The sequence below is a fragment of the Myotis daubentonii genome, chromosome 16, assembly GCF_963259705.1.
Source record: "Myotis daubentonii chromosome 16, mMyoDau2.1, whole genome shotgun sequence".
In the NCBI taxonomy this organism is placed as follows: Eukaryota; Metazoa; Chordata; class Mammalia; order Chiroptera; family Vespertilionidae; genus Myotis; species Myotis daubentonii.
The window spans coordinates 46234701-46295648 of NC_081855.1; the positions used below are offsets into that span (position 1 = coordinate 46234701).

Sequence of the window (60948 nt, forward strand, 5' to 3'; positions counted from 1 at the left end):
ATGCTCCCAGTCACCATCCCAGGCTGTATCCGGCTCTGCCACCCATCTGCCTCCCTAAGAGACATGCCAGCCACCAACTGGGCAAAGAGCCATTGTCCCCAAGTCTCCAGGCCAGACCTGTTCATCTCATCCAGCCCCTTCTCCTTCCTGGCTCCTGCCTCTCCACCTGATCTCTTCCCAAGAGCCAGAGACAGCTCTCTCCTTTTCCCAGTATTGCTCCCCTCCTTCCTTCCCAGCTCTGCTCCACAGCCCTCTCCTCCAGGAAGCCACCATGGTTTGCCCTGCTCTACGCTGCTGCCTGCTGACCTCCTCCCCTTACTCCATCCCCAGCAGGTTGGCTAGCTCTGGTTGGCTCCTGTACAAATGAACCCCTGCGATGAAGAGTAGGGGTGGGGGAGTTACTCTTGGTAAATATTATTCCTCAGTTGCTTGCAGAACTTTACAGCTTTTATAACACTTTCCCGTACGTTGGCATGAATAATCTTTAAAATAATTAAGAGAGGTAGGCAGGGAGGGTTAAGGCTCTACATTTTTTATGGAGGACATTGGGGCCCAGAGAAAAGAGATTTGCCCAAGGTCACGGAGCCTATCGGAGGACTCAACCCAGACCTCCTGACCTTCGCTGACCGGGACATCGCGACCCTCCGTGCTTGTTAGTGTGGGAGGGCCTCCAGGAGGAGGTGTGCGCGTGCGCTGCCAGAGAAGGGGAGGGAGAGGCTCAGGTGGAGAAGGAGCGAGGGGCCGCGCGGTGGGCAGCGTGGGAACCGGCTGCGAGCGCGCTGGGCCGAGCTGGGCAGGGGGCGCCGCGCTCACCGCAAGGTTCCGCCCCTCGGCGGGCGCAGACAATGGGGTCGCTGTGCCCTGCGCCCCCTCCCCTGGCTCGGCGGCCCGCGCCCGCCCCCTCTCCCCAAAGCTGCTTTCAATTTAAACGCCTCCAACCAGCGGGCGCTGCCCCGGGGGCGCGACCGCAGCGCTGAGCGCCCCTGTAATTTCCGCGGGGAGCTGACCGGCTCAAACACGGTCCCGCGGTGCCCGACCGCAGGCCCCGAGACCGGAGACGGCGCCCAGACGGTCTTGCCCGGGTCGTGGGAGCGCCGCTGGGGCGGCCTCCTCTGCGCACCCAGCCAGGCCGGGCTGCCTCCTCCAGGCAGCCCCCAGCCGCCAGGGAGCCGCTCTCCCAGGGCGCCTGCGTGCCTTCCCAGACCGCGGCTGCCGCGTGCTCCCCGGCACCTCTAACGCCCAGCTCCCTCTTGCAGAGAGGGCAGCTCAGGAGGAGACCGGCCAGGCGTCCATTCTGTTTTGTGTGCTGAGGCTGAGGTTCCTGCGGGGCTGGTGAGGGGAGGCATGGGGAGCGCTTCCCTCATCAGACTGGGGAGATCTCTGCTAGCAGGGTTTGGGGGTGTCCCTAAAAGCCAGGGAAGGAATGTTTGTAAAGCAAGGAAGCCTGGCGCTCAAACCTAGAGTTCGTTTCTTTTTCCTTTTTAATTGTGAACTAATACTACTATTGGTTACATAATAACGGTTTCTCCAAAGATGGGGCTCCAGAGAAAGCAGGCCTGGCCCCCCCTTGCCCCCCCCCAGTCCACAATGCCTAGCTCCCAGCTCTCCCCACCCCCAGACCAGTCAGGAAAGGAGGGAACACGTTCCCCTGCGGCCTCCCTCTGCCCCCTGGCTTCTTGGAAAGTGAGTCTGGAAGAATGAGTGACCCTGAACTGTTGCTAGGTCTGTGGCGGAAGTGGAGAAAGGATCCTGCCACCTCCCCCCTCTCCATTACAGAGGAGGGGACCCCAGATCTTGGCCCCCAGACAAGGCCCCACATGGATTGTCTCAAGAGGAGCGGCCTGGCCAGCATGGCTCAGTGGTTGAGTGTTTACTTATGAACCAGAAGGTCATGGGTTCGAGTCTCAGTCAGGGCACAAGCCCGGATTGCAGGCTCTATCTCCAGTAGGGGGCCTGCAGGAGGCAGCCAAACAATGATTCTCTCTCATCACTGATGTTTCTATCTCTCTCTCCCTCTCTCTTCCTCTCTGAAATCAATAAAAATATATTTAAAAAAAAGAAAAAAAGAGGAGCGGAGGGCAGGGCCTGGACACTGCTGCTCTATATGCTTAGCCCAGAGCAGGCAGAAGGGGCATCGGCGCCAGGAAGAACTTCCTGAGTATTGGCAAGGGGGCTGGGGGACTTCTCCAGGCTGGGCGCTGAGTTCTGAGGTTGGACATGCTTGCCAAAGCACCCTTTGGCCTGAAGTGCTTATTCTATTCCTTGCTCCCCTCTGCCTGGAAGCTAAGCCTATCCCCCCCCCCCCCCCCCCGCCCTCCCAGGAACTTTGAGGGGGGCGTTTTGAGTTAATACATGTGGGTGAGGTGTCTAGAGGCCTGATTTCCCTGCATCTCTGTTGCTCTCAGGCCTGTGTAGATGGGGCTCCATTGGAATTTTCCAGATCAGGTGTGTGTGTGTGTGTGTGTGTGTGTGTGTGTGTGTGTGTGTGTGGCTGTGGGAGGGAGCTCAGCCGGGGGGCCCTGGCTTGTCCTGCGTGCTCTGCTCCACCTTGTCCCCTCCCCACCGCGTCCCAAACACCCTCTCTTTCCAGCCTGACTGTTGTGGTGAAGCTAATCAGAAATAATTATGGGGGAAGGAGGGATCCTGAGAGAGACCCCACAGAGACCACCTCATCCGCCCTGGCCCGGCCCTGGTGGCCCTGGCCCCCGGGGCCTAGGCCTGGTTCAGCTCTGCCTGGTGAGGGTGAACCCACCAACACCACCACCCACTGCTCTCCCCTCTCCCTGCCAACCCGTCGCCCTGGAGCCACAGGTAAGCTCACACATCTGGATTTGCCTCCATCTCCCCCCAGCTGTGCCCTCGCCATTCATTCATCCCGCATTTATTGGGCATCTCTTCTGAGCCAGGGCCCATGCTGGGCACTGGAAGTAGACTGGTCCCTGCCCTCATGGAGTTGTCCCTGGACTTGGGTCAGTGCAGACATTGCAGAAGGAAAGCCACAGGCCCCCCTCCAGGATCACAAGCCACTTGAGGGAGGCCCTCCCTTGCCACCACCTTGCTGACATGGCCATGGGGCTGTGGGAACAAAGCCCACCAGCTCCAGAAGCTGTGAGGACTTCCTGCCTCTGCTTTCCTTACCTGGCATGGCGCCCAGTACTGCCTCCCAGCCAGTGCTGACAGGTGGCAGGCCCATCCTGCTCCATCTCCCTGCCCTGCCCTCCTGCGCTCCTGCCCTCCTCCAGGGGCCTCCTCCATCCACTTCGGTTCTCCCTGATTCCTTGCTTGGGCAGTGGGGGTGCGGATGGTCCTCAGCAGTGCAGAGACCTCAGTCAACACCCCTCAGTCACCTCCCTGGGGTCCAAGGCCCCAAGCGGGAGAGCCTTTAGAGACCACAGAGACCAGCTGTTTCCTCTTCACGCACCAGGAAACTGAGGCCCAACCGGGTGGAGGAGCAGGGAGAGTGTGAGCAGTCAGGGCAGCACTCATCTGGTGACTCTCGGTCCAGTGCTCCTCCCGGGGAGTCCTCCCTGACCCCACCCTGAGGACAGTCTGGGTCTGCTCCTCCTCAGCCCCCTCACTGTGCCCAGGAAGACGGAGGAGCAAACGGGGGTCTCCACCATCTTACCTTCCTGCCCTGTCCCAGTAGCCTGGGCCCAGAGACTGGGTGGTGAGGTGGGAGGGCCCAGAGGGGGCTCAGTTGAGGGTCTCTAATTTGCTCCTGCCCCTTGATGTCCAGAGGAAAACAGGCCTCCTGTGCCCAAGAGATTGCCAAGCATAAACAGGAGGTCAGTGCCCCCCCTGCCCGGAGGTGCCAAGGTGGTAATTAGGCTTGGGGGTGGGTCCTGGAAGGATGGGGGTGGGGGAGCGGCCATTATCCCCAAGAGCTGAGCTGGGCAGAGGAGCTGTGTGGTCCAGGCAAATGGGTGGTTTGTAGGTGGTCTGGGGAATGAATGACTGAGTGTTTGGGAGGGAAGCTGGTGAGGAAGGAGCAGTGGGAGGGAGGGAGCAGCCAGATCAGAGAGCAGAGCTGGGGAGTCTGTCCCCAGACTCACTGGTCTGGGCCCCTGGCCATGTTCTGAAGCATCACCAGGGAGCCAGGGAGGGGACCACAAAGCACATGGTGTGTGTGTGGGGGGGGGGCAGTCTCAGGGATGCTGCCCTGAGCCTGTGACAGTGGAACACCTGGGCAGTCACACACATGGGGGGGCGGGGGGGGGGGGCAAGTCCTGGGCTGAGATGTGGGAGCCACCATCTCCCCGCCTTCTCCCTCAGCTTCAGGAAGGGTCGGAGAGGAGGTGGGCGGCGGTGGTTCAGTGCAGGGTCCCGAGCATACTGCAGTCCCTTCTGCCCCTGGTCCCCAGTCGCAGTCCGTGTCTAACCCTTCCCCCTGCAGGGGAAATTTCCTCTTGGGCTGTGAGGGGCCCTTTGAAGGAACCCCTGGTCCTGCCTCCACCTCACAGTGTCTCGACCCGCGGGACAACAACGGGGGAACGAAGAGACACCCTAGGAGAATGAGACAAACAAGGGACACTGCCATGGCTCCCAACATCACAGGAGCTGTGGGCCCAGAAGGCACCCTCGGGATCCCCCATTCACCGCTTCTCCACATTGGGCTGCACAAGATAAATCACACCAGTGACTTCACCAGCCCAAATCTTGCTTTTCCCATCTGTAAAATGGGGGTAATGCAATATTTAAAAGTAAGAATGAAATAAGCCAGCCCAGCCCGGCTGGCATGGCTCAGTGGTTGAGAGTCGACCCAGAAACCAAGAGGTCACTGGTTCAATTCCGGTCAAGGGCACATGCCCGGGTTGCAGGCTCAATCCCCAGTAGGGGGCATGCAGGAGTCAGCCAATCAATGATCCTCTCTGAAATCAATAATATATATATATATGAAAGCCAGCCCAGGGTCAGTGTTGCTAAAATGTCAGTTGGGGCAATGACTCACTCCTGGCAAGATGCTCTTCTTATCTGGAAGCCAGGTGTCCTCCCAGGAATGGCTACCTGAACCCAGGACCTAGCTGTGACCCCTGGACTGTCCAGTGGCGTCCTGCTGGCCTGGGGCACATTCCTCCTCCCCCGCTCTCCCCACCTGCCAGCTGCCACCTGTACTGCCAGCAGCACTGCTCACCTGGCCTCTGCGATGAGTGCAGGGAGAATACCAGACGCAGCTCCTCAGAGGAAAGGAGCAAACTGAGGGGGCAGGCCGGATCTGGGCGGCCTGCGGGGGCACCTTAGCTGCTGGCCATGTGGACAGGCTCAGCATCTATGTCCTGGTTTCATCCTGCGGCCCTCAGTGCCCTGGGAGGGGCCTCACAACAGTCTGAGACTCCGCCCTCAGATTGGGAAGAGGTTGGAACCTAACCAAGGAACCTGGCCCCTGGGGACTGGGCTGAGACTGGATGGGTCAGCCTGGTAACAGCCCCACCCCCCTCCTTGCTCAGACCCACAATGCGGGCAAGTCCTTGGCGAAGCTGGAGGAAACTGAAAACCTGAGAAATGGCTGGCGTGGGGGGAAGGGCAGTGTGTGGGGGTCATTCCCAAAGCACTCGCCCTCCTCCTCCCTCCCCTCCTCCAAGCCGGGCAGGCCCCCTCTTCTCTCCCTCTGTGCTCTGCCCCCAAGGGGCTGCAGGAGGAAGGAACTGCTTGGCATTTAGTGGTGAGGGTGCCACCAGGGAAAGAAGAGCACCTTCCTCCCTCAGACCCACTGCCAGGCCAGCAGAGCAGCCTGCAGGGGGCACTGCCGGGTGGTTGGAACCCTGCGGGGTGGCGAAGGAAGCCCACATTTGGAGCTAATGACACCCATGGCTTCTGGTGCCAGCACCCAGTCTCCTCGCAGGAGAGAGCGCCTCCCCCCTCCATTCCCCACTCGATCCAAATATGGGTCACCTGGGGTTAGAGGCTCAGGGGATTCGCTGGGAGGGGAGCTGGGCCAAATGGAATGCTGTTTCCCAGGCCAGAACTGGGAGGCTTCCGAGTCATGGCGACAGGGAGGGGATCGAGCTTGGGAGAGACGGGATGACTAGAAGGTCGTCTCTCCCAAACCTTGCTTCTGTGCTGAGGTGCTGAGCCTCACTGAATACCTGTCGTAGACTGTCTCCTGTTTTAAGGTCTACTTCCGGGCGCATTCAATACAGAAGTCTCCACCTCCTCAGCTAAAAAAAAAAAACCCAAAACAACAACAACACACACACTTCTGCTAAAAACCTTCTGTGCTCCAGACCTACTGTGTGCTGCACGATGGTGTTCTAAGTGTGAGCAAGCAGCACTCCTCCAGATGCTCCCAGTCTAGGAGCTGCAGCACCAGACAGATTCCAGTTCAAGGCAGAATGAAATACAAGCTAGGCAGAGACGCCCAAAAATCTGGGTGTGCGGACAGGGAAATTCGTTCTGACAAAAGATCAAAGAGAACGTCCCCAAGCATTCCAAAGGGTAACCCGAAAGGTAACTCGAATCTACTGCATCTACTACCTCGAACGCCTCTTCCGCTCAGAAGCCTTCTCTGGGTCCCCAGTCTGCATCGGTCCCACCCCCAGTGTAACTTCTCCTGGAGTTCCTGCAGACACCCCGAACCCCTCGCCGTGTGTAAGGACATATTTATTTATGGGATTATGGGATTAATCCTTCTTCTCCACAACACCATAAGTGCCAGGAACCAGCTTGTCTGGGAGCCGAGGTGGCCGGCCAGGAAAGTACATGGCAGGAGCAGGGTAAAGCAAGCCACTGGATGTGGCTGGAGTTGAAGGGGATGAAGTACCTAGTGGGGGCCCAGGCTGGCAAGGTATGTTGGCACCCGATCAGGGCAGGCTGTAAATGCCAGGCAACATTGGGACTTTATCCTGCTGGTAATGGGGAGCCATCAAAGGTTTCTGAGCATGGGAGTTGCATGTTCCAACCTGTACTCTGAGATCCCTCCTCGTGAAGTGCGGAGGAGGGTTGGGGGGACTGGGGGGGGGTGCTCCCCTGGAGCCAGGGGAAGCAGCCATTGTTGCAAAGGCCTGCACCTCTGAACCACTGATGCTGCAGAAAGGATGGGGCATGGCGACTGGTTGGATGTTGAAGGGAGTGGACATTAAGGATGACTTGCAAAGCCCAGTCATGCTCTTAGAGATGGGGATGCCTTTAGGGGTCAGGCACGGCCAGGGCCTCCGTTTTTGAGGGAGATGAGCTATATTTGGTCATCCAGGTCAGACATGGAGTCTTTCCTGATGTCTACTCTCTAATTCTCCTACTACAGCCAAAGCCCGTGTTCTCTGCCCTCTGGACACCCAGCTTCAGGGTGGCACGGCCCCCACACCCCAAACCGGAGAGGGGAGGCTCATAGAGACCGATGGGGAGTGGGGGTGGGAGAGTGGTGGTTAGAGCTGAGCACCAGGCCTCCTGGCTTCCTGCCCCTACATGGCACTGCCTCCTACTGGACCTCAGACTTCCCAACCCTCTTGGAGCTCTCGCCTCTCCTGGCGGGGAGGCTGGATAAGATGGGGGAGAGATGGGAGCTCCCAGCCCTGTGGCCCGGTTCAGTGAGGGTCTACATGCTTTGATGTCTGGGGGATTCACCTGCAGTTAGGAGTGGAGCAAGGGCGAGGAACCAGGAGAGATCTGAACTCCGAGGCAGCTTCGCCCTCCTCACCCTGCCCACCAGACACTCTATACCTAGGTTTTTGGAACTCTTAGCAGAACAGAAAGAGGAGGGGGCTGGGTGACACACGGGGTTGGTGGGGATACAATGGCTCCAGAGTATAGAGAGGGAGCCCAGGCCCCTGGACACAGCCAATCATATGGTTGGCACAGGGCCCTCCATGGAGAGCACAGGGCACAGGCCCGGGAAGCGGAGCCCAGACCTCAGGGCATCACAGAATGCCCCCCAGTGAGCCCCGTAGTCAGAGCAAATACCTGTTTGGCAAAGCGCCCCCTGAATAGAGATGCTTGGCATCTCCCAAACGAAGGAAAGAGAAAGTGTCCGAGCCAAAAAAGATCTCACACCATACCTAGATCCCAGGGCTTTCCAAACTGTGTTCCCTGGCACCCTCCCTAGGTGGCCTCTTGAGATGGGTCGGCGGGAAAGGGGACCTCGCCCCCTCCTCCAAGCAGAAAAAAATCTCTCCACTTTGTTTGATGTATATCCTCAGCGTCTGCCCGAGAGTCTGCTTGGGAGAGAAGTGTGGGTTGCTGCTAAAACAGACACACAAATAACCCCCATGTTGAATTACCAACACTGTATTTCTTCAGGTTGGAGAGAATAGGACTCAGCCCACTGTCCCTGCATCTAACCGCTGAGCTGACCCTCTCCGCTCTTCATGTGTGCGTGTGTTGGGTGAATACATGAACTTCTGGACTCTGTGTCCAGTGCTCTTGAGCGCCAGGGACTTCCTAGGAGAAGGCACATCAAAACGGGAGGTTGGCTAGCGCCCAGGGGAGAATCCTGGGGGGAGGAGGTGTCATCTGTTATGGGAGTCCTGTCTCTTAGCTGTGTCAGCCCTAGGACCCAAGGGGCTGAGGCCAGTGGGGGTACGCCCAACAGCCCCCCCCCCGCCCCAGGCTGCCAGCGCCCACTCATTAGCCTGCTGGCCCAGCCTCCCCCCAGCCACTGGCCCCTCTCCCTCAGCGACCACCCAGCAGCCTGGGCGGCAGCAGCGAAGGGTGCGGCCAAGAAAGGGTTAATCTGCAGCGCCTTTCATCAGCAGCTTGGCGGGCTCCCAAGGCCCACAGGCTGGGTACCTGGGCGCCTACCTCCGTCGGTGGGGCGGAGACGTGACCACAGGGCAGCCCTGCCGTCTGCATTCCTCCCGCGTGAGTGCGAGTGCGTGAGTGACAGCTGCCGCCTGCCTGAGCCCCCCACCCCCCACCCCTGTCCTCCCCAGCAGAGGTGGGGGCAGGTGCCCGGGGCACTGGCCTCTCCTCGCCTCTCCTCTCCTCTCCTCTTGCTGCGCCCAGGCTCTGGAGGGAGCCCCGAGCTAAGAGAGGAACCAGGAAACCCCTGCTGCCGGGGGACAGGGGAGGAGCGCATCAGGGATGGAGAGCCGGCCGGGCTTCCTGGGGGCCAGGGCAGCATGGGCACCGCCAGGCCTGGGAAGTCTGCCTCTGTCCCTTGTGTCCTCCTCTGCTCCGGCTCTCCACATAAATTCCAACCCTCCCATTACCAGCCGGCCTCAATTCCTCTTCCCTGAACGCACCAGCTTTGCCTTTGATCTCTCCTGAAGCCGTCGGTGGAAACAGGAAGTCACCTTTGGCTTGAAGCAAACTCAAACAAGGTGTAAACAGGCCAGCACCCCACCTTGAGGCTTCCCTTCTCTCTCCAAAAAGGCCAGCAGGCCTAGACAGGGGCTTCCTCGAAGGACCCTGGTCCTAAAGAAGGGCCTGCCCCCAAAGTGCAGCTCCACCACACTCCTGTGCAAGGCCCCACCTCCAGAGACACCCCCACCAACCCCAGGGTCAGCTTGTCACCCAAGTCGCCACAGGAGCCGTTAGGGCAGCCCAGGAAAGGTGCTGGGCAATCTAACCCGAAACTCCACGCCCCCCGCAATGCCTCAGTGGCCCCAGAGTCAGCAGACCCAGTAGGAAACCAGGAGAGAATTCTCATAAGAATGTCCCAGTCCCCCTTCGAACTGCCACTTCAAGCCCAATCATAGTGCAAGCTCAGCTCTTGCTTCCTGTGCTCTGTTTGGATTCTACGGCTCTGGGCAGGTGTGCAGAGGAGAGGGGGGGAGAGGCTGGGCAGGAAGGGCTTGCGGAGGGGACATGGGTGAAGGCAGGGGGAGGTGGGGGCCAGGCCCAGGGCAGCCCACTTCCAGGGACAGTGGAAGCGAAGTTCTGCCCGTTGCCCCCCTGGCCCTGCATCCCTCTGCCAGGTCTCTCCAGCATCTCCTTTACTTCCTGGCTTCTTCAGGTTCCATGGCTTTGACGCCAGTTGCTGCTGTGCGATCAAGTTTGGTCTAATATCTGGATTTTCCAAAGCCCTTCTCTGCCTTTGGAGTCTTGCCAGGGTAACCTCCTGCTCTTCCATCCTCACTTAATTATGTAATTACTGTCTGGGGAGTGGGGTTCAGGCCACGTTAGGGGGAGGGGCAGCAGACTTTCTCTCACTTGGGGCTGAGGGCTTATTCCTGATCTCAAAACAACAACAAAAACCAGCTATCTTTGCCCGAATAGGAGATGAGGTGAGATGGTGGGGGCGGGAGTGGGGTCCAGAGACCCTGCTTCGCTCTCCCCTAGCTCAGCCCTGGGGCCAATGACTCCATCTCAGTTTTCCCATCTCTGAAATGGGATAACAACTCCACACACCACACACAGCGCGAGTTCTGAAGGTTCACCTGTTCGTTAGAGATGGGTGCTGGATGGTCGATGCCCTGGGAGAGCCAGCCAGCCAGCCAGCCAGCTTGGCTGCTGCGATCACACCCTAAGACCGTGGTCCTCAGCAAGAATGAGACGAAGGACCAAGCTCTACCACTCCCAGCCCCACTGGCCTCCCAGGTCAGGTTATCCTTCCAACACCCCAGGCGTAATTTTGAAAAGAAGATTGAGGAACCTACAAATAATAAAAAGGCACCAGGCTAAAGTAGAGAAGAACAAAATACCGAAATCAGGCAGCAGACCTCAAAGAACTGCTTTCTCCTCCATCCTCCTGCCTGGTCTCTGGCCCTTGTGCTTAGGTCAGCTGACCAGCATCCCGGTTTGCCCAGAACTGTTCTGCCTTTAGCGCGGACAGTCCCCCACCCCTGGCAGCCTTTCAGTCCGGGGCAAACTGGGGCCTGGGGCCGTTGGCCTCCCTTTCTCAGGGCAGGTTTGGAGACTGAAGAGATCACAGATGTCTGATTCTCTTCCCTTTGCCTGGTTTTCTTTAGATATCCATGTGGCAATGGAAAACTGCTGGAGGCCCGAGAAGTTTCCACTGCCTACCCCCCAAACTCTATGACATCACAATGAAAAGCAGCCCCCCACTGAAGGCTAGGACCCCTTCCCCTAGTTACCCCTCTCCCAGGAGAAGTCTCATCCAGGGACTAGGGTCCTGGCCCCCTGCTCCCACTCTCACACCTCAGGCAACAGCAGAGCCTGGGGAGCTAGGGAGCACCGGCCAGGAGACAAGCCCCAGGTTGCCATCTGGTGGTAATTCCCCAGGGAAGAGGTTTGCCCAGGTAACCTCTAGGTCAGGCTCCTTTAAATAGCCCCAAATTGCCTTTGACACAGCCAACCTGGGGTCACTGCTGGGGGAGAAAGACCCACGGCTTTGAAGGCCACACCCCCCAATGGCACTACCTTGAAGCCACTTGTGGGGCTGAGCCTTCCAGCTGTGCAACAGCCCTCCACAGGCATTCCTGGGGTGGTGCTGCAGTGGGTCCCCCGGAGGGGCAGGGAAGGGGTGAAGGAAGTAGGGGCAGGCCCTCCCTGACACAGGCCTAGCTGTTTTCTTTTAGAAAACACCAGACCTCTGCCTCCCCCCACCACGACTCATACACACACCAAGCCTCTGTTGATCTCCAAGCATAAGCATCATTGTGCAAGATGAGAACTCCAGGTTCAAAGGAGGCCTGGTGGGGAAGCTTAGAGAATGCCACTCCCCAGGCCCCACCCAGCTATGGGTCTACACACACACACACACACACACACACACACACACACACGTGTGCACACAGAGCAGGAGATGGAGCATGCAGGTGCCTGGGCCCTGTTTGGAGCATGGCATCCCTCATGGCATCAGGTCAAGGGGGTGGGCAAGCTGCCTGGCCTTGGGCCTCTCACTCAGAGCCAGGCCCCCCAGGCTGGCCAGGGAGCTGTCAAATCCCCCACTACAGAGACAAATGGAGCCGTCAGAGAAAATAGCTTCTAATGGGGAGCAGGAGCCAGGCTGGGCTGGGCTGGGGGGAGGACTCTGCTGGCCAGATGTGAATTCTTCACTAATCACACCAAATTGGCCCAATTTGTTCACTGACACGCGGGGGGACCAGCTTCATCTTTCTCTCCCCGAGCAGGCTTGCCTCCCTCCCGCATGGAAGCACTTTTGCTCTAGGGATGGGGCTGGCCAGCTGACAGGCAGGGAGGAAGGGGGTAAGGCCCGATTTACACACACCCGCTCCCTGTAGGAGCTCAGGAGTTGCCTGGGGCTTGCCTCCCTTCCATCTCCGCCAGCCCCCGGAGCCCTGGGTGCTGAAGGCCACACGGTTTAGGGACTCGGGGGAGGGGTTAGAGAAAAGAAGGTGTCCGGGGCATCTGCTTCCTTGGAGATGGCTGGCATAGGCAGGAACTGGGAAATTGGGGACATTCTTGGAAAGAGCAGGGAGGGGTCTTGGGAGAGGCTAGGGGATCATTCAAGGCAAGATGATGTCATCAACAGCTTATCAGTTCCCATTAGGGCCACAAACTCTGAGCCTGCTGGAGAGGAGAGGCAGAGGAGAGGCCTTGCCCCCTCTTTCCAACAGGGGTGAGCCAAACTGACCCTGATGCTTATTAAAAACAACCACCGCCATGCACTGAAGAGGGGACTCTAGCAGGGGGGCTGCCAGGGGCTTTGAGGACTTCCTCACCCGCCTTCCCTTCACTTGAGTCTCTCTTTCCCCAAGGCAGAGCAAAAGGTGATAAGGAGATGGGCATCTGCTTGGAGGGTTCTAGGAGGTAGGGTAGGAGTGCTGATGCGGGGATCAGCCAGGACAGGAGCGTAAATGGAGGCCCTGGCCTCTGGAACGCTCTCATTTCTGTTCTGTGCAGGGAGCACCTGCACACGAATTTGGATGTCCTAGCCCACCATCCAAGGTCCATTGTATCCCCAACTCCCACCCGTGCTCCACCCAAACAGTTACCCTGGGACCCAGAGGTTTCAGTGCACTCAACCTGGGAAGATGAAGTAAAAGGGAAAGCCTGTGTAGACCCTGACCCAGGCTCAGGGCTGTTTGAGCAGAGAGTTCTGGGGTTTGGGGTCTAGAAAGGGGGTTGTGCCAAATCCCCCTGAGTTTCATGGAGGACTCATTCTTGGGAAGGGGGATCTGGCTGGAAGAGAGCCAGAACTGGCCAATTAACCTGGGCGCCCAAGGCAGGCCCTGACTTCGTGCCTGAGGACTGGGGAGAAGGTGAAGGACTTCCAGGTGCCCCAGTCTAGCTGGCTCCAGGAACACCTCTCCACCTCATGCCCCATTTTCAACTCTTGCCGCCCCACCACCTCTGAGCTAAGCCATTCCTGCCCCTGGGGATGGCCCTGAAGAACTTTCCCTGTCACCTTTCACCCTGTTCCAAACCTTTCCTGGCCCAATCCTGTTGTAATCAGTGCCACCTCCTTGGGGGGAATTCCACTCCAGGAAACCAGGGAGGGTAGGGCCAGCCCTGAGGGGGAGATGGGCCACCAGGTTCTGGGAAGTCACCTGGTGTGATAACCTGTGGGGCCAGGTATGGCCTCCTCCAGGAGGGAGGAGCAGGTCAGAGCTGGAAGCAGGAAACTCAGCAGTTGGACAAAGATGACAGAGGCAGCTAAACCCTGCAAGTGAAGTCAGAGGGCACCCTGGGAGAGAAAGCAGAGGGGAGAAGGATCAAGGTGCTGAACAGCCCCATCCTGCTCCATCAACAGCTAGATTTGGATTCTCAGTAACTCCTGCTCCTCCCTACCTCACCTGCCTCCCTATTGTTTCCTGGCTAACCAGAGCGCCTCCTCCTGGTGGGATTATAGACCTGGCTTCCATAGGGCTGAGCATAAATAGAAGGAGGAAGGCAGAACCTTGGCTTCTTGTAGAAACACCCTCTACCTTCTATTTTCTTGCACAGTTCCTAGTTGATTTGTGGACTTATTGTCCCTAAGAATAAGAGCTCTTCCTTCGACTCAAAGAGTCACACTGACGCGAGTCTGAATTCTAGTTCTGCTACCTGCTTGCCCTGTGGCCACCATCTATTATTATCTCATTCTGAGTTTTAGGGAACCTCTCAGAGCCTCAGTTTCCTCATCAGTAAAGTGGGAAACCTTCCACAGGGGGCACTGGGGGAACTACAGTGATCACCTAAGCCTTTTGCGTAGTGGCACCTAGCACAGAGAGCCAGCTGACTCAATATCTGTCGAATGAATGAATGAGTGAATGAATGCATGAATTTGAAGAGTTCTCTATTTATATCTTTTGCCTGATTTCCTTACAGATTTCGGGGCACCGGCTGGCTTTCCAACAGAACAGGGGCTTAACCCCTCCCTGTCTGTGTCCCCATCTATAAAATGGGAAACGATGAAAAGAGCTACCTCGCGGGGTGATTGTTAGTCCAGATAGAAACCTCAGGGCCGTGTCTGGCACTTAGAATTGTCCAGGGAATGTGGGTGTTGTCAGACGAAAGCCACTTTGTCCATCCCCCACCCCGCAGAGCAGGCCACTTCCTCCAGCCCACACCACCCTGTCTCCACAGGGCCAGGAAGGCGATGCCCGGGGCCCTTCCTCTCTCCCTAATCTCATTGCCTTTCAGACCCAGTCCTCCCTCCTGGGAGATCAGAAAGCCCAGAAGTTCTCTCTCCAAGACCTGGGAACTCCAGCAAGTTCCTCTGAGCTAAGCCATGAATTGAGCAGCGATATCCCCTCCGGGCCCCACCCAGGCCCCAGAACCTGCCGCCCGGCCCTCCCCTCAACCCCATCTCCAGGATTAATCGGTCCTGCCCTGCTGGAAACCAGCGACCTCCCTCGCAGACCTCCTCCCCACACGGCTCTGGCTGGCACCTGGGCCAGTCTCCCAGCTGGCGGGGCTGTGCACGGTGAGCCTGCAGCAGGCCTTGGGAGGAGTGCCGGTGGCTCAGGCCTCCTCTTGCTGAAACCTGCCACCTCCCAGGCCCTGTGGACACACACTCATCCCCTTCCCTTCTGCTGCCGCCAAACACCTTTACCTAGAAACCAACACTCCCTCCCTCCCCGCCTGTCCTGGAAGGGCTCTGCCAGCTTGTCGCTGGGGGTGGGGCCTGTGGTCCTGGCCTGGCCCTCTCTCCACAGGCCCTATGGCTGACCTACCCCCATTCTGGGGTAGCCCAGTCCCAAATGGTGGGGGAGGAAACAGCAGTTCTCACAGTTCTCCCTGGGGTCCCTGAAAGAGCGGAGCTGGGTCGGGGGACCACCACTCCCAGCAACTCACTCATAAATATGTTTATTTCAAGCTTCTGTCTCACCCGTCGTGGACGTGGGCATATGCACATGCGTATTGCACTCCATATTATCTCCAAGTTCACTTTAACATAAAAAGCCAGATTCTAGTTAAATTATTTTTTAATATATATTTTTATTTTAGTTTTTAAATATATTTTTATTGATTTCAGAGAGGAAGGGAGAAGGAGAGAGAGAGGTAGAAACATCAATGATGAGAGGGAATCATTGATTGGGTGCCTCCTGCACATCCCCTACTGGGGACTGAGCCCTCAAGCCGGGCATGTGCCCTGACCAGGAATCGAATCGTGACCTCCTGGTTCATAGGCCGGTAATCAACCACTGAGCCGTGCCAGCCGGGCTAAATTATTTTTTCCCCTCCAAAAATATTTGGGTCAGACATAGAAATATGTGCAATGGCTTTGGGGATCCCCAGCACGTCGCGTGCAGCCCGGGCACATCCGTGTCTGCTGGAGAAGCTCAGGCTGAGGGAACAGGAGGCGGGAGGTCTGGGTGGAGAGCATGAACAGGTGGTCAGGGACTGTGGGGGAGCATTCTGGCCACTGTTCCTGGGGACTGGCCAGGTCATTGTTTCTTCTCTTCCCTGGCCTACTCTGACCTGGTCTGAGACCACGTTCTTCAGCCCTAACTCCCACGCACGCCCCATTTTCCTCAGATTCCTCCCCAGTGGGTGTCCCGCGAGGCCCATTGTTCCAACTCTGCCGAGTGCCAACAGGAGCCTGGCGCAGCCCACATCTGCCCCCACAGCAGCATCTTCATCTCCCGCCACTCGGCGCCTCGGTTTCCTGTCTGCAAACCTGCGGGTTGAACTGCGATCTCAGAGAATCTCACCCTGCTTATGGGAACTGTCGGTCTCACTAGAAAATCCGTTTTCTTACTTCAAACGAATATTCTTCCATCCGTTCCACAAGCATGTCCTGAGCTGCTCTACGCCCTGCTCTGTGCACCGTGCTGGGGCGGCAGGTGAAGCGTGGGTTCCTGCCACACGAAACTCGGGTGTGGGGATTAGTGTTACCTTGGACGTCTGCCTTTCTCTTGCTGTCGCGTATGCTCAGCGAACCTCAGAGTAGCAGGGCCGGTAGAGGCCCGGTGAGCGGACCCCGCCCCGCCCCTGCCCCTGTGCCGAGGGAAGGCCACACGTGGACGCAGAGAGCGCTCGGAGGAAGCGCGCAGGCTGAGATGCTGGAGGCCAGGCTCACACCCAGTGTCTGCACTCGCTATTTAACCATGCCTCAGTTTACCCATGTAGAATGGGCTGCTCCCCCCACTCCACCTGGCCTCCTGCTGTCCAACCTGCCAAAAGCTGAGCAAATGCCCACGTGAGGGCCATGAACTCTGCTATTCCTTGTGCCTCGATTGCTAGGCCCCCAGTATTCAAGTGCCCGGCTCTCTCGTTTCACTCAGGTCTCTGCCCAAATATCACCACCTCCAGGAGGCCCATCCCAGCACGGCTCTCTGCCCCTCTTCGCCACTCCAGGTTTCTGCAGAGCATTTATCACGACCTGACACTGCATATCCATTTTCTCACGTGTCTGCTTTCTCCCTCCCTCACTAGACTGTGAGCTCCAAAGGCCCAGAGACTTTGTCCGACTTTTTAAATGATGGTTACTGTATCCGCCGTCTGGCGCAGAATAATGCCTGGCACCTAGTAGGCGCTCAAAAAAATTTTTCCTTGAATTCATCTTGAATAAATAAGTAATGGAAACTAAATGAGCTACAGCCTGTGAAGGGCTTTGCACCATCCCTGGCACGTGTAAGCGGCAATAAATGGCAACTTGTATTCTTCAACACACACACCAGTGGGCCTGACTGACAAGGATTGGAATTTCACGAGGAGGAAAACAGAATTCAGCCAAAATTACATCTCTATATATTGCTTCATGCAATAAGCATTTCTGGTGCTGTTTCTGTCATCCATCTCGATGAGAAGATGTTTACGCCACTGTATGTGCTCCAAAAACATCCAGCCTGCTCAGCAACCGCCGCTCTTTGCGCCCTTTAAGCCCCTTCTCCCCGTCTCCGAGGGAGCTGTTTGGAAGAAATCGGTGAGATGTCACGCCTACGGCCACCTGGGCCTGCGGGAGACCCCTCCCAAAGCTGATCAGTGATGACAGAAGGGGGAACACCTGCTTCTGGTGTCTAGTATGACCTGTGAGCACAAAGGTCTCCCCTCCCCTCCCCTCCCCTCCCCTCCCCTCCCCTTCCCTCCCCTCCCCTCTCCTCTTTCTCCTCTCCCCTCTTCCAATAGGGCTGTGTGGCACAAGCTGGAAGGTGGCAGTCCCTGACTAGGTTGAAGGGCCTGCCCTCCGTGGCTACATCATTAGGTCACCACTCACTGGGCCAAGCTCCTCGAATACCCTACCCAGCAGGAGGGGTTAATAGCCTATTGACAGCTGGACAAAGCCTCAGAGAGGTCAAGCCGCTGGCCTAGGGCCAGCGCACAAACCGGTCTCCGCCCCTGGAGCCATCGCGGTGGGCAGTGATGTGGGCTACCAGGTGAGAGGTGTGGCCCTCAGGGCGGCCTCCCAGGGGGAAGAGAGATTCACAGGGTGGGAAGGAGAGTGGGGCGACCAGGGAGCAGAAGGCAGGAGGCCGTGGTTGGGGTGCCCACCTGGGATTCCATGGCGGGCCGGGTGGGACAGGACATGAGGAGCCCAGCCCAGGAGGGGAGACTCTTGCCCCACATCCAGCCCCACGGCCCCAGCCCCAGCCAGAGCAGGAAGCCAGCGTGTCCCCAGCCACCCCCAAAATTGCAGGAGGAGGTGGTAAGGACTCAAACTGGTCAGGGCCTTGGGGGGAGGAGAGAGGCCAGTTCAGGAGCAGCGTTGGGCCATGGATCTAAGTAGACATCTGCCTGCAGCAGAAATCAGGCAGTGGGGCCAAAACACAGGGGTCCGCGTGGGCCCAGCACCCAGGACTGCAGAGTTGGGGCGGCATAGGCTTTGAGCCCACATGGGGAGGGAGACTAGAGGCCCACGGGGCTGGGGCCTGGCTGCCTAATGGTTTTCTGAGGAGGCTCCTGGCGGATTAGCGATCTGGTCAGAGTGGGGTGGGGTGGGGTGGGCGGGGTGGGCCCAAGCCACTGGGCTGTGCTGGGGAGAAAGGGTTTTGGTGCGGGACAGGCCTGGGGTCTGCACTGTCCAAGTCCGGCCAGAAGTTGGGGTGGCTTTTTGTGCTAACCCCCCAGGGCTGCAGGCAGATGCAAGGGCTGCTGGCTATGGGCTAAGGCTTGCTGAGCAGGGTGAGGATCGGAGTGAGTGCTGAGGGAGGGGCTATCCAGGGGCTTGTGTTAAAGCTGCAAGTGCCCAACCCCTTACATGAGACAGGAATGCCAACTGCAGAGCAATGCAAGGGGGAGGGGGTGGGGTCACCCTAATGAAGATGGTGGGACTAAGATACCCCAACCCGCTTGCGCGGCTAGACAGGGCTTTCCATGGGCTGAACTTAGTGGGTAGTTGGGGGGATGTGTCTCCTCAAGCCCCCTCCATGCTGGCAGACTCCCCTCTCCTCAGTGTTCCCCCTTCACTTCAGGCCTTCTCCCTTCATTAGCCCCTCCCCTCCCCCCTCTCGGTCCCCTCTGCCTTGGCCTCTGCCAATCTCTGCAGAGACCATGCAGGGAGGCCGCCACCTCCTCCAGCCAGGCCCAGCCTGCTGTTCCCCCCACACACACGGGAGCTGGCCCTGCAAGAGGAGCTTTTTCCTGAGAGGACCCCTAGGGAGGTGACCCAGGAGAGGGGCTGGGCCTCCAGTGCAGGCTGGATGACTTCAAAGGGCGGTGGGTGGGGTTGGCGCCTGGTCACAGGTGCCACTCAGGGTGGGCCAACCTGCCCAACCAGGTCAGGGCTTGTGCTGCACCCCGCCCTCCGCTCAGAACATCACGGCACAGGCCTGACAGCAGCCCCACCCACCAGGGACTCCTCAGGGCCTGGGGAGCAAGACCTGAGACACAGGATACAGGATCCGAGACACAGAGGGCCTGGCAGCTCATCCCATCCATTCTTCCACCCTGGTGCCTACACACACCCATTCACCCACATGCACACCCACAGGGCTCCCTGGCCAGGTAGGGGCAGAGCTGGGTTGCAGGGCCTCAGGAGGCTACACCTAGCCTTGTCCACAAGTTTTTCCAGCTGCCTGTCTCCTCCTCCCTCTGGAATTCTTAGGAAACTAGCAGAGGGTAGGCCCGTCCCAAGCCTGGCACTGGCTCCTTTGGATTGTGGAATCCTGGGAGCTGAGAGAGTTGGCCTCGGCCCCCTCTCAGCATGAAGGTCTCTGCCCCTCCCCAGACCACACGTCAGGTGAACACCTGCATGTCCCTGCACGTAGCAGCGGGTGCTCAGGACCGAGCTAGGGCCTGGGTCTTAAAATGAGGAAAGAGCCTCAGTCTGCTTGTCTGTAAAATGGGAATAATGATAGTGCCGACCACATCAGCTTGTTCTGAGGATTAAATGAAACACCATGTAAAGTTCTTGGCATAGAGCCTGGCACATAGTAGGTGTTCAATACATGCCAGGTGTCATTAGTATTCATATTACTCTAGTGAGGGGGACTACATACGGAGAAGCACATGCGATGTGGATACGACTGGACCCTGGCAAACTGAGTGGGTCCTGGCCTTGTATGGTTCAGTGTCTGCCCCGGTACCACACCTGCTGCTGCACCTGCAGCTCACCCCCAAGTGATCTCCAGGATTCAGACTGACCCGCACGTCTACCAGAGGGGACTCCAAGCCCCCAGGCAGAGGCCAGAAGGGTCAGGGAGGCACTTGGCTGGTGGCCACAGCTGGTGAAGACTCACTGAGGGAGAAAGGGCTCCTGAGGAAGTGTCAGCCAGCGGAGCTCAGGAAGGCCTCGGGGAGGAGAGAGCTCCCAGGAGCAGTGGGAATAAGCAGAGGGAAATGGCTCCCATTATCCTGGGCCCGAGAGAGGGTGAGACAAAGGAGGGGAGAGGAGGGGACAGTCCTGGGCTGGTGCTGGGGGAACACAATAGGAGGTGAGGGGGTGGAGCGGCCAGAGGACTGCGGAGGGCTCCCCACTAGGCCTCTTTTCAGGCCCTGGGCGGCATGCATTGCAGAGACCCTGGCTCTTGGGCCAGCCCATGCCTCTGCTAGACGCATTTATCTGCCTACGTTCAGTTCAGCAGTCCCGCCAGGCAGGTGGGTGGTATTTACTGTGCACTCACTGTGCCACCCCCGAGCATAGGCAGGGACTGAAACAGGCAGGGTCCTTACACCTCGGGCACCTACCGTCTGAAGGGAGCGGTGACCCCTCAATCTGAGAAGTCCTCCTGGGGACAGACATCAGGCTGGACAGAAAGGGAGGGTGAGGAGCAGGGGGCACTGTTGGGAGCAGGAAATGTGTCAGGGCAGAGTGGACCCACCTGAGGACCTCCCCGACCAGCGGGGAGGAAAGCAGGGTGGCCTGGCCGTGTGGAGTGGGCTCAGAAAGTCTCCCGAGCCTCTAGGAGCCGCGGAGGGGGTTGAGGGCAGGAGGGATGCCCTGGCTCTTCTTGGCAGCGAGAGAGCCGAGAGAGAGCCGAGAGAGCCGGATCTGCCACATTCCTTGGAGGCCCTGGTTGCCATCCTACTGGGCTTGGAAAAGCCCCCGGGGGGCAGGCTGGTCTCAGGGCTGGAAAAACTGGTCCTCCTCCCCCCCCCCCCCATCAGCCTGGAGTTCCAGGAGAGGGTGTGGGGAGGTTCCCTACATTCCACAGGGGATGGGAATGGGACAGGAGTGGGGGAGGAGAGAAGGCAGAGGAAGCACATGGGAGAAGGAACAAGTGAGCCGGAGCATCTCCGGCCAGGGAGGAAGCTGGGGGCATTTTAACAGACTTCGGAAGCAGGGCCAGAAGCGGGTCGGATTTTTCCCTTTCCCAGTCTGAGAGGGAGGGTGTCCTGCTTATAAGCAGTAAAGCTTGAAGTTAGACATCAAGAAGAACTTCCCCAGCAGATGGACTGGATGACTGTGAGGGAGGGGGAAGTATTCTCTGAGGAGAAAGGAGAGAGTGGCTCTCAGGCTGAGATGAGCCCAAGAGGTACAACCTCAGGATGCGACTGACTGCCCGGTCACCATCCCCTCCTTCCGCACCATATGGGGGTTCAGGCAGGATGGGGGCACTGTCCCTCTCTCCCCTGGATCCCTCCTGCTCCCTGGGCCCCCAGGCTGTGTCAGACCTAAGAAAAGGCCTGGCCCTTGCCGTGACCCCTATAAGAGTATCCTTTGCAACAAGAGAGATTTAGTGTCGACCCAGAGAAGGAACCTTCAGCCAGAGGTAAGCTGAAGTCCCCACATTGGCCCAGGGGACATGCCAAGCCCAGCTCTGGGCTTAGAACACTCTCACCTGTTACCTGGGTCCTTCTCCCCTCTCTGGGCTATGAGCTGCCCTGTCTCTCCCCCGCCCCCCGGACTCCCCGCCCCCTGGACCCGCTGTGTTGCTGGTACAGAGTAGGTCTCAGAAAGTGTGGGGTGGGCTCTAAGGGACCAAGCTCAAGCCCCTGAGACGTCCATGGCTCTAGGATCTTCTTCCCTAGAAACAAAACCCAGTCCCTCCTGGAGAGAAAAAGACCAGATATCTGCTCAGGGTCATTTCCCAGCATTCAGTGAGACAGGCACCGAGCTTTTGTTTCTCAAAATGCAGGCCTCTATCAAACCCCCGCCCCCCCTTCAGAATCGGGAGAACACTTGTTCACAGGCAGATCCCCCAGCTCCCCGTGGTGACTCCCTGGACCCAGACACCTGTGCTTCATAGTGCTTCCCATCAAGCCCCACCCCCAGGCCCATCCATGATTCTGAGACATTTCAGGAACCTCTGCAAGGGACCAGCTCAGTGAGCACTTCCTAGGGGGCCTCCAAGCCTCCTGCAGCTCCAGGGAGCACAGTGTGACTGGAGGGGAAAGTTCCTGGTGGCAAGAGGCCTGAGTCACCAAGACCCTACCCTACGGCTCTGTTTCTTTCATTTGACACTCGCTTGTTAATGTTCCTTGCAAGCCCACTGAGTGCCAGGACTGTGCTGGAGGCTGGTCGTTTCAGAAGGGGTCCTGCCTGCCTGAGGGGCAAAGGAGGGGTGAGGGCTGGTGTGGATGCGTGGATGGACACAGTGATCTTTTTTTAATTTAAATCCTCACCCCAGGATATTTTCCATTGATTTTTAGAGAGAGTGGAAGGAAGAGGGAAAGACAGAGAGAAATATCGATGTGAGAGAAACACATGGATTGGTTGCCTCCTGCACGAGCCCCAACCAGGGCCTGGGCCAGTTAGGAGCCTGCCACCGAGGTACATGCCCTTGACTGGAATCAAACCCAGGACCCTTCTGTCCACAGGCGGATGCTCCATCTACTGAGCCAAACTGGCTAGGGCCACAAAGATGGTTTAAGCCTTAAACGTTAAGGCATCTCTGCCCAGCCTTCCCCCCGCCCCCCAGGTCTCTGGACGAGCTAGGTTTCTCTCTGTCTCCTCAAGGCTATGCTCAGTCCAGGTGAGAGTGGAATTTCCTGCAGGAGCTGCAGCCTGATGTCCTGATGAGATGTCCCTGAGTGGGACACGAGGAAGCATGATGCAGCAGGCCTTATCGGTGGCTCCGTCATTCACTCACTCGCTCATTCAAGCATTCACCGAGTCCTTCCTCTGTTCCAGGCTGGGACCTCAGACATGGACAAGGCATCCTATGCCATCAAGAGAGGCTCACAGACTTCAGGAAAAAACCCACATGACACAGCCACTTGCAATGCGGGGTATTCAGGCATTGGCTCTTGCCTCACTCGGCCAGGCACCGGATGTGTACCAAGCATCCTTGGCCTGACCCTCTCCCACTGCCCCATGCTGTTGTCCGTGGCAGGATGGTGCAAGGAGCAAGGGCTTTGCGGTCAGACGGTCCCGAGTTAGAATCCAGCCTTCTGGCTGCTGGTGGAAACCACCAGATCTTTGCGCCTTGCACCTGGGACTTCCCCTGGCTTGCTTAGAGGGCCAGGAGCCATGTCAATTAGGGGTAATGAGGTAACAGCACGAGGGAGTTTCTCCTAGATTGCTCCGGCTGCTGCTCCATTCGGAGCACTTATCACACTGTGTGGGCTTGGTCTCCCGTCTGGGCTTGGTCACACACACGTTGGGTCCAGGAGACGGTGGGTCTCAGTACCTGGGGGTGCAGTCACGGTTTGCTGTATGAATGGGCACTCGGAGTGCAACGATCAGAGGAATGAGTTGGGGTGCTGCCCTGAAGGTTCTGCCTTTGACTGGATCTATTGGCTGTTCTTTGGCAGAGAAGCCACAGCCCCTTGGGTCAGGTTAACCCATGAAGGGTTAATGCCAACCCTTTGACCCTCTTAGTCCCAAGGACCTGGGCACTGTGAGCTGCCAGGTGAGTTTGGAGACACACATACAGATGACTCCACACAGCCGTCCAGCCCGACCAGAATGGCAGGGGCAGGAGCTAATGCCAGAGGCAGCTAGGGCGAGAAGGACACTTGAGTCTCCTCCCAGCGCAGCCTCCACTCCCATCTCCCCATCGCAGAGGAGGCATCCCAGCTCGCCTCCCGAGAGAAGACTGTATGCATCTGGGAGATGCTTTGGAACGTCTAGCCTCGAGAGGACTTCCGGGAACTTCTCAGACGTTAGGACCATGACCCCCAGCTTTCAGCGAACATGTCGGTCTCATTGCCCAGACCTTGCTCGATCTTGCTCCCCTTTCCTGCAAGGAGCTTCCCACAAGGAGAGGAGAGAAATGCTTCCCTACACCACCACCGCCCCCTGCCCCCCCCCCCCCACACACACACAAGCGCACACACATCACTCTAAAGCAGCGGTTCTCAACCTGTGGGTCGTGACCCCTTTGGGGGTCCAACGACCCTTTCACAGGGGTCGCCTAAGACCATCGGAAAACACATATATAATTACATATTTTTTTGTGATTAATCACTATGCTTTAATGATGTTCAATTTGTAACAGTGAAATTGGGGGTCACCACAACACGAGGACCTGTATGAAAGGGTCGCGGCAAGAGGAAGGTTGAGAACCACTGGTCTATAGGAAGGGAGCTGCCTTCCCCAGACCACCCCGCCAGCTGAGGGCCACCCAAAGAAGAAGACCCTGCCCAGGGGGTGGGGGAGGGAACAGCTCAATTTCCACCCAAGAAGATTTGGGTCAAACTTGAGCAAGGACTTCCTAAATGGGCAGACTCCGCCCCCAGGGTTACATGGGGCTGGGGGGGGGCGGGCGGGGAGGGGGTGGGGGGTGAGAGGGGAGACAGGATGTCCTCCCCTAGAGGATGACAAATGTGCGCACACTGAGGCAGCATCTATCAGGAGGCTTAACGAGCATGCCCGCTGGCACAGCTGTTCTGTGTCAAGGAGTTTGTTCTACAGAGCCTGCGCCCACGAACCCAAATGTACAAGCATCCTGTTCAACATCACCCGCGAGGGTGTGAGATGGGAGACTGCCCAGATGCCCCTGATAAGAGACGGTACCCAGCCTGGAGTGTGACCACACAGTGTGTGCTCTGCTGCCCTTAACCATGAGGCCGCTGTTTACGCAGATGGGGAACGAGGCAAAAGCAGGGTGAGGAGCTGTTTATTGCTGTGTGTTCGTTAAGTCCCATTTATGTTGAAAACAACTTTTTTTAATGCTTAGGAAAGTCTGGAAGGAGGCACTCCAACGTTAACCACAGTGACCTGACGGAGGGATGGGCTCCTGGGGCATGTTTTATTCTACACTCGGTATTGTTTACAAAAATTCTATATTAGCGTGTAGCACTTTCTAAAACGCAACAATTTTTTAAAAATATATCTGTATTGATTTCAGAGAGAGGAAGGGAGAGAGAGAGAGAGAGAGAGAGAGAGAGAGAGAGAGAGAGAGAAACATCAATGATGAGAGAGAATCATTGACTGGCTGCCTCCTCCTGCAGGCCCCACACTGGGGATTGAGCCTGAAACCTGAGCATATGCCCTACTGGGAATCGAACCGTGACCTCCTATTTCATAGGCCAATGCTCAACCACTCAGCCACTCTGGCCGAGCATAAAATGCAACCTTTTTTACTGAACATAACTTACAGGGTAGAGGGGAGGAGGTAGGGCTGGCATCCCAAGGAGTGGGCTGCCCCCCACCCCCGGGGCCCGTGCTCCCATCCGTTTCAGCTCCACTGAGTATGGGCAGAGCACCTGCTCCAGCCCAGGCGGTGCTTAAAGGAGAAAGAGTCTGCTCTTTGCCCCCGGGGCGCCGGTGCGGTGGGAGAGACCATGCCTCGGCCGCCCCTGTGCGAGGCAACAGGCCCAACTCCGCCGCCACACATGGGGCCTGTGGAGGGAAGACCGGAGGCCAGGGTCTCAGTGGAGGGTGCGGCGTGGGGAGGACTGGGAGTCTGCTGTCGTTCAGAAGGCCTGGAAAGGAGCCCAGCTCGGGTAGGGCACGTGCTCGGGAAAGCCTAAGCCTCTCAGCTCAGCAAACTCGGGCTGCCACCCTCAGCCACATGGTGCCCCCCTCAGTGGCTGTCACCCCCTGCAAGCCCTGCTCAGACAGCCGGGTATGGTTTGAGGGGAGGGAGCAGGAGGCCCAATGTGGAGGGAGGGAGGAGGGAGGAGGAAGAAGCCCCTCCATGAGGCAACTCATCGTGGACCAGACTTCTTCCCTCAGACTGCCCGCCCTCCGCTTCCTTCCAAGGCTGGTGCGGGCAGGGCCTCCCCCTTCCCTCCCCCTTCCCTCCCCCTTCCCTGGCCCTCACACAGCTCCGGGAGAGGGTCTGTGCAGGGAGAGAGCAGAGACCCCGACACTGAGCACAGGAGGGGAGGGGCCCTCACCCAACACGGCCCTTAACACGTGGCGGACCAGGAGTTTCATTGCTCACTTTACCCAGTGGCCAGATAAGTGTCTGTTGAACGAGGACAAAAAACGTTTTACGCTAACGTTAAAGGCACGCTTTAAAATTAAACACCCATTGCATTTGAAGTTATTACATGTTCTTACAAGCGAATATCTTTTTAAAGTATGACACTTTGTAAAACACAGTGGAATATGAAGAGGGAATTCTCGTGACCCGTCCGCAACTGTTCCCCAAAGGTCCTTGAAGAGGTTTCCCAGGATGGGACGTCTAACTAACATATGAGACGAGCCTTGCCCAAGGCCTCACAGGGAGACGGCCGCAGAGGCTGGACTGGAAACCCACTCAGGGCTCCGTCCCCCACGGCAGGCCCCACCTCTCCCCTGCTCCCCTTCATGGTACCCAGTTTGCAGAACAAGCCAGAGTGCCTGTCTGCTCCCCACACCCAGCTCCGTAGGCTCATTCTTGTCTTCCCAAGGCGTTGTCAGGATCCCCGCCTCCCCCCCCCCCCACCCCGCAACCTGCGGCAAGCCACTTGACCTCTCGGTGCCTCAGTTTCCCCATGCGTAAAATGGGATTCAGCAAGACTAACGACTAGGAAAGTAAGATGATGTTCTTGAAAATATTGAGTATTAGTGGCTGCTCCTCTTTTATAAATGAAGGCGGCTCCTTTGGGGAGCAGGAGGAGGGTTAGGATGAAGGTGAGTACCTGCCAGGGGGGCGGCCCTTCACGGGAGGGACCAACCACAGCTGTCGGGCAGCACCCAGAGGCCTGGGTAGGAACTGCATGCCTTCCCCAGGCTGGCTCACTCCCAGGGAGAGGAGGCTGGGGTGGGGGGCGCGCACAGGAGAGATCAGCGCCCTGCCCCGCCCCCCACTGGGGAACTTCCTAGTGCCCAGGACTCTGGGGGCTGGACGGGCAGAGGAGATGCAGAGAGAGGCGGAGACTGGGTGTACCACAGGCAGGGACCTTCCCCTCTCGAGGGGCACCTGGACCTGAGCTGCCAAAGCAGGGTCCCCAGGGCAGGAAGCAGGATGGGAAGGTGCTGGGAGGGCGTTAGGTCCAAGCTGAGAGGTAGGTGAAGGGGAGAAGGCCAAGGGCAAGTGTAGACAGGAGTGTCCACAGCAGGGGCCGGCTGAGCGCTGGAGAGGGCCTGGCTGAGCGCTGGAGAGGGCCTGGCTGTTCCAGGCCAGGCTGAGAGCTGGGGAGCCCATTCTGGCCAGTTCCCTGAGCAGGAAGCCCCTCTGACACAGGGTGAGTTATTGCTGGTGGTGGTTTTTCCTTTCCGTGGAAATACACCTGAAACAGAGTCCCGGCTTCTTCCCTTCCCTGCACCCTAAGTTAGGCTTCCCCAGGTCCAGCCCTCCTTGGGAAGTTCCTTCTGGAACGTGACCTCAGATGTCCCCCTCCCTCCTGCCTGGGCTGGGGGCAGGGAAACCACGGCTTTAGTCACCCCAGATAATCACCTCTGGTCACTCACTGTCTGGCCTCTTCCTCCAAGTACCTGTCAGACATTATCTCACCCTGCAGGCTGGCTGGTGGGGGTGCGGGGGGCGGGAGCAGGGACAGCAGGGAGGTAGCATTTAAGAAGAGAGAAACTGAGGCCAGAAAGGACCCACACGCCCGCCTACCCCGCTTCCCCACGTGGGCCGGAAAGGTGGCGCTGTCCCAGTCAGAGGCGGGATGGAGGGCAGACAACAGAAAGAACTTCCAGGAGGAGGGCTGAGAGGTGAGAGTTTGAAAGGGGCCTTTGGAGGAATCTCCAGGGTCCAGTGAGGGCCGACCCCGGTTAAGAGCGTTACAGGAATTTTCCCATCCCGTTGCCCACTGAGAGAGGCACTGCAAGTATTATCCTCATTTTACAGGTGGGGAAACTGAGGCAGGCGTTTGCCCCAGACCCAACAGCAAGCAAGTGGAGATGCGAGGATTCCAGCCCAGGCATCGGACTCCAGAGGCAGCCTCCGGGTGAAGCCAGGGGGCGACCGGGCTGGAGGGGCCAGCGGTGGCCTGACGTTCCCATGAAGGTCGTTGGTGCAACTGACCAGCAGCTGGACGGTGCCGCTCTCCCAGTCCCCACCGAGCGGCCCGGGCCCGAGCTGAGCACTGTCGGCCTGTCTCTCCCCAGCGTTTTCCTACGACCTGAGGATTGCGCTGGGAGAGAGGACCAGTGACATTCCCGCTCCTGCTGCATCTGACCCTCAGGTTGTTTTCAGTGCTGACCCTTGAGCCTCCTTCTCCCCTGTCCTGTCCGCTGCCTGTCCACCCCCCCCCCACCCCCACCCCCATCGCCAGGGCTGCACCAGCAGGGAAGTCCTCCGAAGCCTGGAGCAGGGGGGGTCATCCCCTAATATCCCCCACTCCGGGCCCCAGCAGGCACGTTTCATGTCATGGGCCCCTATGACCTGGGAAGCTCCTCTGGCGTCGGACCCAAACCCTTTCCCTAACAGCAGGACAAGGCTCTCCATGGAGAGAGAGAGGCAGCCACGGCCCCTGCCTTCCATTGGAGGTGGGAGCTGGGCGGTGGGCGGTGGGCGGTGGGAGGAAGGGTCTAAGACCTTCTTGGACACAGGACGTGGTGGGACCCTGGAGGTCGTAGGGCCCCCCCAACACATCTCAGCGAGGATGGAAGGCAGGTGCCCGTGCTCAGGCTGGCCTGGTTCCACCTGTCTCTCAGCTGCGTCCCTCATTAAAGTAGCAAATGGGGAGGCAGCAAAGAGCTGCCTTATCTGATGGGAGCCCCACACGGCCCCCCCCCCGGAAGAGACTCATTATCAGAGCCCCAGCCCCTGGCTCTGCCAACCTGTTGACTCTGTCATAAGAACAACACGACTCAGCAAGACTTCAAAGGGAGTCTCCCGGTGGTGCGGCACATGTGTGTGCGTGTGTGCGTGTGCGTGTGTGTGTGTGTGTGTGTGAGTGTGGGTAGACAGAGAACAGAGAGGGCCAAGGGGGTGGGGGGTGGGGTGGCTCAAGGCCTAAGGACCTGCTGTGAGCAGAATGAGCGCCCGCTGTAGGCAGGAACAGAGCACTGGGGCCCTCAGGGAGCCCCCAGTTTATGCAGGAGACTGAGCCCTGCCATGGAGCCCCTCTTCTGATGGAGGAGGCTGCTCCCTCCTCTCTCAGACACACACACACACACACACACACACACACACACACTGGGACATGTAGACTTGAATGTGGAGACTGACTCTCCTGCACACCTGGCCTGTATACATGGCTGGCTGCAGGTTGAGAAGGCAGCCCAGCTGTCCCCACTCAGACTCCGCGATCCTCACCCGAACCCACAGGAGGCTGCGGAGTCCCTGCATGGCTGACACCCTAGACCAGCGGTCGCCAACCTTTCGGACCTCACGGACCACCAGTGGTCCGTGGACCACCGGTTGGCGACCGCTGCCCTAGACGCCCATTCAGGTCTCTTCCCACACCCTCAGAATCCTCCATCAGCCCCTCCACCACCCTGGGTCTGGGGGAAGTCCTCCCTGGGGTCTGCCCTTGAAGCTTGCTGCTGCAATTCCAGTTTGCTCTCTGGAGACCTTGGCTGAAGAGAGCGTCCAGGAGGCAGAGGGAAGTGGGTTAGGAGGTCTCTTCCCCTGCCCCACCCCATGAGAACCATGGTGTTCTCCCATGGGTCCTGCCTGGGAGGACAAGATGGTGCGCTGGCTGTCGCCATCTCCTCCCTCACCACCCACACACCCACCCGGGGGCCTCCAAGGGCAGCCTCACATCCCTCGCCCCTTCGAGTTTCTCGTCCCACCTGCCTCCTTCCTCCCCAGGCTCATTAAGGAAGGCGGTTAACCTCAAACAACAGGCAAATTAAACTCCTGAAGACACCATATAGGAGGCGGCCAGCGGGCGAATGGAAGGCAGCGTGCCCAGGCCTCAGTTACCCCGTTCCCATTCCCAACTCCCGGGCTCCCCTTGCTCCCAGGTTCAGAAACGGCCGAAGGTTGGGGCAGAGCATGGCATTTCTGGGACCCTGGAGTAGACACACCTGGAAAAGATCCCCACCTCTGCATCCTGTCTCAATGCCCCCCCGCCCCCCCCCCCCCCCCGCCGCTGCCACCCCCAGCCCCATCCCCATTCCTGCCAAGGAGCTGGGTCCTGGCATTGGGTCATAACAGAAACCATAGGATTCACATTCCTAGCTCTGCTTATGAATTCAAATGATTATGAAATTCCTACTAGATGGCAGGCACTGTACTCAGTGCTAGAAAAAGAATAAAAGGCAGGAGAGAGGAAGAGGAGGAGGAGGAGGGAGAGGAAAGGGGTGGGAGGGAAGGACCAGGCAACTTCTCTATGAGTTCCCACCAGGGGATGCCTCCTTTTTCTGCATCGGAGGAGGTCGGCCTCCCCAGCCCCCACCCCACCCACCATCAGGAATAGCCATGTGCTTCTCAGGCCCTGGGACACCCCTCCAGCCCGGCTCACCCGGGAGACCAGCCCCTTGATCTGGGAGCTCTTGTCCACAGCCCCACTCCTGGCTCCCGTCAGGGTGGGTGGGGCATGCTCCTGAAGGGTAGAGGGGGCAGGCTAGGGGGCCATGGAGCTCTGGGGAGAGTGCCCAGCCCCTGGAGGAGCCATCGGGGATTAGGGGACACGACAGGTGGCGCAGGAGCATCTCCAGACACTTTCATCTCCCCACCTGGGTCGTGGCGCTGTCTCTACCTTTCTGTCTGCCAAGCCGCCTCTGCCTGCAGGCCTGCCCTCAACCTCCCCGCCCTGGGTGGGTTTCATCCCCTCCCACCCACCCCCTCATTCCATTGCCCCCATACCCGCCCCCCTTCTCAGCCCAGCTCCTCCTGCCCTCCTGCTGGAGGCTGGCCCCAACTCCCCTCACCCCACCGCCTGGACAAGGAGGCATCCCTTCACGCCTCTTCAGGTGGAGGGCCACGTGCACGCCTTAGGACTTCGCCATTTTCCATTTTGCCTCCCTTCCCCCAGGTGACTCAAATGTATCTTCTGCCCCCCAGGCACTGACCAGACATAACAAAAGAGGGGCAGGGGCTTCAGGCAGCTCGAAGGGCACAGGGGGGCCTCTGCCCACAGCAGGTGACAGGCTCCATTACTCAGGCCAGCATCTTGCATTCCTCAAAGAGAGAAGGGGGAGTGGGACAAAAGGGAGAAGGGAGGGTCTAGTTAGGAGCCACCAGCACTAATGCAAGCATGAAGTGCTCAGTGTGTGTCATGCGCTTTGCCCAAAGTGCCTTAAGCTCATTAACTCACCTAATCCTAATAGCAATCCATGAGGCAGACACTATTACCATTCCCTTTTTACAGATGAGAATCCGAGGCACAGAGAGGTTAAGTATCTTGCCTAAGGTCACACAGCTAGGTGATCAGGGCAGGATTTGGACCTGGGCAGTCTGGCCCTCTGTTCTTGCTATGTAACTTTCTTGTTTAAAAACTCTTCACCCCCCAGCCGGCGTGACTCAGTGGTTGAGCGTCAACATATGAAGCAGGAGGTCACGGTTCGATTCCCGGTCAGAGTACATGCCCAGGTTGTGGGCTTGATCCCCAGTGTGGGGCATGCAGGAGGCAGCCGATCAATGAATCTCTCTCATCACTGATGTTTCTCTCTCTCTCTCCCTCTCCCTTCCTCTGTGAAATCAATAAAAAAAATAAATTAAAAAAAATTTTTAAGCCATAGCCGGTTTGGCTCAGTGGATAGAGCCTGTGGACTTGAGGGTCCAAGGTTCGATTCTGGTCAAGGGCATGTGCCTTGGTTGCAGGCACATCCCCAGTGGGGAGTGTGCAGGAGGCAGCTGATCGATGTTTCTCTCTCATCGATGTTTCTCACTATCCCTCTCCCTTCCTCTCTGTAAAAAATCAATAAAATATATTAAAAAAAAATTCTTTTTAAAACCTTCACCTACAAAATCGAGCTGAGGCCCCTTGGCAGGACTTTCAAAGCCCTTCCCATGGCCCAGGCTTCCTCCGCAGCATCTCCTCCACCTGCACCCACCTTGTGGCCTGGCTGACTGACTCCCACCTCTGCCAGATCCCTAGCTGTGTGACCCTGGTAAGCTCAGCGACGTACCAGACCCTCCAGTGTCTTGGCCTTGGCCTTTGTCTCTGTCCGTGCCCCTGGGGTGTGATGTACACCATTTATATGTTCTTGGCAGGAAGAGGGAGGCAGTTTCAGAGGCTCCCATTTGCCATTCCCCGCTATGCTGGCTCTAACCTCACTCACAGGCCAGGAAAACTGTGAAGGACTTGCCAACCACTAACACTGTCCATTCAACATATCCACGCAGGGACCATTGCAGTGACCAGCGGCTGGGTCTGTGGACCCAGTGACCCACGGTGAGCCAGGCCTGGGCCAGAATCCCAATGGTGACCTCACTTCCAGACATAACAGAGGGGCCACAGCACGTCAGGCCCCCAGCTATCAAAGCCAACTTGGAGTCCGTGTCCTCTAGACCTCAAAATGTCTGAGTACTTTCCTTTCCCCAGCGTTAGCTACTAAGTCACTCAGGCCCCTTTTCGGAGGCCGGGGGCACCGTTCCCTTATACACTATGTGCCTCAGAATCACTCTGCCACCGGGGCCTCAGCCCTGAAATGGGGGTGATGATGCCTCCTCAGCAGATGCAGTGAGATCACCTGTGTCAGGTACCCACCAGGTGCCTGGAATGAGGAGGAGCTCAAAACAGGGCGGGGAGGGAGAAGGTGGAGTTCTCCGATGGGGAGGGGAGGTGTCTGGGTTGTTGGGTGGGCGCAGAGGGGAATGGTCTCTTGCCAGGGGTCGGAGGGGGGGGCTGTCACCCAGAGAAAAATGTGCTCTGGAGTGGCCTGGCCAGCCGCCAGCAGGGGGCCATGCTGGCACTCAGCTCCCAGGGTAACTGGCACCAGATCCTATCTCCCATTCCGATCTCCCATCCACCCATGGAGGGCTGTCTGGGACCAGACCAGGACCCCCTGCCTCCCACCAGCCCCCAGGAGGCCCCAAAGTGGGGAAACACTTCACCAGAGGCAGGGTGCCCCCCACAAGATGCTGGCTGGGGCTGCCGGGCCCTGCCCCTGGAGGAGAGAGGGCAGCTCCCCAGAAGGAGGTCTGTGTGCAGAGGCCGCTGCGGCCGGGGCTCTGAGGGGCTGACAGCCGCGTTAGGATGGGGAGAGGCCTGGACTCAGCCCGGGACGATCCCACTCACTCCTCGCTGGCCCTGGCCCCTCGTCTGAACCAGACACACAGCCTCCCCACGAGGGACCCGCGGTGTTTCTGGGTCTGAGGACCAAGTCGAGCTGCTTCCCGATGTGATAAATCCCAAGACAAAGTGAGAGAGAAGGGGCCTGGGATCGCGGACCTGGCGCCGGGCCTGAGCCGCAGGTGCTCGCGTCCGTTTCCTCCCCGACAAAGCAGGGAGACACTTCCCCACACTCCCGCCTGCGCCCCAGGGTTGTCGGGTCAAAATGGAATCAGGTGTGTGAATGGGTCCACTGTAAAGTGCTCACAAACTCAAGCAGCCCCTATTTGAGATGAACGGTGTCAATCAACTGCAAACGCAGCCATTGGAGCAAGTGCTCCACGTGCTAATCCGGGGCAGGTGGAGCTTTCATCACCCAGCAGAGGGCCAGCCCAAATCTCAGCCTTCCAGAACCTCGATCTTCCTTCCACCCAGGAGGAGACCAGCCGCCCCACCATCAGGATTTAATTCTAGATTGTCTATCCTTGCTCACACGCCCCACCTCCCTCTTCCTTGAAGCTGGAACCAGTCAGATGGAGATACAAATAGGAGAGAACCAGACTCTGGTCTGGGGACCAACTGGCCCCCCTTCCCCCTTTGATTCCAAGATAAGGCCCAGGGCACAGGGAGGCCGAGCAGGTCTGAGACGCTGGAACCATCAAGAGGGAGTGGCCTGGAGCCTGCTTCTCACCCACCCGCTCACCTGGGGGGGGGGGCGGGGTTTCTCTGAGCCTGGCTTTTGAGGCTGCAGCCAAGCAGGCTACCTGGGAATGGGTGGGTCCCAGACACCCCAGGGGCTCCGTCCTCCTGAGCTCCCCCACAGCAGCCGGGGCCTGGGGTCAGAGGCAGGGATGATGGGGTGGCTGTCCCCACTGTCACCCTCCTGCTCGGCCCTCCTCCCTGTGCCGAGGACTAGGATGGTGTCAGGGAGGAGACAGCCTGGCAGGCCACCATTTCCTGGACCTGGGGAGGGGAGGAGGGGGCCAGATATTGAGAAGTAGGGGGGCTCTGGCTGTTCCTACCCCCCACCTCCCACTGAGGACCCTGCTTCCTCCTCAAAAGCCGAGTAAGGGGGGGGCCAGGGGGCGTGCAGAGAAGGAGTCCCTTCACAGCCCTTGGCTGCTAGGAGAGAGTCTCCCCAAAATATTAGTGGGAGACCGAGGCAGACAGAAGCAAGCAGGCATCTCAGAGGGGCTTGGCCCAGGCCCCGGAGAGATGGTCAAAAGAAAAGCCAGAGGCCTCAAGCGCCCAGAGTTCCAGGGCGAGCGAAGGTCCTTGCATCCCGGACGGAGCCTTCGGGGAGCTGCCTCACAGCTCCATCCCCTCTGTCCCCTCCAGCTCTGCTGTCCTCCTGTCCCCCTTCCCTCCCTCCTTCCTTCTTTCCTTCTCTTTTCTTTTCTTTCATTTATTCAGAGCACTGAGCAGCTGCTAGTACTTTCAGCCCAGCCTTGGGAAGAGCTGGGGATCTCCTGGTTCTGTCTGGCCGGGGATGGTCCTACGTCGCTGTGCGGGTCCAGCTCTCCAGGTTGCCATTATCTCTCCTCTTTCCATCAAACTGAGGGGTCCCCAAGCCACCGCTGCTCCTCCCCCCTCAGATTAGGGTTCCCCAGAGCACGGGTCTCCCCCAGGGCCAGGGTGCAGGAGGCAATGTGCTCAGACAAGTCTGTCCGGGGTGAGCGCACCAGCCTCAGCCCCAATCCCCAGTTTCTAAAGGCAAAACAATGCCCTCACTCCTCCAGGCTTCTCCAGCCAAGGGCCTCAGACTGGAGGCCCTGCCAAGCCGCAGTGCTGGGGTGGGGGAGGGGGTGGGGGAGAGGGTGCGAACCGGGCAGCCAGTTGTTAGAACCTGGAGGAGAAGCCTTCCCAGGTGAGGAGCTGAGGCCCAGAGAGGCAGGAGCCAGCGAGGCCCCGGGCACGCAGCAGGGCAGACCGGAGCCAGCGCCCAGGCCACCGGAGCCTCCTGCTGACCTGACAGGGGACTGAGACGCTGACGCTGAGCAATCCCCCTCTCTCATCCCATCCCACACTGGGCCTCAGGTCAGTGGGGGAGAAGGAGGCCACTGCCCCTCCATTCCTCCTCCGTACACAGCCTTCAGAGGCGGAGGCCACCCTGCCCTTCCCTCTGAACCCATTGTCGCCCCCCCTCCACCTGGGCTCTGGGGACCAGCAAAGAGAGGAAAGAGTGGTCCCCAAAGGGTGGCTGGGCAGGGAGGCGAGAAGGAAGGAAAAAGGGGAGGAATAGAGGAGGGAAGGGAACCCAGGCATGCGCACACCTCGCACATCAGCACTCTCACATGTGCACACACATTCTCATGGCCGTTCGCTCCCGCCCACTGTTCATACTGATGCGTGTAGATATTCTTTCGCCATCAGAGACCCCAGTCAACTTGCACACACACAGTCACACAATCGGGACTCACACGCTGATGTGCTATCACTCATTCACTTTCAGAAACAATCTCGCAGGCTGCGTGCACTCACACAAACACCTTCTCACACACTTATCTGCACAGTCATGAGCTCTCACCCACACGCACACTGAGTGTGCATGCACACAAGCACCCCCACTTATGCTCATGTACACACTTTCACACACACACACACATCCTTCGGCTGCCAGGCCAAGCCCCCTGTGCCCCAGGTTTGGCCAGCTCAGGGGTGCCCCTTCCTAGCGCATCAAGTACCTGATCCCTCGTGCACCCCCTAGGCCTGGTCTCCCCTGGTCTCCAGAAACATCCAATACTGGGGACCCTGCTTTAGCCCTTCGGTCCCTGAGCTCCCATCTACCCAGTCAGCACCCAACTTGGCCTAGAATCTAGAACTGGAGAACCACCTAGGCCTGAGGGGCAGGCGGCTCCAACCTGGGACAGGTGTCCTGCCTGCCCCCCACTGTCTTGAGCCTGAGCCCCCAGCCCAGCCTGCTCCCCCTCCCCCTCCCCCTCCAGGAGGGGCCTGGAGAGAGCACCTGGGGACACCTGCACCTCAGTGTCCTCATCTGTATAAAGAATGTGGACATCCCATTCCACGCCCGGGAGGGAGGTCACGGGGCTCCCACGTGCTGAGGGAAGGGCGCCGTCCGCTGGAAAACATTGTGTCCAACCTGGGGTTAGTCATGCCTTCCCTGTGATCACCCTCCTCCTGGCGCCCTTGGGAGCAGACCAGGGAGGCCACGTCAGAACTGCAGCACCAGGGGAGACTCCAACCGGCTCTCAGCCCTGGGCCTCCATCCACACACAACCGCCCACGGCCAAGGTTTGCCCCCCAAGGCCAGTCTCTTCAGGGGAGCCTGGGTCCGTGGCACCAGGTACCCTGGGAGTGGCAGGGAGGGAATTGGGAGCCTCTTCTCTTTGGGATGAAACTCCTCCACCTGACTGGCAGGTCCTCTAGAGACCCCTGGGACCTGGAAGGGGTGGCGTCCAGCCAGATGCCCACTGCCTTGGGGGGCAGGGATTTGTAGGATTCGTGATCCCCTGTTTCCCATATCCAGTGCCTGCAAGGCCCCCTTTCTCCTGGGAAAGAGGCTAGACATGGCTCCACCAGCCAGAGGGCCACAAAGGCGGCCGCTGGGTGGGAGGTCAGTCTGGCCAGAAAAACCAGACTCGGGGAGGGCCTGAAGGCAGTCCAGGGAGGAGTGGGAGGCACCGAGGCTGTGCCCAGAGCCCAGAGGGCACCCACCAGGGAGGAGGCAGTAGCCAGAAGCTGGCTCAGCGTGTTGCCTGCAGACTGCCCCAGGGTCAGTCTCAACTGGGAGCCAGGGGACGGGTGGAGGCCCAAAGCCCAGGTTCTGGGTGGAAGAGGCACAGATGAGGGGGGCAGATCACCGTCAAAGGAAGGGAGAAAGAAAAGGAGAGAGACAGAGACAGACAGGGCTTGGGAGAGAGAGATGGAGAGAAAATATGGCAATAAAGAAAAGTCAAGTCCATAGTCTGACAGAGAGCAGACCAAAGAGAAGGGGAAGGAGCCGGCAGCCTGGGGAGGCCACCGGGCCCGCCTGGAGCTGGTCCCTGATCCAGACAGAGCATCAGAGAGAGATGCACAGCCAGGGACCCGGGAGCAGAGGGGAGAGAGGGGAGACAGGGAGAGACGGGGGAGAGACTGGAGAGAGAAGGCAGGACGGAGAGCCAGAGCTGGATGCAGAGCAGGGAAGGGAGTGAGGGTGCAGGCAGCCTGGGAGGTTCTAATTATGGGCGGGTGGCGGGTGGAAGCAGAGGGCAGCCTGTTTGAAGTCTGTGGTGAGAGGCATCAAAGAGAGAGGAGGGAGGCCAGCAGGGCGAGGGAGACAAAGGAAGGGCCACCCTCTGCCCAGGCCCACCTGGACCTCCTCGTTCCCAGCCACCCCCTCCCCACCCCCACCCAAGCCTCCAGCCTTCCTCCCCACAGCTGCTCGGGACTGGCCAGAGGGCTGAGCCACCTCATCATGAGCCGGGGACTCAGGGCCAGTTGGCCCAGCTGCCCTCCTGGCATCCCAGGGGCACAACAGGCTGCTGGCCTCAGGGCCGGCCTCGCTTGGGGACCCTCATGGTGCCCACAGCTACAACCTTCCTGTCTCCCTGGCATCTCCCAGCCCCCACTGTTGGGGTCCCCAGGGGGGCTCCAAACAGCTCCAGCACCAGTCTTGCCTTGCCTTTCCCTGGCTCCAGAAAACTCCAGCTGGATTCCCAGCTCCCACCCGAGCAGGGGATTGCAGGCTCTTGGCTGCAAGGGATGCCCCAAGGTGAACGCTCACCACCCCCTGCCTCAGGTCAGCAAGTCAGCTGCGCGGATTACCACGGGATGGCTTCTGGCTTCTGCAGAGGACTTCTCTTTGCGCCCTCCCTCTTCAGCCCGTTCCAGCATTCTACACCCCTCTAGGCCAGAAAGTCCTTCTGGTGGTCTCGCCCAAATCCTGCATGCTGCCTCTGATTTCAGACAAAGGCCAGGGAGCCTCCGCACAACAGCCCTAGAAACACTCCCAGGTCCCTACGAGGGCCCTTCTCCTTGTTCTTGAGCTTTCTCCTGCCAGCTGCTGCTCCTGGGACCCATTCTCCCCAGCTGGTTCTGCCATTGCAGGGCGGGGGGGAGGGGGGGTGGCATGGGGCAGAGAAGCCAGGCTGACTTGAATAGGAATCCTGATTTTATGACCTCCTAGACCAGTGGTTCTCAACCTGTGGGTCGCGATCCCTTTGGCGGTCGAACGACCCTTTCACAGGTGTCGGCTAAGACCATCCTGCATATCAGATATTTACATGACGATTCATAACAGTAGCAACATGACAGTGATGAAGTAGCAACGAAAATAATTTTATGGTTGGGTCACAACATGAGGAACTGTATTTAAAGGGCCAGAAGGTTGAGAAGCACTGTCCTAGATGGATAATACTGGCATATTCTTTAATCTTTCTGAGCCTCAGTTTCCTCATCTGTAAAACGGGTACATTCTCCCTACCTTGAAAGGATATTGTGAAACTTAAATGTGATCATGTATGTGAGGTGCTTGGCATCCAGCAGGCACTCAATGCAAGAGACTCCTAGAATTGTCATGGAAAGCAGTCCCGCGGGGGAAGATTTCCCCAAGAGGAGGACCAAAGAGAGTCCTCTTGGAGCAAAGAATAAGCCCAGCACCTGGGAAGGGACAGAGAGATGATTCCACAGCCCACCCCATCCCTCCCCACACCAGGCACACCCTGTCCCTGGCATCTCACCTCCACGTGTCCTGTTACGGCTTCCATTTGCCCCGCAAGTTTGGAGGCCCAGGTCAGAGTGTTTTGCCAGTGTCCACCCTCTGTTGTCAGTGGGGTTGCTGTCAATCTATATTGTCAGCATCACACCAGCTGGAAGATGCCAGGCTGGTCTCTGTGACTTTGGGTCCCTCCAGTATTGACCGAATCTCAGGGAAACTGAAGGAACAGCCCCACGTTGTCAGAGCTGTCACTTTTCCCCGACCCCCGGGAAGGCGTGAGCCGCCAGAGAACCACAGCTCTCAGTCTGCGCTCTGGATCCGACGAGGAGGAGACACTGCGCCTGCCAGCATGGGAGGAAGACGATGGCAGGCTCAGGAGAGTCAGAGGCGGACACCCACGATGAGCCATGTCCAAGTGCTCTGACCCTCCGACTTCATAGGTGTGAGCCTCTGAATGTGACGGAAATCAGGTGGCAACCAGGCAGTTCTTCTAGATCTTTCCAAAACACGGTCTCTCTCCATCAATCCAGAAAACTGAGACCAGAAAACCATTCTTTTTTTTAAATTTCTTTATTAGGTTATTACATATGTGTTCTTATCCTCACATTACCCCCCCCCCCACTCATGCCCTCACCCCCCTGTTGTCTGTATCCATTGGTTAGGCCTATATGCTTGCATATAAGTCCTTTGGTTGATCTCTCCCCCTAACCCCCACCCTCCCCTACCTTCCCTCTGAGGTTTGACGGTCTGATCGATGCTTCTCTGGCTCTGGATCTGTTTTTGTGCATCAGTTTATGTTGTTCAAACTATTCTTTTCTAAAGGCTCCTCCAGGTTCCCAAATCTCTGCCACAAATCCACTCACACATCTATTCACCCACTCTCTCATCCATCTCCACCCTTCCACTCATCCTCCTAGTCTTTCTTCCTCCCATCTGTCTATCCTTCCTTGCATCCATCCATCCAACCAGACAGCCATCTATCATTTTATCCATTCAACCACTCACGCATATATCCACTTACCTAGATACTCACCCCATCCATTCACCCACCCATCTAAACACTGCCCACTCACCCATCCACATGTCCACCTGCCCACTCCCCCACCACCCACACCTGCATCCTCTGCCCACTCACCCGGCATTCTCCCTCTGCTCCACACGTATGCACCCCTCACTTCCATAGGCCCATCTCCATGTATTGACCTCTTCTACTGAAGGCAGCAGCCAGATCCCTGACTTCCATGGCCTCTTCCAGTCCCTGGGAAGCCCAGCATATCCCATGGAAGGGACGGGGCTGCTGCTCTACTGCCTCCACCAAAGAAAGACTTCACCAAAGGAGATGGGCCTTGCTAAACCTACAGAATAACACTTTGCTGGAAAAGATTAAAATGGAGGGATCTTCGAGAACAAAGCAGATGCTAACCCATTTGGCAGGACGAGAAGGGAGTTCCCACACATAACCCCCAAAGCACAGGATGGAGTACAGGAACTGTCTATGGAATGGGGCCCTGGTTGCTTAAGGATGGGGTGTGACTCAGGGAGGGGCCGGGTCATCTCACCCAGCTCCCACTGGCCTGTCTCCATTCCAGAGTTTCCCAAGACGGCAGCCTCTTCAGGGGTGGCAGGGACGGGTACTGAGGCGGCAGAGGCCCGGCCAAGGGAACGATGAGGGTTCGCTTACGGAGTCGTGTCCAAAGAGATCCCGGAAGGGCAAGGGGGCGCGACCCTTGTTTGCAGTGGCGGGTGGCTGGCGGGTGGCTGCACGTTCACATACCCTGTCACACCCAGAATGACACACACACACACACACACACGGCCAGAGTCCCATCCTGGATCTATTACTCGCCAGCTGTGTGGCTTTGGGGACCTTCTCGGAGCCCCAGTTGAGCACCTCTGAAACGGGAGAAGTAGCCATGCCTCCCGCTCTGCTGAGAAAACCCAGTGAGCAGAAACATGAAGGCACTTGGAGGATCGTTTCTAGTTTTGCACAAGACAAAGCAGGAGTCTTAAAGCCTGAGGCCTGAGACGGTGACTCTCACCGTCCTAGTCACGCTCCCGGATGGGAGCAAAGCCACAGGTGGCTCTGCAGGGACACAACCAACAGCCTAGACCCACCGTCATTCCCCAGTCTCCTCCATCAGCTCCTCTGACCCCACATGAGACCCACAGCCTCCCTCTCCAGGGTGGGCTGAGCCCTCACCAGAGGGGAGCCCCTCCCTCCCCCTGCCCTCAGTGCTCACGGGCCTGACTCGTCCTCCCTCAGGAAGGCAAAGGGAAGGAATGGAAGGTTGGGGCTGCAGTCAAAGGTGTGGGAGGAGTGCAAGGGCCAGGAATAAAACATCCAAAGACAGGGGTGCCCACAAAGATGCCAGCCTGCCCAGCACATGCTGGAGGGACCCAGGGGAGACCTGGCCAGCTGTGGAAGGTGTGTGTCTGGAAGGTGTGGGTCCCAGGATCCACTTTTCAATGGGCTGCATCTCTGCCTCCACCATGGTGCTGGCGGCAGGGGACACATGGACACACACACACACACACACACACACACACACACACACACACACGGGGGGCGGGGGGGGCTGGACAGGCTGTGATGAGGGCACCAACTCTGAGCTCGGAGGTGTTGGTGCCAGCCGGGTGGGCTGGCAAGAGGTGGGGAGAGGGCGGTGCGGGCAGCTAATCCCCCCAGCGTCTCCCAGACGCCCACAGAGACCAGGGTGAGCTCTTTGTCTGAGCAGAGACGACAGAGGGGCGGCGGGCAGGCGGGCAGGCTCCTCCTTCTCTCCCCTGCCGCCAGCCCAGGACAGGTAGAAGCCTGCCGTCTGTGGGGATGGTCGGAGGGAGTGGGGCTGAGAGGATTAGAGGAGAGACAGGCGCTTACAACTTGTAGGGTTCCCTCCCTCAGTCTCAGAGGGCCTGTGGCTTTGGAGGGGGGGTCCCCGGAAGGGCAATGGGGCACGACCTCAGCAGGAGCAGGCCTTGCTTGCAGTGGCGGGTGGCTGGGAGCCCAGCTGCAGTCACATACCCCGTCACACCCAGAGTGACACACACACACACAGCCAGGGCCCCAGCTGTGCATCCATGCGTGTGTTCACCCGCAGTCTCACACACAGGCCGCATCCAGGTGGATGATCGCTCAACCCCGCAAGCTCACAGTTGTACGGTTTAAAACAGCTCTGGGCCCTCATCTACCACCACACGCACAGGCTGTCCCCCAGAAACAGCATGCTGGGGCCACACGCTGCCCTAGTCCCCCAGCACGGAGCAACGCCACGGTCACCCGCGGGTCATCTCACACCTGCATTCCACCAGAATCCCACAACACAGTCACGCCACGGCACCAGGCCACCAGAGCAGGTCCCGGCCCTGGCCCCAGCACAGCACCCAGCGAGTGCCCGCCGCCCAGCAGCACACGGCACAGGTGCACCCTGCGCACCTGGACGCAGCACTTCGCACCCCTCGGCCCCACGTGGGAGCCTCGCTGTGCGCCTGTTTCTTTTTCTCTTGCGTGATCTGTTCCCCAACCCTCCCACCTTCTCCAAACATCGATGCCCAAACATGTCAATCTCCTTAGAGAGAACGGAAAGGTCACCCCTGACTTCCTTAGAACTCTGCCCCCTGCCTACCCCTCGTCATTAAGAACAGGTCCCCAGACTCCCAGGCCAGGGCCGAGCCCCAAGAACAGCCCCAGGCCATGGCCATGTGGGACCCAGGCCACGCCTGGGCAGGAGGAGGCAGGCAGAGGTCTCCCCCAGGCCTGCCCTCCCGTACCTGCAGGAGCCCTCAAGCCCACAGTCTGTCAGACCTGGGTTGCCCTGGTTGGCATCAACCCTCCCCCCCGCCCGCCAGCCATAGAGATGGGCCGGGTCACATTTGCCCCTTCTCCTCCCTGACCCCATGCCCTGCCCCGAAGCCTGTCTGCCCTGCAACCCATGAGCCCGGCGTTGGCAAGCTGAGTCCCACTGTGGCCAGCGCCTCCAAGGATGAAAGACCTCTGGCTCCTCCAGAAACCAGGGCTAAATATACCCCTCATCAGCTTTCTTGTGCCTAACGAGAACCAGCTGGGCAAGACCCACCCTTCCGCCTGCAGGACAGGCCCTGGACCGTAAGAGGATGGACAGATCATCGGTAGGCAGCTGCCTGGGAGCCAGGCCCGCGGAGCAGAGCCTGGAAGTTGATGGCGAAGAAAGCCATGCCTCTCAGCATCCCCCTCCCCAGGCTCCCGTCACAGTGCTCCCTGAAGCAGGCCACGTGAGAACAAGCCTGGCCCCTGAAAAATGGGCGACTTCGGAGCCTCAGTTTTTCTATCTGCAAAATAGGGATAAAACAGCACTGATGTCATAGGGCTGCTGCACCCCGTAAATGAATTAGGCAGGTAAAGTGCCCGGACGGTACCTGGCACACAGGGAGCACCCAGTAAATGCTGGTCGTCATTATGAAGATGTGGGACACACTTTCCAGGGGGCAGCGCTTCCTGGAGGTGCAGGGGTTGCACAGTCTTGGACACGCACGGAGATACAGGCTCAGGGCTAGCCAGCCACCTCAGGTCGGCAGGGCTGGGGGCTCGGGGCAGAGGGATGGGCCGGTGTGAGGCAGATCAGTGAGGGGCGCAGGGAGGGGTCAGATGAGCCAAGCCACGGCCCCCACCGGCCCGGCCCACAGCCTGGCCACGTCCCCGATCCCCTCCCCCGCCAGGATTCCGCCCCAGGCTGTGGTCTGCACTGCGGCTGCAGCTCCCACGCTGCGGCCCAGTTTAGCGGCTCCAGCCCTGGGCCCCAGGACAGCCCACTCTCCGGCCCAGTCCAGAGGCCTGAAATAGGAAGGAAGAGGGGCCTAAAAATAGCCCTAATTACAGAGGGGCCCACGGGGGTGGGGGGTGGCGGCTCCTCTCTGGCTCCTGGGCACTGCCACAGCCGGCTCAGGATCCTGCTCAGGCCCTGGGGAAGGGACCCCACCCTGGGCCTCCTGTCCCCAGCCCACAGCAGGCCTCCCAGTGGGACAGAGAGTGAGGGGGTGGGGTGGGGGGATGGGTCAGTAGGGAGTTGGTCCCCTCCACTGCCTCCAGGGCTGAAACCGCCCACCCTCTCTGCTCCCCATTCATGAGGGTTACTGAGCAGCTCCTGGCCTGAGAGCACCCACAGAGGGCATTGCCCTCACTCAGCCTACCGTCCCTCAGTCCTAGCTCTGCCCTGCGGCCCCCAACACCCCCCCCCCCCAAGAAGCCTGCCTTGGCCACCTTCACCTAGCTCTGGCTCAACACCAGTAGGGGCTCCCCCATTCATTTGGCTCCTGGGGCGGGGTTGTGTTTACCCATCAGCCTGGGGGCTCCCAGAGGGCAGAGAGGGGCCGCCTTTTCTACATTTTAGAAGAGACAGAACACGAAGATGCATAGAGAGACCAAGGGGGAAAGAGAACCCGTCCCACCGTGGGCAAGTGACTATTTCTCCGGGGTTCCGTCTCTCCTGTGTGAAGGGGGGGAGCTAACCAGGACCTCAGCCTGCCGAGGAGGAAAAGCTGTCACGTGTCTGAACACCCTTTCGGGATGTTCCCCTGAGGAGGCACCAGAGCACCCACAGGGCGCTGGGAGCTCCTGGCCCCCACCCTGGCCCTGCCCATATGTTGCTGCTTGTTTTCCTCTATGTTTAACGTCTCAGGAAGGCGTTGGACAGGGTGTGGGTGTTGTGAAGGGTTAAAGGTGGTTAATCATCCAGGGCTTTTGGGGAGGGTAACCCCAGCATGGAGGGACGCATGAGGCACTGGTGCCACCTGGTGGCTACAAATAGCAATGCCGGTCACTGTATGGAGAGGGAGGAAAACCTGGGACAGGGGTGTAAAAGGAAAGGAGGGAGAAAGAGAAAGGAGAGAGGAGGGGAGGAGGGAGTGAGATAGGAGAGGAGGGGTCACGGGCCTCCAGCAAGAGGGGAGATGCTGAAGATGGGGACCAGGGAGGCTGGCACACGCCCCAGAACACTTGACGACAGCCTTTCAGAGGCTCCCAGACGCCATAGGGGCCCCTTAGAACATGGCTCTGAGCTGTGAGGCCTGAAGGCCAGGAGGCCGAGATCCAACAGGTCAAACCAGGTGTTACCCCATAGGGACACCCCAGCCCTCAGGCCCAGCCTTTGACTGTTGGCCCCGACTCCAGGGATGGGGTGAAGGGGTCCCCGTGAACCCTGGCCAACTTGGCCCCACAGCTCCCCGAGGACATGTGGGAAGACAAACACACTTCTGCATACATCGCCCACAGCACACACCTGGCAAGCCCCATGGTGGACACCCATGATACGCAGCTACGTGATGCAGATGGTCTGGGCCAGGGAGGTGGAGTGCTTGGGGCCCCCACCTCACCCTCTCCCCTGCTTCCTCTCAGGGGCGGGCGGCAGAGGGTGAACTTGTTTACCACTTCGGCTCCAGGCAGTGGTGATGAGCTCAGACTGGCCCATTGCCCTCCACGGGCAGGGCCAGGCCTGAGTCATGGGGGTCAAATGACTGCGGAGGCTAAATGGCTCCCATCCTGCAGCCCCCCCCCCCCCGGGAGCTGCTGGACACCCCACCCTTCCCCCCACGGTGGGCTGCCCTCCCGAAGCAGCCAGGCAAACGGAGTGGTGAGGGTCCCCAGGTTCAGCCACTACTGGCCCCCTCCCCTGGCCAGAGGACAGCAGGGCAGATGCCCACCCCTTTGTCTCTGCCCAGCCAGGCCCACTCCCCTGACCACCCATCTAGGCGCATTCCCTGCCCTCTGGGGTGGCCTAGCTCAGGCCAACACCCTCCGAGAATGCCAAGCACTTCGTCAGTCACATGCAAGGCCCCAAATGCATCTTAGAAATAAATGACATGTTGAGGGGAAAAAATGGTTGCCTTGGAGATTATGTTACTTCTCCCAGAACCTTAGTCTGCTCCGCTGTAAAACGAGGAGGGGGGTCCATGTTCTGCAGGGCACTTCCCAGTTGACCTCTGCCCTTGGCCTACAGTATCTGTGCCTGGGCTGCAGCTGATGGAGCTAAGCGAACCCCTGGCTCTGTTCCCCAACAGACCTATGGGCCTCGGGGTTCTCTGCTGATCAGGAGACCCACACCCTGACCCCCCAAGGTCAGCCCCGTTGACACGTAGCAATGATTCCATGTTTGTGATGTATTTTCATCTTTCACAGTCTCTGCTCGTCCTGTGGGGCATTTGATTTGAAAGTCAATTCTTAATGAATTCAAATGCCCCCCATTTATCTGAGCTTTGCCAAAGTGACAGCTCCTGTGGGACCCCTGCATCCCCCAAAGGCCCCAACTCACAGGGAGTCCGCTCCACCACTGCTGCCCCAGAGCGCCCTCCAGTGGTGCATGCAGCCTTCCACCGCTGGCTGGGTTTGGATTGTTTAGCCTTGTCTCCCAACAGGACCCCTGGCTCCCTTGGCCAAGACTGGAGTCCTTCGGTCTTGGAAAAAAAAAAAATTTTTTTTTTTTTTAATTTCAGAGAGGAAGGGAGAGTAGGAGAGAGAGAAACATCAATGATAAGAGAGAATCATTGACCGGCTGCCTCCTGCACGCCCCACACTGGGGATCGAGCCCACCATCTAGGCATGTGCCCTGACCAGGAATCGAACCATGACCTCCTGGTTCCTAGGTTGATGCTCAACCACTGAGCCACGCCAGCTGGGCTGGAGCCCTTCATTCTTGACACCCTCTCACCTCCCAGCTCTCACCGCTACACCCCCAGGTGTGGCACAGGCCTGTACACACAGGCAGGTTTGGTCCAGGTCCTGTCACTACATTCACTGGTAGCATTGGAAAGGCCAGTCCCCCAAGTGGGCATCACTGTCCCCATCGTAGAAAAAGGGGTTGGAAAAGATGACCCTGAGAGCCCTCTGAACCCGAAACTCTTGGGTTTTACATCCAGCCAACAGGAGCCTCTGCTTTTGTTGCAAAACAGAGTGAGACCTGGGGGAAGAAAAAGGGCGAGAGCTCCCTCCCCTGAACACCACCCTCCCAGCCCCAAGCTGGCACTGGCTCTTTCCCGTTGCTCCTTGGCACTGCCCACTTCCTCCCGGCCACCCCCTGGCTTCACTGATCCCGCCCCCTCCCCCCACTGCCTCCCTGCCCCCGGCAGCCTCCTGCTTCAAGCCCCGACAGTGCCCAGCCCTCCCCCATCCGCTCCTCTGATCTCCGGCCCTGGCAGCCCCTCTCCCCAGCTTGGCACTGCATCTTTCAGCCGCTTGCTGTCTGCCAAGCCCGGGCATCGCCCACTCTCCTTGCCTGGGCACTGGAGTTTGGCTTTTGCCTCCTCAAACCTTCAAGCCTCAACACTGTCCTCGCCCACCTGCCCCCTGGGCGCCAGAGACTCACTGACTCCTGTCAGTCAGCGCCGCCATCTCCCCTGCCTCAGGGCCCCTCTGCACCTCTGGCAGCGCTGATGGTGGGGCCACTGTCACCCCTTTGGGTCCTGAAGAGTCTTTCTCGGGGCAATGACTCCACTGACTCCTGGTGAGACCCTTGATGCTCCCTCATGGGTCCCAGAGGCCGTGGGGGTACAGATCACCGTGGGAAATCCCCGGGAGGACCACTGGCTGATAATGGGGTTCAGGGCCCTCTTGTCAGGACGCTGAGCAGGAAAACTGAAAGCAGATCCTCTGCTGTGGGCCCACAACACTGGTGGGTGTCCTCCTACCCCAGGACAACGGCTTCTGCCCCAGCTCCTCGTACACTGCAGGACTTGCTGCCTGGTTTTATACTGTTAACCCTTCTCTTTCTTAAAACCCCTCTGTGTTGGGGGACATCTGTAATACTGTCAAATATATATTTATTTTTAAGATTTTGCTAAGAACAGTGCCAAACTAAATAGATAAAAATAATGTTTCTCTTGATCATGAAAAACAAAACAAAACCCTCTGTCCCAAGGTTTTTCATATTTCTCTTCTAGTCTTTTTTTTTTCTCAAAATGTATTATCTCAGGTATATACAAACGCATAGATAATAGTACAGCAAACCTGAATCCTCACCACCCAGCTGACCAACAGATTATTACAGAGGACACTGAAGTGAGCTGTGTGCCCTCCCCCTCTTTCCCCCCATAGGTAAGCTCTCTCCTGAATTTATCACTTATTCCTGCGAGTATTTTATACGTTCACCACATGTATATGCATCCATCTGTAATATCGATCTTTTTAATGTTTTTAATTCTACACAGATGGACCCACACGATCGGTGTCCTGCTGCCACTTGCCCTTTTGGCTCAACATTTTGTGAGTCTTATCCTTGATTCATTCATGTTCACAGCTGTGTAATATTCCACTGTCACAACTGAGTTATCCAGTCTCTTGTTAATGTTGATGGACATTTAGATTACTTCTTGTCTTGTTTTAAATGATGAGAGCAGTACATGCACATATTCTCACTGTAAAATATTCAAATAATATGGGACATCGCATAGATCAGCGGTTCTCAACCTGTGAGTCGCGACCCCTTTGGGAGTCGAACAACCCTTTCACAGGGGTTGCCTAAGACCATCGGAAAACACATATAATTACATATTGTTTTTGTGATTAATCACTATGCTTTAATTATGTCCAATTTGTAACAATGAAATTGGGGGTCACCACAACATGAGGAGCTGTATTAAAGGGTCGCGGCATGAGGAAGGTTGAGAACCACTGGCATAGATGATGGAGCCCTGTCTTTACCTACTGACCATCTCGGAAGTAACCACTGCCGACCACCCATGTGTGTTCTGCCAGTGCTAGTCCCAGTCGCTACAATATACGTGTTTGTCCATCGATGTGTGTACCGTTATACGCATCTCCCTCGTTGATGTCTGCACTTGGTCCCCTCTCCTGAGGCACCCATCCTTCTCACTGCTGCTTTTCAGTCGCTCTCACCCCACCCCCTTGTTCATCACCTGCCTCTTCAATATTGAGGCTGCTCAGATCTGCAGCTTCAACCCTTTTATTCTCAATTTCCCTGGGATAGCTCGGTCTCCCCTCACTTCATCATCCCAGCCCACTGACCTCCTTAAAGCTCTATAACCTTGTCCCTGAGCTTCAAGCACCTCCTGGTCCACCCCTTGGACATTAAGACCTTCAAACTGTCAGATTGTCCACATTGACCCCTTACCAGCTCTTCCCAGAGCCTCCCTCTCCCCATCCCTCCAGCTCTCAGACCTGCTGACACCCTCTGCAGTGACAGCCCTCTTCCCACCAGCCCAGGCCCGCCATGTCACCTCCAGACTATCACTATCACCTCCTAAAAGGCTCCCCCATCCCCAGTGCCTCCCCACTCCCAGCCCCTCCTCACCATCACCTTGTTGAGGGGAAGAGGGTTTGGGAAACTTTGAAGGGGAAAACCCCACTTAAGTCCCTCGTTCTAAAACCTCCAGTGACTCCCCAGTGTCTGCTGGATAAAGTCCATACACCCAGCCTGGCACTCGAGGCCTTGTCGCTTCCCTCCCCAGGTCCCAGCAGCCTGCACAGGGTCTCACTGAACTCAGCGCTCCCCTGTGAGCTCCATCAGCTCAAGGGCTCCAGACAATGGTCAGAGAGAGGGCGACAGGAGTTAATCCTGAGCCTCATGCCCAGCCCAGCCGGCCCAGCGACCCGACCCGTGGGAGCTGTCTCGGCCTGGCTGGCTCCAGAGTCCTCCGGACACGAGAAACACACTGTTCTGCAGACAGGGGGTCTGGAAGCTCCACTTGGTAGACCAAGGACAGTGCATTCTAATTACACTTCAATTAGCAGCTCACTCTTCCCCACACTCCAGAAAGAGAAGGCAGGTTTTCGTCAAGAGCGCCTCCCGCGCTAATGGATGGGGTCAGACGCCGGGTGCCTTGATTGCACACAGACCCCGGGAGAAGCAAGCACTCCGAGAGAAACTTCCTCACCTCCCCATTTCAGGAAGGGGCAGGACCAGAGCCACAATCCCCAGCAAGAGGGGCTCCACACACCTTCCTTGGCCCTCAGGCCTGAAGCTCCTGCACCCCGAGCCTTGTCTAAGAGACTTGGCCGCAGGGAGCGCCTAGTCTGATGGAGAGACCAATGCGTCTCCTTGGGAAACGCTCAGCCGATGGCAACATATCAAGGAATGCTTAACATGCGTTTCCTTCATCTGGGCTTTCCTGTAAAATATGGATGAGTGTTACCGTTTAACTAAACAGCAATAACCATTGCTATCATCTATTAAGAGCCTGCGATGTGCTAGACGCTGCCCTAAGTTCTTTTCTACATCATCTCAACAGCCTTTAAACGTCTCAACGGCCTTTTGAAGTGAGTCTGCTCCTGCCCCTGCCCCTGGATGAGGTAAGGGACGTTCAGAAAGCCTGAGGTCGCACAGAGGTAAGTGGTGGGCTCAGAATGGGAACCCAGCGTCTTACTGTGGAGAGCGGCTCCCAGGGGGCTGAGTGGTGCAGGCTGCCTGAGGCGCAGCAAGTCAGCAAAGCTTGGTCAGGTGCGTGTGACTGAGTAGATTCGACACCCACGAGAACGTTGTGCCCTTGCCCCTACTCTGTAACCGCGTGGAACCGGCTATAAAATAGAGACGTGGCTTGAAGGCCGAGGCGCTGTCTCTCCATCAGAGAGGGCAGCGCCCTACCTAGGCCCAGCTTTCTTCTCTCGTCTGTCTTTTCTAGTCCTTCACCGCCCCCTCTCAGGCTCACCGAACCTGGCTGTGCTGGCGCGGCAAGCTTACTCTTAGCCACTATGCTGTGCCTCACTTCTATTGACTTACATCCTTCTTGTGGGCAAATACCCCCAACTGTGCACACTCAGTCTTTCCCTATAGAGCAGTGGCTCTCAACCTTGGCTGCACATTCGAATCACCTGGGAATCTAGTTAAAATCCTGATTTCTGGGCCTCATCCTCTGGAAATTCTGTTTCTTTGTTACTAATGATGAGGTTGAGAACCACTGCTATAGAGCCTAATTGCAAAAGGACGGGGTGGGTGGGTCCAGGCCACATGGAGAAAGGTGATGGAGAAGGGAGGCAGGGTGAGTAGCTCCCAGGGCCCTTTGATGGTGGGGGAGGTGCCTGGTGACAAAGGCAAGGTCAGGGACTGTTTTGAATCATTCTCAGGACAGAGAATTTCTTTCTGAAACCGGTTGATTCCTTCAGACCCTCCCAGAGATAGTCCAGGCATAACTGAGGGGCTAGAAATGCCCAAAGCAAGGCCTGATCATCTGTCACAGCTGTGGCAGAGAAATCTGCCCACACAGTGTCTGGGCACAGAGGGCAGCAGCTCCGTGTGCTCCCTAGCACTCTGGGTGCAGAGACCCGCTTTCCCAACTCAGGGTTCTGTCTGGGACAAGTGCCCCGCAATGCAGACATGGGTAAGGGCAGGACTCTTTGTTTCTCCCCAAATGCCCTGCCAGGCACTTTCCACCCGTGTTAACAGTTACAACGCTTGTCTGTTTTTCATCTCTGTTCCCGGGCAACTCCCATGATGTAAAGTGCTCAGGAAATCCAGAATCACTGAATAAATGCATGAATATAACCTCAAAGATGGGGGAGAGGCTGCCTTTTTCAGAGGCCTTAGCCATTGCGGCTGGAAGGGTCCAAGCACAGGGGGCAAAGGCTATTGTGCCAACACTCACCCCAGGGCACTTTTATCCCACCCTCTAGGGGGGACCGCGGCGGCCCGCCCGCAAAAGGCTACCCACCCGGCGTCCTGATGGCCCAGTCCACCACCCGCTCTGGCCCCGCCTGGATCCGCCAACTCCGAGTTCTAGGAGGGGAATCGGGCTCAGGAGCTCCCACGCGGGGGCGCTGAAAGGCCGCGCAGGAGTGAAGCGGGGCCTCTGTGGCGCCCTCTGGGTGGTGGGACCCAGACCTCGGCCAGACAGCGGCTCCCTCCCCTCCAGGGTCCCCACCCGGCAGCCACGACCCCTCACAGGCGCCCCGCCCTCCTGCGTCCCCCTCCAGCCCCCCGACTTCCTCCGTCCGGCCCCGCCACGCCCCTCTCGCTCGCGTTGGCGTTTCTCAAGGTGAAACCGCCCGGTGGGCGGCAGAGCGGTTCGCATCCCCATCGGCCACTTGGTAGCTGGTGGCCGCATCCAAGGCGCGCGCCCTCCCCGCGCCCACCGGGGAAATGGGCGACCGACCCACCTACTTGGGGCAGAGCGGGCGCTCAGGAAACGCCAGCTTCCTGCCCGCATCCCGCCCTCGCTCCTCGCGTCTCCCTCTTCTCCGTTCTCTCCCCGCTTTTAAAAAAGCTCCTTTCCTCCTGCGCCCAGTCTCCTCTCGGCTCCGCAAGCTTAGCCAAACCGCAGCCTTTGGCAATCCAGAGCGCCCACCCAGCGCCCGGGGCGCCACGCCGCGACCCACCCCGCGGCCAGACCCTGCGCCTCCCAGGCGCACCCGCCTCGAAGGACCTCGCCCGCCCCAGGCCCAGCCTGCCCGGGGGCTCATCACGCCCTCCCGCGCCCGCCAGCAGCCAGCCAAGGGTCCCCTCCCTCCCTGGCTGCGGGGCCCGAGCCACCCCGCCAGGGCTGCGTGGACGTGGACGGAGCGAGGCGGGGCACGCCGGCCAGGGCCATGCCCGGGTGGCCGAGGGCACCGGGCGGGGCGGCGGGCTCCAACGCCAGGGCTGCGAGCGCCAGCCCGACCGCAGCCCCAGGGCAGTGCCGTAAATAGCCGCGGTTTCCATCCCGGGCCTCGCGTCCCTCCCGGCCTTCCGGATCTTTGGGATTTTCTCTCCCTTCTTCCCACCTCCCTTTCCTCTGCCCCAAGGCCCCTGCCACCTCTCCACTGTGCACCCACCACATCCTGTCCCCACGCGGGATGGTTCCTGCGCTGGCGGGGCCAGGAAACCGGCTCTGAGGCCCAGGGTTCCAGAGGTCAAATAATCACAAGCATGAAGTGAGGATTAATTGAGCACATACTCTGTGCCCTGTGCTGAGCTATTGACGGGTGAGAATTCGTGAAATCTTGACCACCACCCAGTGAAGGGTGGCCCCAATTTGCAAATGGAGAAACAGGCTCAGAGATGCCCCTTGGGTGCCAAGGTCACCGGTTGGCCATGTGGCCATCTCCCCCAGCAGAGACTAAGGCTGTTACTCTGCCCTGTGTTGCTTGCTCTTGTGGGCAGCGGCCTCAGTGGGAGGTGGGAAGCCGCCCACTGGGGCCTCTCGTCTGCCACCAATTCTCAGTGTAACTTAGAGCCAGCCCAGCCCGCTCCGTGTCCACATCTGTAACATAAAGGTGATGAAAAGCAAAACCATCCAAGTGGAGTGTGAGGGAGTAAGCAGGCTGCCTTTGGGAAGTGCTATGGGCGGCGGAGTGACTGTCACCTGGAATGTTGAGACAGACCCACAGACCAGGCCTGGCTGTGTCGAGTAGGGCCAGGCCGGGGGATCTGCATTTTAGAAATTGCAGCCATCAGGTTTGGGATCCACCCAAGAAATTCCTGGAAGGGAGGAAGGAGGTGTGTGTATGGTTATCCGCCCTCAGACCTCCATACTTGCCCTTATTCATCGCTGCCTTCACTGGCCTGAGCTCAGAAAGACTGCATGTTTCTTAAGGACCTACTGTGTGCCAGGTACACATGTATGACAGCCCACTCTCAGAGAGCTCTTGGCATGATCACCTGCCCATCTGGCAGACCCACTGGCCCTCTGGGAGAAATAGAGCAAAGCACCTTCTTTCAGGGGCTGGCAGGCTGGCACCAGGCTGTGCAGCTCCGTGGGCCGAGCAGGGGCTGGTTTTGCCTCCATTCTTGTTCTTGGCACCTACTTCTGCTCAGGACACAGCCTGAGAGTGAAGGAGAGCTGAGAGGTATATACAAATCAGAGCTACTTGGGAAAGCCCAGGAAAGGGGCCAAATAATTCTTGCAGGAGTTAGGAATAGAGGCAGAAAAACCCTACTGAGGAGATAGCCATAAGCTGGACCTTTAAGGATGGGTGGGAGTTCACCAGGTGGAAAGGGAGATCCAGGCAGAGGCAACAGCCAAAGGCCAAAGTGTGGGGGTGAAAAATCTCACCTATCCCGGGGCAGGGAATGGCTATGGGGCAAACTGGGAGGGGACGCACCCTTCCCGGCTCCCATCTCTATGCCAGCACTAACTGAACACAGCTTAGCTGCCAACCAGAGGTTCCCTCTCCTGGCCTGTGAGATGCTGTAAAACAGAGAAGGCGGCTGATTCCTCTTCTGTGGCCGAGTGCCTCGCCCAGTGTCCACAATTACAACGGGAATAATAGTTAACAGGTATTAAATATTTACCATCACACACTGTGCTAAGTGCTTCACATGAATTATCTCGTTTCATCCTCGAACAGCTTGGGAAATAAGTGCTATTATTAATCTCGTTTTACAGATGAGGATTCTAAGATTTGAAGGGGCTAAGTAATGTGCCTAAGGTCACACAGCTACTTAGTGGGGGAGCTAGGACTGGAATTCAGGTCTCTCTGACCGCAGGTCCCTTGTTCTACACGGATGGATGGATGGATGGATGGATGGATGGATGGATGGATGATGGATGGGAGGCAGGGCAGAACTAAGTGAAGAAGGGCCTTGAGTGCCAAATTAGGGAACTTGAACTTTATGCTGAGGGCAATGGGGAGACGTTGGAAGTATGTGAGCAGGAGAAACAGCTGGAGGTAGGGCTTTGGAAAGATCACTTTGGCAACAGTGGGAAGGTAGCTTAGAGCCGAGGACACGAGCAGGAAGCCATTTCTCTGGCAAATCCCAGTTCCCACTTGTGAGGAGCCTCATTTCGCTAAGCACTGTGTTATTTCTCTCAGGGCAAGCCCTGTGTTCCTGTGTGCACATGGGACTATTGGCAGAAGGGGACACTGAGGAAGTGGGGAGACAGGGGTGGGACACGAGCTAAGTTCTGGGGAGAGGCCTCTCTCAGGGCGGGGCAGAGCACCTGGAAGGGAGGAGCCACCCAGTTCCCCTCCCATTTCCAAGGTGACAAGGCCCGGGCTTGCAGTCAGGAAGCTGGAAGCACAGGTCCCACACACTGCCCCCTTGTGCACCTGCCACCAGAGGGAAAGCAGGCAACGGTGAGGGTGAGGCGGCTGTGGCATCAGAGCGCTAAGCCCTGGGGTCAGGTGCTGGGGGCGGTGGCGCAGGAGGGCTGGTCCCTCCTCCGATATCATTGGCCTTTCCAGCTGGGAGGGAGGGGAGTCACAGGAAATGTCCCTGGGAGGGCCGATAAGCTGGAGGAAGACGGAGCAGGTGGAGCCTCCCTCACCTACAAAGGAGCCAGAGGGAGGACTGGCCTGCTGGAGGCGGCCCTGCCAGCTGAGAGGGACTCCCAGAGGGTCCCAGCACAGAGCTGCACTCACCATGCCGCTCTGCCTCGCCCTGCTCCTCCTGACGGGGCTGTCTGCCTGCACCCGGGCAGGTGACAAGAAACTGGCACCCGGTGGCACTGAAGCAGGGTCTTTGGTAACCGTGACCCTGGAGGTAACTTTGGGGAAAGGCAGGGGGTGATCTGTGGTTGAGGGGAGAGCAGGCTGTCACTGCAAGGCAGGTGGTCCGATTCCCCTCTGTAGGTAGGTTCAAGGCCATGGCCCCTGGCCTGACTGAGCTCTAAAGGGACACATGCCTGGGGGGGGGGGGGGGGGGAGAAAGAGAGAGAGAGGGAGAGAGAACCTATTTAACACCTATTTGACATATATGTCCTAAATGCCTCATAAACATTAACCCATTTAATTCTCATATCCACTTTATGGGGAAAGTACCATTTCATAGGTAAGGAAACTTGGACACAGAAAAGTCAGGTCGTTTGTCCAAGGTCACACACTTTCAAAAGCACAGCTGCACCCCTTGCCCAAGGTCTGACTATGTGTCTGGGTCTCAGAGGATATTTTCAGAATTTCAAAGGAAGCAACTTGGGCAGGATCCCTGTTTTGTCTCACACGTAGAACTCTCATTCCCTGACAAACGCTGGGGAGAAATCAAGAGGTTTGGGACCTAGCACCTGTGTCCCACCCCATGTGGTAGGGGAGACAAAGGTCCTGACCTTGGGGAGCTTCTAGGCAGATGGGGGAGAGGCCACCAGACCGGAAGGCAGGACTGGTGCTCAGGGAAGGCTTCCAGGAGGATGGACAGTGGGACAAGGCCAGGCCTGACTCCTCCCAGTCCCAGGATGGGGAGGACACGGGCCACAGGAACAGCCATCGAAGGAACAGCCATTCGTGGTAGGTTCCCTTCCTGGTTTGAGCGTAGAAGTGTGTGCCGTTGAGAAGACAAAAGGATGGGGAGGCCTGGGTTCAAGTCTCCGCTTCTCCACGGACATCGTGTGACCTTGGGAAGGTCACTGCTGCTCTTTGGAGATCAGTTTCCTCACCGAAAAGATGGGGGGAAATACCCTGACCCTGACGGCATTTTTCAAGCTTACGGAGTCTGTGCCAAACATCAGGGGACCTGCCCCAGGCATAGGGCAGCCGTGCTGTGACGGGGGCTCCCTACGCAGCCACATGGAACATCATCAACTTCAACTGGTACCGCTCGCTTCCCACCTGCAAGCACCTCACTGGGCAGCTGGTCTCCGGCTTATTCTCCTTTATTCTCAATTAGCATCCCATCCCCCTGCTTCCCTAGACACAGGGCTTGGAATACGGGAACCATTAAGACGAGTGTGGTGAAGGGAGGGATGGAGGCACTGCCCGGGGCCATCCAATCCCCTCCCCAGCTCCCAGGCTCCCTGCCTGCAGTTTTCCCTCAGTGTTTTCAAGGGTGATTGGGTTAAATCAGTGGTCGGCAAACTTCGGCTCGAGAGCCACATGCGGCTCTGTGGCCCCTTGAGTGTGGCTCTTCCACAAAATGCCACGTGCGGGCGCGCGCACGTCCAGTGTGATTGAAACTTCGTGGCCCATGCACAGAAGTCAGAATTTTGTGGAAGAGCCACGCTCAAGGGGCCAAAGAGCCGCATGTGGCTCGCGAGCCGCAGTTTGCCGACCACTGGGTTAAATGGATAAGGAGAGGGCTTAGAGGGGGGCAGGAGTCCTTCCCCAGTGAAAGTGAAGGATGTCTCCTAGGAACCACCCCCCCCCCCCAAACCCAGTGGGTGAGGGAAAGGTGAGCGTTAGTTTATAAATAGCCCTTCTCCCCAGCTTGTATTCGATGGCCGCCTCTTACCAGGGCACAGTGGTTTTCATGAGCTTTCCAGAAATGGCTCCAAATCTCCCGAGAGACTATTCTGGTTCCTGGCCAGGCCAGGCCGGGCGACTCCAGTCGAGAAGCTGCCCCAGCCACTGACGTCCGGGGGAGGAGACAGATGGGAAGGGACTGAATTGGTCCACGTCTTAGAAGAAAATCCGCTCTGGTCCTAAAAGTTGGGACGAAACAAACTATGTGAGGAATAGGGGTTTTCTGCACCCCAGCCAGATCCCTGCTGGTTCCTGGAGCGCCAGCGCTACCCCTGGGGAAACTGGGGATGGAAGAGGGAGCCCCCATCCCCCTGCTCCCCAGGCTCCCAGCCTCCTGGCAGGTGCTTCATCACTTTGCTCGCTCGCCCTGTCTTCAGCCTTCCTGGAAAAGGAGACCCCATCCTCTTCCCTCTTCCCACTGTCAGAGAAAGGCCCTTGTTCAGTGTTCTTTAACCCACACGGGCTGAGCATCTGTCTGCCAGGCGCTGTGCCAGGCACCGGGGATGCAGAGACATGAAGAAGTTCTAATGAATGTCACCCACTGTCACACTCCCACCAGTGAGCCTCTCCCCCTCTTAGCAGGGGCCACAGAAGGAGAGAATTTGGCCAAGGCTAATGGAGGAATGACTTCAATCCATAGCCCTTGGTCCAGAACTTTCACCACATTAGATCAAGAAAGAAAATGTCTTTGCCCAAAGTAGTGGCCTCTACCCCAGGCCACAGGCCGTTCCTCATGGGAGGCCCAGGCTCTAGGGCAGGGTGAATCTGGGGCAAGGGCGGGGCGGGGAAAGAGATTGCCCGAGGAAGAAAGGAGACCAGGGTGGGGTTGGGAGGGGAAGCAGTCTCACCTTGCCCACGGGGTGCCCACCCTGAGTCCCTCAGCGGCCCCTCCTTGTCTATGTTGGGGACATGCCCCCAGGTGGAGCAGAATCCAGGCTCTGGAGCCAGACTGCCTGAGTTTCAATCCTAGCTCTACCACTTCCTGTGTGATCTTGGACAAATCACTTATCCTCCATCTACAAAATGGGAATTACTTATAGTCCCTGCTTCATATGGTGGCTGTGACGAGTAAACGAAATTATGCTGTTGTGTTTGAGCCTCTGAGGCAGGTGACGGCTTCAAGTCCTGGAGCCGCTCTCACTTCCTAGCTGGTGACCTTGGACAAATGACTTAATCTCTCTGCGCTTTCATCTGTAACATGGTGACAATGCCCGGCTGGCGTGGCTCAGTGGTTGAGCATCGATCTATGAACCAGGAGGTCACGGTTCAATTCCTGGTCAGGACACATGCCCGATTGTGGGCTCCATCCCCAGGATGGGGCGTGCAGGAGGCAGCTGATCAAGGATTCTCTCTCATCATTGATGTTTTTATCTCTCCCTCTCCCTTCCTCTCTGAAATCAATAAAAATATATTTAAAAAAATGAAATGGTGCAATAATAGTACTTACATCATGGTGTTTTGGTGAGGATCAAAGAGAATTAATGTTAAAGTGCTTAGAACAGAGCTAGGAACACAGTAGGTGAAACGTTGACTCTAAATTATTACTGCATAATATTGTGTAATACATGCAAAAGAACCCTGAGCCAGCACAGAGCAAATGTCACTGAAACCTTCTCCCCGCCAGCCTTCCCCTCGCTCTGACAAACTCTCTGCCTTTTCGGGAAGGCGTTGCCCCCAGCATTCAGCTCCAGCTTCAGGAGGTGAAGAGGGACAAAGCCAGCCAGTTCTTTCCGCTGATGGGGAAGCAGGCAGGAGGTGAGCGACAAAGGCGGGCAGCCCCTGGAGGAGTGGTTCTGAGTGGGTTGGTTCACCAAGCCGGCTCCTAGCTTCCAGGCCAGTAGGGGTCGCTCATGCGATGGGGTCGGGTAGAGTGTCCACATAAATGATCCAAACCAGGACACTAGAAGTGTTAACTACACCAGGTAAACTTGGGATGTCTCTGGCATATGGGAATATAGGCACCCTAAGAGTAGAAGTCAATGTTTTGCACCCTCTGGTGTCATTACCTTTGATACTGTGGATGGATTTGGAGCTACAGATCAGCGACTAGATGTGACCCAAGCCACAGTCCAAGCTTTCTAGTTCTATTTGTTTCCGATAGAATGAATTTTTTAAAAAATATTTTTATTGTTTTCAGAGAGGAAGGGAGAGGGAGAGAGAGAGAGAAACATCAATGATGAGAGAGAACCATTGATCGGGTGCCTCTTACACACCCCATGCTGGGGATCGAGCCAGCAACCCTGGCATATGCCATGACCGGGAATTGAACCGTGGCCTCCTGGTTCATAGGTTGATGCTCAACCACTGAGCCACGCTGGCCGGGCTCCAATAGAGTTATTAAAATGAACCTGCGTTCCCTGAGAGGGCCCTCAATGTGGGAGTCATGTCCTGGGGGGACAAGGATATTAGTCTGGACAGAGAGCAGTTTTTTTTTCTTATTGTTAACATTATATGTATATTTTTAAGTGGTGTTGGTGAGGGTATGAAAGGCCTAGCACTTTATAACCTGTCTATTTAGAGCAGCGGTTCTCAACCTGTGGGTCGCGACCCCTTTGGGGGTCGAATGACCCTTTCATAGGGGTCGCCTAAGACCGTTGGAAAACACATACACATATATAATTACATATTGTTTTTGTGATTAATCACTATGCTTTAATTATGTTCAATTTGTAACAATGAAATTGGGGGTCACCACAACATGAGGAACTGTATTAAAGGGTCGCGGCATTAGGAAGGTTGAGAATCACTGATTTAGAGGAAATGTTGACAATAGTCCTCGAAGTTGGAATGCACATCAGGGAATCTATCAAGTAGAAATACGTAGCCCTGAGGTTGTACCTGAGCATTCATTGACAACATGTCTGCAATGGCAAGAATTTAGAAATAACATAAAAGCCTTCAGTAGGAGAATATAGTCACCCTAAGGGCAGAGGCAAATGCTTTGCATCCTCTAGAGCCAGATTTACTGAGCCAGAAGCCTAGCTTCCTGGTCAAAATATATTAGGCACATCCATATATAGCCGTTGTGGCCATAGAAAAGGATGAGGCAGACCTGTGGGAAGTTACAGAAAGTTCTCCAAGATACTGGTTAAGTGGAAAAAGCAAGTTATATAACAACATGTATGACAGGAACCTACTTGTTTTTTAAAAAATGACATACAAACATACATACACATGCATAGGGAACATTCTAGGAGGATGATTATCAAATTGTCAACAGTGATGATATATATATATCTAGGACAGGAAGTGGAGATGAGGGAGAGAGAGTAGAGAGGGACTTTAATTTTTACTATACAAGCCTCTCCATTACATAATTCTTTTTATAGTGGGCAAGTATTCAAAGACTGCTTTTATAATAAAAAATATAAAAATAGAGAAAACCAACTTGTTACCAAACACTTTTGGCCTTAGTTTCCTCAATAAAATGAATTTTAGACCATTTCAGAGTTCTCTTGCAAATCCAACAACCCATGGGAAGCAGGGGATGGGAGTATAAGAGAAATATTTATTGAGCACCTACTATGCTCACATGTGATTAAATCTCAGAATAGTCCCTTCAGCATGAGTGAGGAAACTAAGGTTCAGGTAAGTTCAATGTTTTTGCACAGATGCCCAGGCGGTGCCAGGTGCCAATGACTTCCCACTCCTCCACTCTGCCTCCCGCAGGAGCAGCCAAGCAGCTCAGCCACATGAGGACAGTGGGGAGTGTCTGCAGTTCCACTGAAGACCCAACACAGGCACCGAGCCCCAAAGAGCCATGAGCCCTCCCCACCTCACCCAGCCCCAGGGAAGTGGTGCAGCCCTCATTCCTTCTTTCCTCTTTTCCAGGAATACCTCCTATCCAACCAAAGAGAAAAATGGGTGAGTGTTGGCCAGACCTTGCCCTCAACGTGCTCCCTGGGGAGGGTTGAGTCATCCTGGCCTCTAACAAGTCAGGGAGGTGGGGGAGGATCTCTGGCCAAGGGCGCACATGCCAGGCTGGCATCGCCAAGGGTGGGGCCAGCCGTGGTTTGGCCACATGCTCGGCTCCCTGGTTGTTTCCTCAGACCTGGTGGTCTGTGCGTGCCTAGGGAGTAGGTGCAGGGATAAGGAAGCCGGTTTTGCCAAAGGTTCAAAATTGCCTTGG

At 57.5% G+C, this 60948-nt stretch overlaps 1 protein-coding gene across 1 annotated transcript; it reads left to right on the forward strand.

Moving 5' to 3' along the window:
• The first annotated feature begins 54887 nt into the window (after window positions 1-54887).
• On the forward strand, window positions 54888-60583 carry TAC4 (tachykinin precursor 4). The gene is made up of 4 exons (XM_059671681.1): window positions 54888-55131; window positions 56110-56171; window positions 58444-58574; window positions 60489-60583. Exons 1-4 carry the CDS (start codon window positions 55012-55014, stop codon window positions 60581-60583), a joined length of 408 nt encoding a protein of 135 aa, XP_059527664.1. The 5' UTR covers window positions 54888-55011.
• Window positions 60584-60948: the final 365 nt, after the last annotated feature.

Excerpts from the sequence above, each read along its gene's own strand:
- TAC4 (XM_059671681.1), top strand. The coding sequence starts at position 55,012 with ATGCCGCTCTGCCTCGCCCTGCTCCTCCTGACGGGGCTGTCTGCCTGC. Across the intron at positions 55,132-56,109 it reads TGGTAACCGTGACCCTGGAG|GGCAGCCGTGCTGTGACGGG; the intron begins GTAACTTTGGGG and ends CCCCAGGCATAG. Across the intron at positions 58,575-60,488 it reads GATGGGGAAGCAGGCAGGAG|GAGCAGCCAAGCAGCTCAGC; the intron begins GTGAGCGACAAA and ends TGCCTCCCGCAG.